The sequence below is a fragment of the Oculina patagonica genome, chromosome 8, assembly GCF_052425735.1.
Source record: "Oculina patagonica isolate OP01 chromosome 8, crgOcupat, whole genome shotgun sequence".
NCBI classification, from domain to species: domain Eukaryota; kingdom Metazoa; phylum Cnidaria; class Anthozoa; order Scleractinia; family Oculinidae; genus Oculina; species Oculina patagonica.
Window position 1 is genome coordinate 13,508,313 of NC_135765.1, and position 60,948 is coordinate 13,569,260.

The window sequence follows — 60,948 nt, forward strand, 5'->3', positions numbered from 1 at the left end:
ATTCGCAAAGTTTGAAGGATGTAGCTGGGCTAGAAAGTGTTCAGTTACGTTGTCATGATGGCATCGAAAACAGTGACAAGGCCTATTGCATGCAAATAGTTGTAAACACTTGAAAGACCTCTAAGTGCCTCATCTTGCCTCTTGCTAGGTACGACCCTGCCTGGTAATACCTATTTATACACCTGATAATTGCAAAGACTTGTCTAAGTTCAATAAAAATGGCTTGCACTATCCATACTTTTTCTGATGGAACCACTTATAAGTAACTTAACGATCGCACAATTGATATGACCGTCGCTCCTCAGCTATAAGCACGGTCGTATGATGAATCAAAGTTACCTTTTTGGAGCTTCAGTTTGTTTTTCTTCTTTCTTCTGTTGCTGGATAGCACGGAGGTAAACAAAATAAGTTATTCAGTAAATTTCAATTATAAATTCTAGTCAGAGATTATAAAAAAAAAAATCATTGTTCTTTGATGTCTATTTCTCATTCTCTATTCCATGTATTATTGCTGTTTTTCAATAACGAAATACTGGTACCTTTTTCTTGTCGCCTTTTACAACTTTTTTTTCTGCAAAAATGAACGAGCGAACAAATGAATAAAAATAACTGAGGGACAAGCAAATAAACAAATGAATGCAAGAACGATGAACATATAAAGGAATAAACGAAAGGGCGAATGAACGGATGAAAAAAGGAAAGAATAAACAAAAGAAAGAAAGAATTAAATGAAGGAAGGAAGGAAGGAAGGAAGGAAGGAAGGAAGGAAGGAAGGAAGGAAGGAAGGAAGGAAGGAAGGAAGGAAGGAAGGAAGGAAGGAAGGAAGGAAGGAAGGAAGGGAGAGGGTGGAAGGAAGGAAGGAACGAAGGAGGGAACGAACGAACGAATGAAAGCATGCATGCTAGCATGAATGACAGGTCTAGCAGGGCAAAAGCAAAGAACAGTTTCCAACATGTAATTCACCAAAACCTTTAGGTATCCCTTGCAGGCTAATGATTAGCAAAAATTAATGCAAATAGTGCCCAATGTAAAAATGTACCAATCAGAATTGAAGGTCATTAACATGTAGCACCAAACCATTATTGGTTTTTGTTTGGCCACTGCTCTCATAACTGACTTGCAAGTTACATGTACCTTAATTTTATTTAAAGGCTTTGATACGTACCGGGTATACTTTGTAAATAATTTTGTGTACCTGTAGAATCTGACTTGATAGCCTTTGAAATCTTCGAGGGCAAAGGTTCCTGTAAACAAACAAGAGAATCTAGTTGACAAGCATGAATAGTAAAAACTAATGATGACACTTCCTTTTGTACTAATTGTTTTGAAGCATTCTGTGATTTAATACCGTAAAATTCCGGTTGTATAAGCCCTGAGTCTATACAACAAGGGGTTTTGTGTGGGCTTATAAGTGGAACAAAATTAATATGTTTTCAAGTTAAAACGCATAATAAAGGAACATTTAGCCCCGTTCAGTACTGTCATCTGGCATAGGGTGGCTTGTATCCGCAGCGGGGTGGTGGTGGGTGCTTATACTTGGAATTTTACAATATCTGTCTAAATATTCCTCACCTCCTCCTCATCTTCAGAGGACAACTCTCTGCAAAAACATAAAATGTAAAATAGTTAGTTACATTAGTTACATTGTTTAGTTTGGTTTAGTCTCTTATACGGCTTAAGGCCCGGTAATACGGGCAACATTTTTGTTCAAGTTGTCTCGCAACATTGTTGCATTGCAAGTTGAACAAGTTGTTGCCCATATTACTCATGCACCCTCAACTTGTCTCGAAACAAATTTCGATGTTGCAAGTTGCGGCAACATGTTGCACAAAGTAGAGCAGAGTTCTACTTTTTGCAACAATTATTTTCAACTTGCAACACTGACAATTGTTGCAAGACAAGTTGAGCGTGCGCTAGTAATACGGGCAACAACTCGTTGAACTTGCAATGCAACAATCTGGCCGTATTACAGGGCCTTTGACTAAGCCTTAACTAAGCCTTTACTGCGAGCATGTGTGTAACCATTACATCATCCTGGATTTTATCAAGTTATATGATAATGCAAGCCATGTACCTTTTCTTTTTATTTACACTTTCAACAGTTTGATTCTGTTTCTTTGGCACAGTCTCAGTTTTTGGCTTTGAAATAGCTTCCTCTTTCTTATTTTCTGTAGCGGCTGGTTTCTCTGGAGCTTTTTTGACTGTGGATAAAAAAAACCAACATTATTAGTTACAATTTACCCAGTTTTAAGGTGGCTCGACCCAGTTTTTTTCTAGCAATACCCATTATCTTTGAAACCCTCATACTTAAAGGGATTAATGTCAATGACATATCCACTATATCACATGGATTGCACATAGACTGAACTGCAATATGATATAAATTTTTGGGAGATCGGAATGAATATCACGTGACAATGACGTCACAGAGGTTTTTGCTCTGAATTGAATTTTAGCCCGTAACTGCATTTTCTCTCGAGATCCTTCACGCTACGTATACTTTGGGTGTTTTCCTGCAGCTCTGCGGAGTTTCATCGAAATCTACAAGAGGAATTTTGAAATATCTTGGAATTTCTTTAAATTAGATGGTATAATTTATGCGTAAAAAAGATAAGACTTCATATAAAGAAATTTGCTCCTTTTTTGATGTTTAATGAGAGTCTTTAGCCCTCATTCCTTTTAAAAATATCCCATACCCGATATCCAAACCATAAAAAGTAGGTAGACTTGCGCGATTTCAAAAAAAAATTGAAATATACGAAACATAGTGAAGCTCAATGTTTAGCTCTATTTACCAATATTACGCCTACTTTCGCAAACAAGTGATTATTTCAAAACTTGTCGATAAATTTTCTCCAAAATTTTTCAGGGTAGCAATTGATCAGTACACTACACAATCCCTGAATTTCATGCTCATTGAAAACTTCTACGGTTGTCTAACATAAACACAAAATTGAGTAAATATTGAAGCGATCTCATAGTTTTGAATAATTTTGTGCTCTGGGATTTCCTATTGTTTCGAGTTGAGCACAACATCAAATTCCTGTGCACCACGCGTCAAATGACTACGCTTGGCTACCTTCCGAAAGCTTGCGTGATCTCGAGAGAAAATGCGGTTACGGGCTAAAATTCGATTCAGAGCAAAAACCTCTGACGTCATTGTCACGTGATATTCATTCCGATCTCCCAAAAATTTATATCATATTGCAGTTCAGTCTATGTGTAATCCATGTGATATAGTGGATATGTCATTGACATTAATCCCTTTAAGTATGAGAATTTCAAAGATGATAGGTATCGCTAGAAAAAAACTGGGTCGAGCCACCTTAAGTGCAAGTGTACAGGGAGAGTTGAAAACACTGACCCCCGATCCGCGGACTACCCACTGACCCCCCACTCCGCGGATCACCTACGGACTACTCCGCGGACTACCCTTACGGAGTACCCCTACGGAGTACCCTATAAAATGAAACGAATTTATGTTTACGGGGGAAAGAGACAAGAGAAGCCTACCTGTGCCACTTGCACGATCGATAGAAACATCCACTATCTTGTTTACCTCAATCCAGTCCTTATTGGACTAGGCTAGTACTAAAATCAGGAACGCCGGAATACTTAAACCCAGAACAGATAAAATATATTGTGTAACCCTTACAAATATAAAGAGCTAACCGTAAACAGGCTAACCGAAGTTCATAGTAGGCTAACCGATGAATAGCAGGCTACCCAGAGTGAATAGTAGGTTAACTGCAGTGCATAGTAGGCTTCCTATTCACTCCGGTTAGCATACTATTCACCTCGGTTAGCCTACTATTAACTTTGGTTAGCCTACTATTCATCGGTAAACCTACTATAAACTTCGGTTAGCCTGTTCACGGTTAGCTCTTTATATTTGTAAGGGTTACACGATATATTCTATCTGTTCCGGGTTTTAGTATTCCGGCGTTCCTGATTTTAGTACTAGCCTAGTCCAATAAGGACTGGATCGAGGTAAACAAGATGGCGGCTGTTTTGATCGATCGTGCAAGTGGCACAGGTAGGTTTCTCTTGTCTCTTTCCCCCGTAAACATAAATTCGTTTCATTTCATAGGGCACTCCGTAGGGGTACTCCGTAAGGGTAGTCCGCGGAGTAGTCCGTAGGTGATCCGCGGAGTGGGGGGTCAGTGGGTAGTCCGCGGATCGGGGGTCAGTGTTTTCAACTATCCCCAAGTGTACATGTATGTAACCCCCCTGTATGTGGTGCACATGGACAATTTTAATTACTGTTTTCAGTATAACTACCTACTGATCATGGAAACAAAAGAAGGGAGAGTTGTAGTTAATTTGCTCAAGAAAATTGTATAGATTTGCATTTTTCAGTGCATTAGGTGACACACAAATTATATTTAATTATTTATAATAATGGAATCCATAGATTACAGAAGCTCATAGCCAGCAAGGAGTGTACCACAGAGATGGTTGAGATGATATTACTGTTAGAACAACTTCAATCTATTTTCACCATCTACATGGTTAGTGTGCTGAACTCAACCAGTCTGGGTTCCAGCCCTGGCCAGGGTCATTGTGTTGTGTTCTTGGGCAAGACACTTTGCTCTCATGAGGCCTCTCTCTACCCAGGTGTATAAATGGGTACCAGCAAATTTAATGCTAGGGTGACCCTGTAATGGTCTAGCATAGGAAAAAAAAATATGCCATCTAGGGAGGAGTAGAAGTACTCCTAGTTACTTAATGCTATGGAAACTGGGATATAAGCTCCGGCCTGATGGACCACTAGGCCTGAACACATACATGTATAATTACTTTTTATTACATGTACATGTATGTCACGTGCCTTTTCTTCTTATATTATATAAGAAAGTGGGCTGATAGAGCATAATACAGTAAATCAAAGTGAGTGTTTGCTAAGACCAGGCTTGCCTACACTCTACATGACTGTACTTAATAATAATTATTCTTTTTTTCTTTCTCGAACTTTTCGATACTGTCGAGTTTGAGAGAAAGAGGCTAAATCTTGGCTATGTGGAAACAAAGTCATGTAAAACATGGAATTAAGGTATCCCTTATCCAATGTACTTGCACAAGTACCTGTTGTAGGTTTGCCAAAAAATGACTTCATGCTTCCAGCTTTGTTGCTGTCCATCTTTGCTTGCCCAGCTTTTGACTTAATAAATCACCACAATATAAAAAACAATTAGCTATTTAGCTAAATACCCTGACACTTAAATAAAGTTTATGTAGAACATTGCACAGGATGTGTATGTTTTAAACGCTCTCCACCCACCCAGGGTTCCACTTTTGTTCAGCTCAGTCTCAACCAGAGGCTAGGAGGCTAAAGGTAACATCTGAAATCTACTAGCCCACAGCACAGTTCAATAGCCTACGCCAATTTCTTGGCAAACATCTCTCAGACAGAGAGACAGATAGATGGACAGATGTCTTTGAATGGACAGACGGATGGATGGATGGACAGACAGATGGGCGGACAGATAGACAGATGGCTAGACTAAAAGACAGACATAAAAGGTAACATCTGAAATCTACTAGCCCACAGCACAGGTCAATAGCCTACGTCAATTTCTTGGCAAACATCTCTCAGACAGAGAGACAGAGAGACAGATAGATGGACAAATGAATGGACAGACAGATGGATGGATGGACAGACAGATGGGCGGACAGATAGACAGATGGCTAGACTAAAAGACAGACATAACAGTGAGTATGGATAGATGTTTAGACAGAGAGACAATCGCTGTGTTTTGTACACCCAGGGAAGCGGGGGAAGAGTGTCCATATAAAAGTAATAAAGTGAGTTTTGTACAGTACCTTTTAAATAACCACCTTTAGAATTACCCTGGTAGCATTAAAAGTATTTAGTAGAAAAAGTAAAATGACAGGAATTCTTAGGGGCGGCAACGAATTAACACCACTCCAGTCAAACTTCTGATGCCACACGTTAAGTAGATGTATGGATGTATATTCATTACTACAGCAACCCTCCAAGTCGTGACCATTTAAGTTGCCATGGTGACTAGAATTTGTAACTGGTGACTTAATAATTATTGTTGAGCCAGTCGCTAGCCCTGCGACCACAAGAAGACTGCTTCAGAGATTAGGAAACTTTTATCCTAATTGAAAAATGATCTGTACATTTGTTCTGCTATTAAAACCAACTGGGGAGAAGCATCACAAAATTTCTGGGTTTGTAAATTTATAAGCTGATCTTTTCCTTTTTTATTCTTTTTGTTTCTTTTGTTAGTTTTTTTTCCTGGGGAAGATTTCCTAGTAAATCTCATTTCAATCACGCTTTTTGGTGCTAAGATTAACAAATAATTATTAAATATATTTTGGCGACCAAAATTTTCCATTGGCGACTTGACCTAAATAGGAAGTCGCCAAATGGCCACTAACAAAAAAGTTTACTTGGAGGGTTGTACAGTAGATTTTGTTGTCTGTGGTCAACGAATCAACGACTTACAGCTCACCTCATCGCCTTTAACATCTTTTGTATCTTGATGTTTTTCACTGTTACTTTTCTCTGTTTTTGTAGTTGATGGCTTTGCTGCAAACATCTCCAAGGCTGACATCTGTCCTTTCTTTGCTTTTGAGGCTGGCATCTACAAGTAGTTTTGAAATAATAGAAAAGGGAAGTTATGATGCTATTCAATACAGTCGACTCTCTCTAAGACGGTCACCGTCGGGTCCGGTCCCAACTGTCTGTCTTAGAGAGGTGTCCGTCTTATAGGGAGTCAAGGTAACGTGACACCAGGAATTCTGAAATAATAAAGTTGAACGGCTATGCACAACGAGTACACGTCTGTTTTGAGTCTGTTTAAAGTCGCTTGTTGAAGCAAAACCTACAAACTAGGACAAAAGTAATATTAGAAAATTGACTCGTTTGTTCATTGCAGTCGATAGTTTACTGCTTCTGAAAAGTGAGCAGTACATACATGTTGCAAACTGTAACATGTCTATTATGTACTTGCTTGTTCAAGCAAACGATCATGGCTCTTAGTCAAAAACTGCACACTTTGCAAACTGGGACAAGACTCAAATAATATAAGAAGACCATATTCACTTATTGAAGCAAAAGTTGAGTGCTTTTACAAACCGAAATACTGTAAGTAGAAAATGATCTCTGGTGACCATACACTGAAGCAGAAAAGTAATCGGTTATAGCGGATTGTTTTTGGTGAGTACGTTTGGTGTTTTTAAGGCGTTGACTACGTTTGCTTTATGTCCACACAAAGTTTTGAAAGTATTATTCCATAAAATACAAGCACTTCTTAGGTGTCTGTTGACGGTTTTGAAGTGTCCGTTGTCCATCTTAGAGAGGTGTCCGTCTTATAGGGAGTTTAGTTACAGTAAAATGACTGAAAAACGGCAGGGACCATTACTAAGTGTCCGTCTTATGGAGGTGTCCGTCTGATAGGGGTGTCCGTTAAGAGAGAATTGACTGTAGTCGAGCTAGTCCTGAAGTTGTTTTCACAATTCAATTAAAAGTATGCAGTCATACATTATTTTTTTAAAAAAAATGAAGGGATGGAAAGATGGATAGGTAGATGGAGGCACAGGTGAATGGATGGACAGACATACGGACGGATGGACAGACAGACAGATGGATCCATGGATGGACGGTCAAACAGACAGATGGGCAGATCCCAGACGGAAAGAAAGACAGTTGAACAGACAGACAGATGGACAGTGGGATGGATAGATGCACAGAAAGATGGATGGACAGACAGATGGACAGACAGACAGACAGACGGAAGAGGAACAGACAGACAGATGGGCAGATGGTTTGACAGACAAACAGACAGACACACAGATGAACAGGCAGGCAGGCAGATGGACAGACAGATGGACAGACAGATAGACAGATGGCTAGACTAAAATACAAACATGAAAGTGAGGATGGATAGATGTTTAGATAGATGGATAAACAATAGTGGATGACTGAATGAACAAACAAACGAAATTGAACAAATGAAAAGATGAATGACCTACAAAACTGAACAAATGAACAGTCAACATTTTCAATCATAATTAATTCACTTAATACTTGTAACATGTATTTATAGTACACTGTACCTTGGCTTTTTGCTCAGTTGCCAAATTTGAAGACCCTTATGATTGAAAAAAAAAAAAGAAAAAAAAGGATTATTGTTTGCACAAATATATACATGTTCACAAGAGTAACAAACATCTAGTTTTCCACCTACAGTATTTTATACATTGTAAAGTAAACAGGTAAATGCATGGGAATGCACATGTACATAATCGCCTATCTATACACTTTATATCACTTTACAACAAAAATAATTAAACAAAATAGCTGTCTGTACCCTTGTGACTTGTGCCAGGTTCAGCAGTTCCATTGACCATTTTAGTGGTGGGACATTTGTCACCATTTGTCAAACCATTCATTCTGTGAGCACCTCTGTTAACACCTTTGTCTGCCAGAGGTACTGCAGCCGCGCAGTGGATATGACTCCACCTATTGAACAGACAAACATGCATATGCCTAATATCAACACATCAAGTTCTGAAAATGCAGCAACAGGAATGTAGCTAAGATTTGAAACTGGTGAAATTTGTTTGTTATAAGCAGGTACTAGTCAAGAAAGGGCTTTCAAACCTACCCAGTTTTCCCATTTTTCAGACCTTATAAGCAGTAAAAAAAGTTTTGTGCGACAGAGGGGTGTTTTACCCAGCTTCTGGCTTTAATCTACGTCGATCGCTGAGCAAGCCCTTTCTTTATATCATTATTATAAAGATTTGTCGAGATTGCTTTTTACAGGGATAATCTTATAAAAAAAACAGTGTGAATTATGTAACTTTATTATCACATCCAATAAGTCAATTTTGTGCGTAAAAAAAGTAAACTGCCATTTCTTTGCTCAATTGTTTTTAAAATACTTTTAATTTATGCGTTAATCATACCTGTTATTTTCATTATTATGCTGTTGTTGTATGTCATAGTCAACTGTGTACAATGAATTGGAATCCTAGAAACATTAAAAGATATATTTGCTACATTCTGTATGTATAAATTGGAAATACCGGTATCGAAAATGGAACACAAATTAATATACATGTATTTTACTGTATACATGTAAGTACTGGATAAACATTGTTTAAATTTTATAACTGACCTTTAATTTGCATTTCTGTATGCTGTAAATGTGCAAAGAAGTCACAGGGGAGAAAGTCTTTTTAGTTTCTGAAAAGCAAAGTAAACAGAAAAGACATTGTAATAATAAATATTGGAATTCAGTCAGTTAAACCATTTGTTGCACATTTTTTTTCATATTCTTTTTAGTTTTTTTAATATGACACATATATGGAAAAAATAATAGTGATTAGTGACATTTTTTTCCAGAATAAATAATTATTCCAGACTCAGTGTGCATAGATCAAAAATGATACTCTTAACTGCTTAATTGTATGAATAAATTAAAATATAAAGGATTAAACTGCCAATACCTTCAAGGTTTTCATCCTGGGTAATAACATAACGTTGTACCTAAAACAAATTGAAAGAACACTTTAAGTCAACTCCTCTGCATGTTATTATAATTCAAAGAAGCAGTGAAGTAATGAAACACAGAGAAGTAATGAGACACTTCCATGCTCCCCAGCTAGCAGCTACAATCCTGGATCTAGCTCATAGAAGTCATCGGGAAGAACCTATTGGCTGCCAGTTTCAGCCCGACTGCCATGGTTCCTCCTGATGACTTCTACGAGATCAGGATCCAGGTTAGCACGGAAGTGTTTTACTCCTTCTTGGACATATTACATATTAACTTGATCTGAGCATCAAAGAACTGAAAACTTCCATTGAAGGAGGGACATAATTTGGAACACCAGCATCAGAAGACTTAAAGTCTGCAAGGGCTTTTACAAGAAGTGACAGCGAGGGAAAGTGAGGAAGGGATCAGAGGGATATGTACAGGATTGGATGCTTGTTGTGATAGGTATCACAAAGTCAAGTGTCTTCTTTGACAAAAGTTGTGCAAAAAATGCACCTAATTCAGGCAAATATGAAGTAATATGAAAATGTCAATTGAAATAACCCAGGCAAACATGAAGTACTTATTAAGCAATTCTTGCATTCAAATGTTGGACATAAGTGGGGATCATGTATGGGTGTACATGTATGCATGCACATAATGGGTACCTACGATTTCGACACTCTTTCCGACCGGAAGCGGAGGAAATGACCACACCAAAAAGGACATGAGGAAGGACGATGGATGTGTCGATGACTCAGAACGACTCTGCCGACCTGACCAAGACGGGGAGTGGTGTGCCGGAAAGTCCCCTTGCGGCGGATGAAGAGGGAGAAAAAATTGGAGGAAATGATGTGACCAACGTGAAAAAGTGAAAACAGAAGGGAAAAGTGGCGAAAGCGCACCCAAACGAAATTACGTGGCGAAAATTCATGTAATACGGTATATGCTATATATTTTTGAATACTGGGAAGATGTGAGATATTGAGTTAAAACTTCACACTGATTATTATAATAGAACTGTTCATAAAATAACCATAGCAGATTTTACCATTTTTTGGTCATAACTTATTTTGCTATCACATGTTAGGTCTTACTATTTCTCCATCCACTGAAGATCTTCCACCGATAATATATGTTATGTTTAGATGAGAAGCAGATTTTGCTGCCTTCTGTTTCTGAACAAAGGCATAAAGCATTCTGTGGGAATAGGTAAGAAGGAAATCAATTACGTAAAATGGTACATGTATGCATAATTTTGGCAGTTGCTAAACAAGAAATTTGAAACCTGTCGTGTGCATCCCATGCTGAAGATACAGTATGCCAAGTTTTTCTATAAATATTGAATGCCAATTTAAAGGCCTCTTTAGTTATTAAAGGTAAAAAAATTATGACCTAAAACAAAGGGTTACAAAATAACAATACTCATACCACAGAACAATAGCTCAATAGCTTATGCAACACAAAGATATAGCTTGACTAAGAGGACAAGATTTGAAAATCCTGACATTTAGTTGAAGACAATGCATAAATGCCCCTCTCCAGGGAGTGAAGTGTTTTGCTCAACAACACTTTGTCACAAAGACCAGGGTAAATGCTACATCTCTACATGCAGATTTAAAATATTAGGCCCTGTGCCTGTAACTACGTTAAGATGTACATAGTCTACGCCTTTTCAATACGTTTACAATGTAAATGTACAAGTCTAAATCAGCTAAATTAACCTACGGACATGAAGTACATAATAAAAATAATGTTTACAAAGTTCTATGAATCAGTCGAAGTTAATGAAAAGTCAATGAACAGTAATTATTGCAAAATAATAATAAGGCATAATTCATAGTTATGAAATAAAAAAAATCGTAAACAATATTAATTTGTGCTTACTGTTTCGCCTTGTTAGCTGGAACCGACAACGTACGACTCAACCATTTGTATGTGACCTGAAACGAAAACAATTGCAGAATGAATAACTCACCATCAACACATATCTGAGAAACTAACGTGCACTTCTTTCTTAATATGCTGTCAAATAACCTACAATCTTGTCTTCGTCGTTCACAAATTCATCAAGGTTTGCAAAGTAAAGTTCTTCTTCGTCCGCCATCTTGATTTCCCGCCAAATCTGAGTTTCGCGCCTTCCTTTGCATGAGTTACCGCTGGCTACGTTTGCGCCGCCGTTCGCCTGCAGCTTGTCGAGAAAAAAAAAATGGCCTCTTTCTCTCCAATGATTTTTCATAAAATTGCCGGGGTTTCTGGAGCTATCGCCATTGCATTAGGAGCTTATGGAAGTCATGGTAATTTTTACCGTTTTTTCATCTGCAAGGAACACATCTTGCTTTTGATTTTCTGGCTGTAAAACTATTATTAATAGAGCTTTTTTTACTGCCCCCTGTACACATACTTTGGTTGGGGAGTAGGGGGTGGGGGTATTTGATAGTGTGATTGATTGGTTGATGAATCATACAAGCTGTTACTTATATTATTCTGTTTCTTTGTTGTAATTTTTGTTGCATGTTGTCATTGTTGTTTTGTTTCAGTGAAGTAGCCTGCTCTCTCCTCCGCAGAGGCCTCTTTCATGTTTCGTACGGGCCGGTAAATGGGGAGAAATGAAAATTAAGTGCACAAAGCCTGGAGAGAATCGAAACAAAAGCAGCAGGGGACACTGGGAAGGGAAAAGCCCTTCCTGTCGTCCCCCACGCTCCCCCTATTTTTCATTTTTCGTGTTCTCCCCCCACCCCCCCCCCCACCCCCCCCCACCACTGAAGGAGCCTCAGTCTGCACAAGAGAGAGTAGTAGCCTGCTATTAAAAGCCCGGGCTAAATGATCAAACATTTTCGTTCAACATCATCCATTGTTGGAAGAGCATGTTTGACCATTTAGCTGCCTCGCTGAACATTGCATTTTTAAAAATTGTTTCCCATGTAAACATTTTCATCCAACATTGTGCTAATCACAAGCAAATGTTTGACCGTTTAGCCACCTCTGCAAACAAAGCAAGCCCAGGCAAAAAAGCAACCAATCAGGAACTGAATCTAAATGACGTGGCTGCATAATTTCAGCGGGAAAATGCACCAAACGTTATGTGGACTCACTTTCCTCGATGTTTGCTCAAACATTGTTTGCTTGTTTAGCCACCCCATGTTGTGTGCGACGAACACAATGTTGGACGAAAATGTTTCAGTTGATCATTTAGCCGGGGCTTTAGGCTCAGCTCACACTTGCCACATTCATGTAAGAGGATAACAGCAAGGCCATGCAAACACACCCACAAATTATCTCACATGCTGTTTTCAATAAGTCCCCGGCAGCCTGTATAAAACAGCATAAGCACAGGGCTCAAAATAACGGCCGGTCAGGACACTGTCCGGCCAAAATGACGATTGTCCGGATTTTGTTCGCGATTTTGACCGTCACGACCGGCAAATAAATAACACATGCAAAAAAATTTTTTACTTATTTCTTGACATTTTACATAAAATCATAAAATATCATAGCAGCAAGCACTGCAGTCAATTTGTTAGCGGATCCATTAGCGGTTTGCAAAATATACAGGAAACATCCACCACGCTAAACAGACAACAATAACAGCATCAATCAATGTCTGTTTTACGCGGCAACGTCAGGGGGCAAGAAAATAGCACCGTAAGTGGATTAAAAACTATATGCACCTTTAGAAAGTACGAGCGTAGCGGTACCAGCACGACAGAGAAAATAATAGTATCAATATTTTGACCCCTCAAAAACGAGACATGACCGAGCAAAAATTGATTGGCCGGTCAACATGACCGGTCAGTTTTCAAAACTTATTTTGAGCCCTGTAAGCATAGCACAAAGACAACAACTTAAACATAACAACATAACGAAAATAAATCTTTTATTGATCTTGTTACTGTAGGTCCTGGTTGTTCTGTAGTTGTGCAGCTAGTGTGAATGAGATCCATGGTTTATCTGAGGTAGCAAGGCTGCAAATTTATATATATTTTTTTCTCTTGAAGGATATGCTATACTGACACACCATCTTGGTCAGACAAAACAAAATTGTGGTCAGACATCACCAAAAACACAAGGTTGAATTTTGCTCATTCTTACCGTAAAATGTTTTATGATCAAAAAATTGTCCTGACATCATGTCTGACCACACTTGGGATTTCCTCGTACATAAGCAAGTTTTGGTCGGCCAATAGACTTTGAAATCTAGTCGGCCCCAATGTCCAAGATGACCGACTGTTATTTAATGCAGGCCTGGAGTAGAGTGTAAATATCCATCCTAACATGCCATTTTTTTTTTCTTTTTTAATGCCAGCTTCAGCACTAAATCAAGATGATGTCAAAAAATTTAAAGAGGTAAAGGAAAAGAAAAGACAAACTTTAAATAAAAAGGAAAAGTAAAAGGAAAGAAACTGAACTACAATTCATATTCTGGGTTTTGTCAGTCTTTTATGTACACCAATTTTATATAATACTGTTAGTGCAGCCCTTGAACACAAGCTAGAATACTTGTGTATGTGCACATTTGTAAATATTTTACTATTATGAAATCATGAATTTTTCTCTCATAATTAACTTATAATTTCCAAAGAGTTTTTTTGTATAATTTAACATGTATGCAACCAGTTTTTAGCTCAATTGGTAGAGCGCCGGACTGCTGTGCGGGAGGTCGTGGGTTCGAACCCCAGACCGGACCAACACTCAGGGTCTTAAAATAACTGAGGAGAAGGTGCTGTCTTTGTAATTACATCTGCAAATGGTTAGACATTAAAGTCTTCTCGGAAAAGGACGATAAACCATAGGTCCCGTCTCCTGTATGTTCAGTCTTCTAACAGGGGACGTTAAAGATCCCACACACTATTCGCAAAGAGTAGGGCACGAAGCTCCCGGTGTTGTGGTCTGGCCTTTACAATTGTATCTGAAAATTAGTATGTGTAAAGCGTATTTGAACATATACATATGGAAAATATGCGCTATATAAATGCATTATCATTATCATTAACCTCATATTGCAAAGAGAATAAAATATGAAATAATTTTGGCCTTTAATGGTATCGGTATATGGTTATGCCTTTTATACATCAGCATCCTAGATAATGTTCATTAATTAATTACTCAATGATTTGTGTGTAGTTTAAATCCTGCTGAATTGAATTCTTCAGCCTTATTCCTTACCAAGGAAGATTGGAATAGAGTAAACTTGTAAGCAAGCAATTGGAATATTCTTTTTGTCATTTAGTTGTCATCTTTTTTTTAAAGATTTATTTAATACAAGTTTTTTTCTTAAAGATTCAGCGGTCAGCTGCTGGTTTTGTAATAATTATGTATTGCATTTTTTTTTTTATTTCAGTCCTTCATGACTGGCAATCTCTACCATCATATTCATAATCTGGCATTATTAGCAGCCCCGTTTGCCAAACGACCAAACCTGGTAAGCATATACCGTTAGTTGTCCTGTCAAAATGTCATGGTGAGCATTATGGAGAGCAGCAGCACCACCATGATCTACAATTGCCATAAGTTTTTATTGAACAACAGATCTCTTAGGGATTTGGGTGGTGGCTGATGAAAGCAAACCAAATGCAATGATAATACCATATCCATTCTTGCATAGCCTTATGCAAAATGACTGCACTTCCATACAAAGTGTATTGGAATGTCAAAGTTTATATAAATCTATAAAATTATTAATAACTCCACTACCCAGGGCTGTGCTCTAAGGGTGTCCGGGTGTCTCAGGCAACTACCTTTTGTGTTTGGGCAACCAGATAATCTTGTTCCCTTCATATAAGCTTTATGCTGGGCACCCTGGATCTCATAGTTTGGAGCCTTTGGGCTCCTTGTAATTTTTCTTAGAGCACAGCCTTGCTACGTGGACACAACCATAATATGAGCCCAACTGTATTAAAAACTAGTACAGGTTGAGTCTGCTTTGACCCAGCCATACATGTTATGGCCATACATGTATGGCCTCCTCGCCCCCCACCCACCCACCCATTGTTTAACTTGTCTGATTTAACAATTAAAATTGCTGTTCAATCTTTTGATCTTTGGGTTTTTTTCTGGAACAGGTTGGCAGTTTGATTTGTGGTGGAATTCTGTTGTTTTCAGGCAGGTATGCTCAAAATATATTTTACTGATTTTTAATTTTATCAATGCGACAACAAAAACTAATATCTCCATGCACGCATTGCTTGCCTATCATTTCTGATTTATTATTACGGCTATGGCTGTTATGAATTTTAAACATAGCTCAATTCAACTTTTAAAAAAATTATCATAACTTTATCTTGTTTCAGCTGCTACTTAGTTGGATTAAAGCAAGACAAGTCATTTGGAAAATTAGCACCAATGGGTGGATATCTCTTCATGGCTGGATGGCTAGCATTTGCTTTTTGAATGCATGCCATGGAATTTTGAATTAGCTGTTTTATTGTCTGCAATATCCGAATATTGCCCTACAGTCAACCAAATACTGTATGGATGATGACGTCGAAAAATGATGTCATAACAACTAAGAGTTATCGTGTAATGAAACGCAAATTCTCAGAATTGACTTTTGAAAAAGTCTGTCACTAATTTAATTAAGTGGAACCTTAACGTTTTCTGTTTGGAACAGTTATAGTAACCAGGCCAACTTTTCATTAAAGTTTTATCTATAGCAGTACTGTACTCGAGTTTACATCTCGGCAACGCTTTGTGCTAACGCGAATTCATTAATGCGTTAATCAAACTGAGAAATGTCCATTACCAAGGCTCAGTAACGTACAGAGCAAATGGGTTCAAAACCTTTACATGTATATGATGTAAAATTAAGAGTAATGATCCTCTTTTGGGGTGTTGGGGGGTTAACAAAGTGTGAGGCGGGTGCGAACCGATGTAAAATAAGCTCAAGGTCAAATGTAACGACAAGAAATTAAAACTTTCCATTTGCTTGCGTTTGCCTAGTCTCCTTCGCAGCCGCTTTTTGGGACGTCACGCAACGCTCCCCCCAAAAAGCGGCTGCGAAGGAGACTAGCGTTTGCCCTTCTCAAGTTTATAATGCTTGGCTCAGATGTGTGTTAAACTAAGGAAAGACCCCAAATACAGGGAAAGGAATTGTTTCAATTTTTTTTTTTGCACTTGTGTCTTCAGTCACTTGGCTTCATGTATCCGGCTAGCCCTGAAAACGACGTCAAGTACGTATATACCTCCGAGGGGACGTTTACTTTCGTTGCGTTTACTTTACATGTTGATTTAAACCTGTAGAGGAAGGAGTCAGTTTTATGAGTTTGTACTTGCTCCAGTATGTGAACGAACCTGGTTACCCCGTGAGTCATCAGTGTCAGTCAGGGAAAAGAAAAGCAAAAAAAACAGAAACAGAAACAATAAGCGCGATCGAGTGGAGACCTAAAAACGTGCACTAGCAATGCAGACAAGTTATACACTAGTTGAAAAAAAAGAACGTCCTAAGAACTTTCCTTTAAGCAAGGTTGAAATTTGGGTAAGAACGATTTTTTTTTATTTGTTGTAAATGACGAATATATCAGCTAAATGAATCAATCTTATTCAACACTATCATCACACGAAAGTGCCGTGAACATGCACGTGACCACTTTGTTTTAAAATTTCAAAATAACATTTCAAGAACATTTTCAGGCTCAATTCGACGAAAAAATATCAACCCGGGAAACGTTCAGTAAAAAAGTGTAACAAATTAAGAGTGTCTACCAAGACCGGATTGGCTTTCTTTCAGAAGAACGGAGAAAGAAAAAAATAATATTCAACGGAAAACACATTTCCAGCATTTCTCAAATGTAAAACAGAGGCTTTTGTGCATAATCGTAATTGCTGAAATTTGATTTTTTTTTACCACAGAAAAAAAGTGGAGTGCGGTTAAGTGAAAAGTGTCAAAAATGGCTCGGTTCTCAAGTCCTCATATAATTTTAACGATCACCGGCGAATGTGAAACTATATTGGGAATATCATGGCCACTGGGCCTTTCAACTGATTTTTTTTTTCTTTGAAACATTCGGCTAGCATGACATCATACGTTGCATACTTCAGTAAATATTGATCGACATCATGTTGTCGTTCCATTTTGTATAAAAACATACCCTAAAAGGATATGTTTAAGAAAAGTTTATCGAGGCCAAGTGCGTTCTGCCCTCATGATCACTTGCACTTTGAAATCAATTGACTTCCCCTCTTTCCGCGAAATTGCTTTGTTTACTTCCGGTATTTATTGTCAACAGTGTCTTGAAAGTGCACAGGTCAGCTGCATGAGTTTGTACTGTTCTCATATCTGTTAAATTTGTTTTCACATTACAACGAAGTCCTACGGTTAAGATTTGTAGGGATTTTTCCAAATAACTTTTATTTTTGGACCAAAATGCTGTAAGTTTCTAAATATAAATGTGACGTAAAAAGCATCTACTGCGTATCCCAGTTTGCCGTGCGCGTTGTTGTAACAACAAGCAAGCGCCCAAAGAAGTAATCGAAGGGTTTTGTGGAGGAAGGTTTTGTCTTTACTGGCGCTTGGCGACCTTACAGACAGCTATAATTGAATTTTTTATGGAATTATAAGCCGCAGACTGTCGGAATCCAGAGACATACGATGACGTCCAATCGCGACGGCGAAAGGTCAGATAATTTACATGCGGCGACAGAGCCCACGACAGAGGCAAGTATTTACAGTATTCACAAACCTTACGTAGTTCTATCCTCTTTACAATTACTGTATTTTGTGGTGTCTCTAGAATCGATGATGCATTTTGTCATCTCGTAACATGGTGCTGTTTTGGAAAGGTTGGGCTGAAATCAAACTATTAAAAGTCCTTTGTTTATGTATAAATAAGTTATTAGTTGTTTATATAAAAATGCGTAGCGAAAAAAATTGAAATCAACCTGCAAGCTATAAATCAGCTAGCTATAAATGTGAGCAAAGCCCTTCCAAGCAATTTAAGCTCCCCAGGATAGGTATAAATGAAGTGATAAATAGGAAAATGAGTGCCCCAAGGTCCACTATTTATCAATAGATCTGTGAGAAATTATGCACCTATCAATGTTAAGCTGCAGGCAGGCAGTGGGTGGAGGGACAGGGGGGAGGGGTGGTTAGGAGGCTGATCATGAGAAGAGGAGGGGCATTTGAACTTAGCTGTGATTTTCTGTTCAAATGCTCCACTGCATGGTATTTGTGGGTGATTGAATGAGTCACTTAAATCACTATAAAAAAGGTAGGCCTCGAGCCAAGATGACCATACTGCTGGAGCTAATATCCCAGTTTCAATAGCATTTAAAAGTGGCTTGGAATATTTCTTCTGCCCCCTGGATAGGATGCTAGTCCATTTCAGGGTTACCCCCGCCCCCCAGCATTAATTTGCCGGTGCCCATTTATACACCTGGGTGGAGGGAGGCACTACGCAGGGGAGTAACGCATATTGCCCAAGAACAAAACACGGGCCAAATATATATACAAAAGTCCCCATGAAGGACAGACAATAATAATTATTTGCTGTCAAATCCCCTGCCTATCTGCAGTGGAAGGGGGTTGGGGTATATTGACAAAGGAAATCTGGGCATGGGAGAAGGGGGTAAAAAAACTCTGTCATCTGTTAGTGAGGAGAGGGGGGATGATTCTGCACCGCATGGAAGCATGGCAAAATGAAGAAACAATTATGGAAACATGTTTCCTAGTTTTTCCACGCCTTAAATGTAGATGTCATTTTTTTGTTTTTCTTGACAGGGTCTGTCCTTGAGTGAGGAGCTGTTTTATTCTGGAGAGAAAGGCGACGTGGACAGATGTTTGGAATTGTTAAATAATGGGGCAGATGTCAACTGGAAAGCAAGCAGAGATCTAGTAAGCTGATTTTAAACATTATCTCAGCCTTTCCTCTATCATTTACATATATTTTCTGTTGAATGCCAAAAACAGAAAAGAATACTGTACAACCATGTAAGATTTTTCATGCTATGTTTTCCTTACTCAATATATATCTGTTTGACTTGAATGTTTTCCCCAACCCATGGCAGGGTGGGTGTACATGGACATTAGATTGAATTTTTATTCGACCCATCAGGTATGGTGGCATTATATTTTGATTTATTTCAACATCCTGGGAGCTCCCACTCCTGACCAGTGTTGAGAGATCTGCTTTTAATCAGCAAAGTGCAAAGTGAGGCTATCATTATTTTATACAAAAAATCTGAGTTTAAACCCTTTTAAAAAGCAGCTGATGACCAATCTGAGCATGGCTCAAGCTTTTTTTGAGCCCTCTAAACTGCCACATTTTTTCACATTTTTTTGTCCACATGTAACTCTGAGGCGACCTTAATGACTAAAAATATTGCATTATGTATTAAACACCCTACGTGAGACCATAATCTTTAGTTTACTTCCCTTATTGAGAAGAAAAGCATCTCCAAGATACAGGAGATGATTGCTTTGGGTCCAGAATAATCTGTGAGACAGCAAACCATGCAAGCCATTTCGGTTAGCCTAAATATCACATTGGTTAGCCTGAGGATAGCACTCCGGTTAGCCTAAATATACTCTGGTTAGCCGACAGTTAGTTTAGGTAGCTTGCGGTTAGCCTTTTATTGGGATTTGGGATTTCTGGCTCACATGGCTCGCATGCCTCGCTGGCTTGCATATTATCCTATCTCATTGCTTTCATCCTGCTGTTCATTAACATAACACATGAGTTACATGACTTGTGTAGTTATAACTGAACTGTTTTCTGTCTACACTATAGTGGTTCAGGACACCACTAATGCAAGCAGCAAAAAGTGGAATGACTGACGTATGCCAGTTGTATATAGAACACAGTGCTGACGTTAATGCCTGCACAGTGGTAAGCTTATAAAGACCTGGGTTGTTATTAAAATAAAATAAAAAATGTGATTTCATATCTCATGACTGATAACTTGCAATCATGCATGCATTTTTTTTTTCTTTCTGATCATCCCTGGGATGAGATGTGTCCCATATGCAAACACCTAAGGAAAAAAAAATTACAAGAACAAAATAAATTTATGAATTTGAAACTGTTGCATTGTATATTGTAATTATATATTATTTTGTCTTATCTTTCAGAGTAAGTACACGGCATTGATCTTGGCAGCACGATATGGAAAGACTGAAGTGTGTAAACTTCTGTTATCCAAAGGGGCTGATGTCAACAGTCAAACAAAGGTAAAACTTTTGTTTCATGTTAAAAGAAATAGTCAAGAAGAAAAAGAAATGGTTTGTGACTGAAACAATTTCATATTCATCAAAGAACCATGGTTAATTTTTCTGTAAGATATAAAATTAGAAGCAACCAAGAAATTACATATATACATTTATACCATGCCATAGAAAATACAGCCAATTAGAATACAGGAAAGCCGTTGTATATTCGACGGTATTCAACCCAACCTTCCCATCGTGCGCTGCGATTGTATTCTCGACGAGATTTAGTAAGCATATTTTCTATGGCATAGTATAAAATAGTTACACAACACTTTCTCGTGGTCTACTATGGAATATCCCACTTGTCACTTGTATTTTCTCGGTATACACACTCGCCTAAAGGCTCGTGTGTATACCGAGAAAATACAAGTGACTTGTGGGATATTCCATAGTATACCACTCGAAAGCGTTGCATAACTAGTATTTACTGTACGCTTACTGTTAGTTTTAGTGTTAAGCAACATTTTGGATCAAAACTCCTCTGAGCATTTTTGATAGGCCTCTGTTGGTCATACAGTCATGTACATCTAAGAGGTGCTTGCCCTTAGAACAGTTGGTCTAGTCAGTCCTCTGTGTTTTTCATCCCCAACCAAATTATAAAGCTAACTTATGCATCACTTGTTCTGTATTAGCCAACAAGTTGACCCAGTCCCTTGGCACTTGGGTACACCAGGATTCCACTGTAATACAGTTTTGTCTCAGTCAAACCTCTCCTTATGGACACCTAGAGCTATAATATGGACACTAGCCTATTACGAACCGTTCACTTTGTCCTGAAAGACACAAATATTCATAATTATAAACAAGATACCTGTCTGTAATACATGTATGGGCACCTCCATAATATAGACAGTCCTCCCTGTCCCTTTGGTGTTGTATTAATTAAGTGGTACAACTGTACAATGATTATGTTCAATCATGTAATTAAGTGTCTTTTTTAGGAAGGCGAAACTGCACTGATGTGGGCAGCCCATGGTGGTTATTGTAACACCTGCAAATTGCTCTTAGAGTCTGGAGCCAAGGTTGATCTTCAGGATGTTGTGAGTGCATTTTTGTAACCAAGAAATTTATGGGGGGGGGGGGGGGTCGGGGTTAAGAGGTCACTGTTGCTCGGGGAGTTAATAATAAATATGGTTCTGAGGGTTAACATCTTTCAGTTTTTAGCATGTAATAAAAATAATAATAACAGCAACATTAATTATGATTGTTTTTATGACAAGTTTTAAGCCGCAAAGATTTGTTAATCCAAATTAGCTGAGGGTGCATTGAATGTACCCTCAGCTAATTTGCATAACTTAACGCCATGAGTTGACACCTTGTGGGTTTATGAAGGTGTCTCTATTTATTCCGATCTGACCATATCATGAGACTCGTGCACTTTCCAATGGTATGATGTACATGTAATACATGCAGGATTAGGAAGGGGCTGGCTGCAAAAAGGGCTACTTACAATGGTTAAGGATAGGGGTACTTTTTATGCAATGGTATAAGGTTAGCCTGGTGTAAAGTCAGAGTGCTGATAATTATTAATTTTTAGGCATTTGGTTAGATTTGTAGCTAACGTGAAAAGGGTAACCTGGCTTATACAATTGTTTTGTGTTGCACATTAATTTCGAAACCTCTAAATTAAATGTAAATTTACCAATATATTGTAGACAATGTTATGAAGCGTGGTCAGAGCTAAAAGCTAAAACACCAAACTCTTTCCATGATATAGTCAATGAGATCCTTTGGAATAACAGGTTTTGCTGTATCGACAAAAAATCAATATACCGGAGAGATATTGCGGAATTTGGGTTTTTAAAAGTTGAAGATTTAATTTCAGCAAACGCTTCAAATGGCATATTTTATTGTTTGCACTCCGGTTTAAATCCTGAGCAAAATTTCTTTGTTATGAGGATTGTTAACTCAATCCCGTCACACTGGCGTTTAACTATTAAAACCACAACTTTGCCATTAATAATCGATCCGATACCGTATGAACCTTTAGTTACATTAGAGAACAAATCAATTCCAATTTTTGATGTGCCTTCAAAACATATTTTCAACTTCTTTTGAGAAAAAAAAAATATTCCACTCACCACTCAACAAAAATTTACAGAGAAATACCCAAACATGCTCATTGATTGGAATAAAGTTTATTTATTACCATTTCAATCCACCTTAGAGTCAAAAGCCAGAGAATTTCAGTATAAAGTTCTAATTCGTATTGTCTTTACAAACGAAAAACTATGTCGTCTTGGTACATAGTCGAGTCGGAAGAGGTAGAATCCGTCAAGCATTTACTATTTTTTATTTTATTTTATTTTATTTTTTTTTTTATTGCAAAACACACACAGAACGTTCTTACAAATTGACATGTTCGCTACTAATTACTTACTATACAAGGCTTTACGCATTACTATACAAAGCTTACTCTACTTACAGTACAATACACTGCTTACACTACCTACATTACAATTCAATTGTTTACAACACACTACTTACAATACAATACTCAATTTCTTAAAATTTAATATTTATACTTATAACAGCGCAATACAATTTATCTCTTTTAATACATTTGCAAAAAAACTACAACTACTTTTGGCTTATTAAAGATAATGAAAATAAAAATGGTAACTTATAAAAACTAAATCAAATTGCGCCATTTTTATCTTACCGACATTTTGTTCAAAAATTTTAACTGTTTCTGTCAGTCATTGAGAGGGGCTTGAAGGGCGTTGAAGGAATTACCTGTTCAGAGGACCTTAGAGCCTAATATATTGTGTATATTCGACTAGGGAGGGTGAAGATAAAGAGATAAGTTTTTATTCATTTATTTTATTTCTTCTTTAAAAGGCTTTCCAGCAAATCCCAATTTTTGTTGGTTGTGTCATCTGTTCTTTGTTCAACGACATAAATCGATTTAAGATAAAGTAGAAAACTTTCTATTTTAGGAGGTCTTGTTTTATTTTTACAAATCCAAATAAAGTGTCTGGCCAGTAGAAAGCAGAAATTAATTTGGCGATGATTTTTTGAGCAGTCCGGTATCAATCCTAAGGCGACAGAGATGTTTACTATTTTTCTGCACCCAATCCTCTGAGTTTTGGAAATCCGTCCTATCTTGGCTGAGAGACAGTAATATATATGTTGGGAATTTGACCGAAACAGATCTGATATTTGGTAAATTCGATGTTATTGAGTATTTCTCCTTGGTCAATCATATAATGTTAGGCAAACATTACATTTACTCTAGGAAATGCCAGAATAGCACGCCTTCCTTTCTGGGCTTTTTCGCCAAAATTCGACGTGTGTTTAATACTGAACTTTATATCGCCAGGAAAAGAGATAAGCTCTTTCTTCACTTTAAAAAAATTAATGGGAAAAGTTAGTTAATGCTCTGCAGTCAGAATAAGCTTAATGCAAAAATTAAGTTCAATAGTATTGTTAAGTAGCCCTATGCGAGTGTAAATTTATTTACAGTCAAAGCTCTCTTAACGGACGCTCACGTAAGCGGACAGCTCTACTCATGGCCGCCTTGTTTGAAACCCTGTTTTAACTCCCATACAAACTCTGTATTTTTACATTCTCGAAAGCGGACATTCCCATAAGCGGCCGCGGACACTTTCAGAGATTACAACTTAGACTTTTTCTTTGTTTTTAAGCTCCCGTAAGTGGACACCCCGAAAAAATCCTATTAACAACCTCTGTATCTTGTTTTTATCATTGAATTTCACATCGCCGTTCGTCACAATGATTTTTCAGTAATTACAGTACCATTTATCAGTGTTTGTTTTGTCGTCATCCACGTCCGTCCGGTTATTCTTAGCTGGGCAAGCTCTTGTAAGCGGCCATCTATCCCCTACACCTCTAGTGGCCGCTTACGAGAACCAACTCCAGTTGCGGACAATTTTTTCACGTCCCGAGGGTGTCCTCTTACGAGAGCTTTATTTATTTATTTAATTATTTTTGTAACTTCATTATTTCTTTTTTTTCTTTGTGTTGTAAAAATGTTTTGTAAATGTGTTGAAAAATGAATAAAAAATGTCCAAATGACAAAAAAAAACTTTATAAAAATTGTAGGTAAAATAATGCTTTAAAAGACAGTGAGAGTCCCTCACCGGCTCATTCGATCAATAAGCCTACCCCCAACCCTTGCGGTTCCTATCCGATCTGATTTTGATTAAATTAATTTTTCAAACTGTAGTATGGCTTTACAGCACTGATTCATGCAGCCAGAGATGGCCATATGGACACTTGCATTGTTCTGTTGGACTTTGGAGCAGATGTGAATGCCGTCTCCAAGCTTGGAAACAAGGTATTTTTAATTAGATATTTATTATTAAATAATAATAACAATAATGGCAATGATAGCGATAATGATAATAATTTTATGGTACTTAATTGCACTTTAATTTTTTTCACAATTTTCCATGTGATTATAATTTATAGTTTAATATCTGAAGCGATTTCAACATGGTGGATTACCAGTTTCTCAAGATTTTTCTCATAAAACAGCTCAGATGTGAAACAAGCTTTATTGTACAAAGCTAAAAAATACAAAATGTTTCTTTTTGACTGCTGTAATAAATCCGTTAGTATTCAGATGTCATCATGTTAGTCAGCATTCCCTTCAATGTAGTTAGCCTTTTTTCCTGAGACATACATTCTCTTGACTCACCTACCTTTTGCGTCTTACTTGGAAAGTAAGGGGAAGCTAGAATTATCACATCTCTGGATTAAAGAGTGAACATGGTTGCTAGGTTTTCGATGCAGAGGATTGGGCAAGAGCCAATAAGCACAAGAGCATCATAAAGCTACTTCAGGTATGTTGCACAAATTTCCAAAAAAAACTGTTTAGACTCATGATTCATTTATTGTTGAATATTCGTTTGTTTGTTTTTACTGAATGTAAGAATGTAGATACTGTACTACTAACACCGAGGTTTTTGTTCAAAGAAACGGAAAAAAGAATACGTTTCGGTTGGTTTGGTCGATCAACTAATTTTAACCATTTCAAACAAATTGGTCGCGGTTGAAACGGTTAGTCCCATAAGAACATTACAGTTGGCCTAGCGTTGAAGGCAGAAACAAACAAACAAACAAACCATGGCATCAAACCATCAATAAAACAATAAAAAAATACAATTTGCACGCAAAAATAAACATTTAAAAGGTCGAAATCGCAGGTGGGGAGGAAGTACAACGTCAATTTATTTATTAAACCTTTGGTTTCACAGTCAGCTTTACATTTTGCACAATTATTGCTTCATGTAATGCATTTGCTGCAGACTGTTTAGAGAGATTGTTTTTAAGCAAGGACAGCGTCTTCTTACAGCTTTAGATAATCATCATTTTTTAAAAAGGGTACATTTATTCATTTTATCTCGATAATAATGGTACGAAAAGGAGGGAGACTCTCCTTCACCTAAAAGAAAGGATCATTTCGACCAGATTCAGTTTGATACAGTTCTTTGAGCAATTCTTTATAACCACTATTCATCATCTTTGGCCCTAAATATGAACCTTGAATTGGAGAGGATTGCATGCTAGAGAATTTTTTGGAATGTGATTTTTTTTTCATTAACTAGAAAGGTTATCTAGAAATTGCTTTCAGTAGGTATACAATGTAATTGTTACCAACCAAACACTGTAATATTGTTGCTGTAGAGTTACAAGGTCCGTTGCTCTCTTCTCAAAGACGGCTCAGACCCGCCATCTTACGTAACGCTGAACGTCTGCGGCGCCGTCAACGCAGGGAAGACAACGCTTGTGGAAAAACTGCAAATGAGACCCATTCAGCTCAGGTTAAGGCACGACAATCAACCAGACACCAGCCAAGATATGGCATCAAGAACTGCCGGGATAGAAGTGGGTATTATAAACGTGCCAGGGGTTGGCGAGTTCCGTAAAATGGATATGGCGGGACATACATGGGCCTTCACAAGCAACGAGTATTTTATTGGAAAGAGAACATCCATATCTCTGGTCTTATTCGACTTGAGTAAAACGGACAGTGAAGTTGAAGATGATTTGTTCCATCATCTGGGATCGTTGAAGGCGAGGGAGACGAAATGTGGAGTTCTTCGTTATCGGCCAGAGGTTGTCCTCATTGCGTCACACGCTGATAAGATGGCTACAGATCCACAGGTGCGAGCCAATGCCTATTTCAGAATAGCCATGAATGGTTTCCAGGCCTACCTGAACTTTTATCCTAGAGTGATGGTGCTGGATTGCACCAATCCGAACAACAGAGAATTCAATGCGCTGCGTGAATGTCTCAAAGAACTCCGGGCGAAGATAATCAAGGTAATGTTTTGTATCTTATCTTCTTGACTAATTTCTTGGAGTATAGAACACTCTCATATCTCCATGCCTTCATATCCCTTCATATCCCATACTGAACTATCAACGTCTTTTTCCTTGTCCCTTTCGCCCCCCAAGAGAGCTTATTTATTTAGTTAATCACTGACTCTCTTGCTCACGAGTTCGCTATACACTCCATTTCCCCCTTCCCAAAAAATGTAAAACTACGCATGGATCATGTTTTATATAAGGATGCGATTATGCCTGTCCTTATCATACCACTACTATGCGTTTCTTTTCCAGACCTCTGAGCGCGTGCCTCGTTTGTGTGCCCAGTTGTTGCCTTACATTCGTACGTGGGCAAAGGAGAGGCCCTCGTTTCCGGTGGCATCTTGGCAAGAGTTCGTCAAAATAGTGAAAGAAATCAACAAATCGGCTGATGAGGAGGGGGTCAGGAACGTCGCCTACTACCTTAACGAGAGTGCTGAGGTAGGGGAAAAGATAACGAAGGACACTTCGTGTACTCTATGCAATTTTAGGCTAAATAACACTTACAGTAATACTTGATTTGTGAAGGGTTGCTGCATACAAAATGACCTAAAATGGAAAATTAATTAACTAATACTATTATAGTAATTATTTAATCGATTAATTTAATAAATTTAACATAAGTCATTTAAGCACTTAATTGTTTGTTTGCGAATAATTAAGTTAATTGCAGGGATATGAAATATGAATACAAAGGCGAGTAAATTGAAAGTAAATCGTAGCGCCGTTTATACCATTTGGTTTTTTACGTACCTTAATAATCAACCATTATTCGGTGATTGCGTTTTAAGAAAGGTATACAGTGCAAAAAATACCAATCACAATATAAATTATAATGGGGCTGCTTCTGTAATATCATCATATAGAGCAGTTTTCACTTGAGTATCGAAAGTAATTCACGTAACTTGCTTTAGTTTTGCGATTTTTATGCTGAATGATTGGTTTAAAACACTCGTGGCATGTTTTCGGCCAAACAGAAGTTACACCAAAAGCTAACATGACTCGCTCTTGCAAGATTACATGCGCTTCATGCCAGCTACAAGTATTTGCTTCGAGTTTTGATTGACTTACTAGATTGTCTGTGTCCTTTGTGATTGGCTAGAGTGAGTGCTTTGGTTTAAGTTTTACAACACTCAATCGTAAACCGCTCTATCCCTCTTTGACTCGAATGCATAACTTCTCCCGACAGATTGTGAATGACAACTCGCCAGAGCTTCGTGACAAAGTCATCCTTGATGTTAACTGGCTGACATCGCACATATTTGGAATTGCTTTGGCGCCAGCTAACTTCCCTCGTTCTCTGCGTATTGACCGAGTGAGTGGCATGGTAGAAAAGCGCGAACTGCAGGCCACCTTTCCTGAATGCCCTTTAGAACAACTTATTGAGTTGTTTGTGCGTTTTGAGGTGTGCCTACCCTGGGACGAACAACACCTGATCTGTGAGAACTACCTCTTCCCGAGCCACTTGGAACAGAATCGCTCCAACCTAGATGATGTTTGGCCACAGTTTGATACAGATGGCGATGGCATCTGCGTTGTTGGTCGTATTGTAGAATGCAAAAACGAGGTGGACACCCTACCATGCAGCTTTTTTCCAAAGTTCCAGATTCGATTGTTGAGTAGGTTTGGACACAGAAGTCCAGTTTGGCATGGTGGCATCAAGATTGCCGACGATGCAGTGGAGATACTCGCGACACTTTCTTCGAGTCTTAAAGCTGTTAATTTCTGCGTTTGGGCTCCCAAAGGATGCGAGGAGCGTTGTTACTCTTCCATGAAGTTCATCGAAAGCTTAAGGGACGGACTGCTTGATGAGGTTGCCGGAGGAGTCGAGTTTGAACACAAAGCCTTGAGCATTAAGATGCTGCACCACAAGAAATTCGAGGGCTACCCAGTGAAAGAAGTGGATGACAAGTTACATGAAGACGGCCCAAACGCCAGGGTCGTACTTGAAAGCTGCGGGATAAACGAAAGAGCTGTTGACGTGATGTATTGCGGTATCAGGCGATACATTTTTCCTCCTGATCACATCAGTCACTTGGCCATAAGAGACAGAAAGGAGCTAGCCCAATTGCTTGACACTGGTAGCGATTCTAACCATTTGAAGTCGTTGTCAGAGCAGCTGGAGGTCAAATCCTTGCCAGTGGAACATGAAGACAGTGAAGACATGGAAGTATCCGGTAATTTGTCATTCAGTCAGTCAGTCAGTCAGTCAGTCAGTCGGCACTTCTTGATGTGTTGCCAGGGGTTAACAACCATAAGACATGAGCTCTGTTCTCACATTTCAAAGATTGATGTGAGTTACTTATATTTACACCCGCTTTCAGTGTTACGTTCATAACTATCTTTCTACATCCATCTTTCGACAGCATCTTTCGACGTGCTGTTTGAAATAAGCCAATCAAAACCGATGTATACCGTTGTTAGTTTCACGCAAATGAGCCTACAAGGTCAGAAGGTCATGCTAGTGGGCTGTTACTGGTGGATTTCGATCCGTGTTGTTTGTTAAACGAAAGATGGATGACGATAGAAAGCCGCTATGCACGTAACACTGAAAGCGGGTGTAAGTGAAAACGAGAGGACTAAGTACTTACTTAGAGCTGACAATAAAAATACATCAAAAATAGTACCTCCCTTTGGAGAGTAAGGTGCAATAAAGATATACTATTCCTTCTATTACTATTACTAGTTAGTCAGTCAGTCAGTCAGACAGACAGTCAGTCACATGTACGACGCTGACGTTTTCTTGCTCTTGTTTCTTTTTTCAGGTTTTACCAACGTTATTTCTGGAAGTGAAACAGACCGCTACCTTTCACGATGTGCTCTTGGCAGTGACCTAAGAGCAAAAGACCTGATTGAAGCTCTGGAACGCATCAACCGATTTGACGCTGCTACAGTCATCAGTAGATGGCTTTCCAGTGTCAACAAGGCTCAACAGACCCCACCAATGTACAAAACAAGAGGTGAAAGCAGCGCTTCCGAAAGAAGCTGCTCCGTCAGCTCACGAAGACGCGGGACAAGCGGAGCGTCCGAACATTCTGAGATACGAACTAGGAGTATGAGAGGAAGCAGTGCCTCTGATGGAAGTCCCCTGTTGCCAACACGGAGTAGCATTGGTAGTGGAAGAGGACCATGTTCATGTGTCTGTTCACGGCACAGTTTTGACACAAGCAGCAGGAAAGAAAGTGGCGCCTCGGAGAACAGCCTTCCGTTTGACAGCATGAATGGGGCTCATTCCAGAGGTGCAAGTATTGCATCCGGTGGCAGTTTTAATGGTACAACGTCTCAGCAACGGGTTATCGATTTGCGACACGGGTTCAGAAGTGCAAGCTCGTCATCTGCGTGCAGTCACCCAACTGAGGAGTGTTACTATGGATCTGAAGAAAGGCTATCTTGTGAAGAATCTCAAATAAATGGGACGGAACAAATTGTACCGCAACCACGTCTTCTCATTCATCCTTGTAGGAATTGTCAACATTGTGCGCAAAAACTTCCTGTAGAAGACACTGGAGATGACAGAGTACGTCTTAGCGTAGAAGAAACGTCTAAAGATACTCATGCAAAGAGCAGGGATGCAGAACTTGAGCTTATTTCGACCCCTGTCCAAGTATCGAATAGCGATATCAAGAAAGACGTTTCTAATCAGTCGACTGAAGAATCGCTTCCAACGGCGGAAACTTGCGTAACGGACGATAACTCCACTTTACCTATGAGAAGTCTGATTCCTGAGCTTTCCTCGAGATTGAGTCTCAGCTGGAGACCTGTGGCAGTTGATCTTGGGTTTAGAAGGTCTGAACTTGGTTGTTTTGAACAGCCTAGCTTACTTCGTATGCAGGCAAGCCATATGTTGCACTCCTGGTTGTCCAAGAACAAGTGCACACTTGGGTGTCAACAGTGCCAGGGCGTCTTATTGGAAATACTTGGAGAAGCGTTTGAAAACGCGCATCGAGCAGATCTAAAGGATTTCCTGCAGCATTCCAGGGCAGTATAGGAAGCAGTTTCGCTAACAATTCTGTAATATAAGCGTTTTAAACGAAATTTGCAGAAGAATTAGTACGTTTTATATATAGAGAAAAAAATGATAGAAAACTTGTTGAAACTAATTTATATTTCATCACAATAGGGACCATGTAATGTATTGCTTTTCAAATAAATGTTACCTGAAACAAACAGATCAGTTTAGTACGGCTTATGCTATGCGTTAAACATTTGTTACCTCTGTCCTGCTACCAACACTGACCCCTCCCCACGCCAGGCACCCGGCTTCTAACACAAATCCTAGGCTGAATAAGATTTATGTACAATGTAATGCTGAATTCTCAAACCTCCAGGGGAAAAGAACACTGGTTTAAGAGATCGGTAGTTCGTGAAATCTTGGAGCTCGCCTAAGTGAAGCAAAGCTAAGGGAAACGATGTTTTGTTACAATACAATACAACAACTTTATTTAAACAAGGTAAAAAAGTTTAAAGCTAAAAGCTTGTGGGGCCGTGTACAAATTAAAAATTTAAAAAGACATATAAAAAGACATCCTAATATTGAGAAGATAAAAAAATTCACTATTATAATAACAATTTAAAAATTCAATAAAATTTAAAAACATCATCGTTCAGTCTGACAGTCTGCGTGGATAACGCCTCGAAGCTAATATTTTTGTTTCGTTTCCTCAGAAACGATACGGTATTATTTTGGCTTCGATGTGAACTATTTACACAGTGAGGGCTACTATCCAATCAGAAGAACGGTCGTAACCACAAAGTAAATACGTTTGACTGAAGGCAATTAATTTCGTAAAAACATGTTCTTCAAATATCGGAAAGATATTCTCAGCATGATAAAAAAATATTGAGAATCGTTGCAAACAGAAATATCTGACGACTGCAATGGTTTTAAGTTTGATTAAAGCGATGTATTGTAAGAAAACGAGAGAAAGCTCTCGTAGTGTTTAATTGTTAAGTAAACATTCTAGCGATTTTCTGAAACGGAAGTAAATTTTCACCAATCAGTGTTTGCAAGCGCAAACAAAAAAGGGATGACTTGTCGTGTTTGCTCGCACGGGGGGCTGCTATCCAATCACAAGAACAGTCGTAACCACAAAGTAAATACGTATGACCGATGGCAATTAATTTCGTAAAAACAGTCATGTTCTTCAAATATCGGAAATATATTCCTCAGCATGACCAAAAAAATTTAGATTCGTTGCAAACAGAAATATCTAACGACTGCAATGGTTTTAAGTTTGACTAAAGCGATGTGTTGTAAGAAAACTAGAGAAAGCTCTCGTAGCGTTTAATATTATTCTGAAACGGAAGTAAATTTTCACCAACCAGTGTTTACAAGCGCAAAGAAAAACGGGATGACTTGGCGTATCTCGTGTTTGCTCGCACGGTAGAGCTTAAGTGCGCTACAAAGAGAAGTGCATATTTGCAGGTGACTTACAAAGTTAATTTCACTTCATGTAACAGAGGAATGTATAAATGTGGGAGATTGCCCTATTCTATTTGTACAGAAAAATTTCACGACATCTTCGACGTCACAAACAGCGCGAATACACGCAAAATTGCGTGGGTTCTCGCGTGGATGTACCCGGACTTGCGTGATCAGTGTCACGTCGGCGTCGCAAAAAACATTCGAGTCTGCACGGAAAGTTGATAAGTTCTTCTCAAAGTTTAAATTTTGTATGGACAGTATCGTATAGCAAGGTGTGCAACTGCTGTGTCGAACTAAATTCGTCTCCTTAGTTGATGTAACGCTCAATATTAACTACCGTTGCAACTGCTGGTGTAGATTTCTGAGATTAAATTAATGATATAAACATTATTTGGATTATTCAAAGCCATCGCGGTCTGATCGAAACTCCACAGTATCGCCAAAAATGCAAATCGTTATTATCAGTGTTACCAATGCAAGGCTGTTACACTGACAACAGAAGCAACTTGGCTGTGTCTTATTCTGTGGAGATAATTTTATATTTGCCGGGAGAGCGTGCAGCGCGGATCGAGCAAAATACAATCCTGGTACGACTATATATAACATATAACTTTCTTTAAACTTGAATTTTGCTTAATTAAAAATCCTTGTTAAAAATCTGTGTATGGTAGCTTTTTACCTCATGGTAATGAGGTATTAAAAATGACGATTTATTTCACTCATGGACTCACTCACTCACTCCATTCCGATATAAAACCGCAATTAATTCATGCATTAAACGGTAAACGTGCTGACAGAAAGGTCCGGTTTCCCCTGCCTCCCCGCCCTTGTGTTCTGTTCATATATCTGGGGGGTGGGATAGAGGCCAAATGTTTGCTTGAGTGCAGAGATGAACATTCAAAATGGCATGTCGGGCCGAAATTCTCAAAGGTGGTTTTTCGTTCCTTTCGCTTCATCCTCGATCTAAATACACCTTTGTAGACCTTACAAACGAAGAGGAAATGTTCCGGAAAATACTCAAGTGGAAAGAAATGGGCTTCAAAGCAAAGGTTGTTGAACCTGTTTGATCAGAAAGATCAGTTCATTTGGACAACGGAGAATCGATCAGGCGCAGGAAGAATGCAACTTTACCATCCTGGAGAAAAGTACTAAGCGTTCCTTCCTCTGTTGTATTTTTGTACAAAACAAGCAGGATATATAAATGCACTGGTTTCACCAATCGTTCGGAAGCTGTTCGGTAAATGTGACACGACAAAGCACATGCTTTTCGTATTGAAGTGCCGAGAAGTGCTGTTATTATACACGCGCACATGACAAAGGACATGTTTTTCGTATTGAAGTGCTGAGAAGTGCTGTTATACACGCAAATGACAAAGGATATTTTTTCGTGCTAAGACGTGCTGCTGTTCGTCTCTTTGCGGAGTAGATTTTTGGTCTGTTATTGATTTAAGTATGGATGTAGATACAGAAAATAAATTAAAGTAAAATGACAGGTGCGATGTCATTACAGTGTAAAAATGCCCTTTAATTTAATAAGAAAATATTAAATTACACTTTAATCACACAAAACTTGAAGAAATGTTTATTTTCAATGGAATGAAATATGAATTAATTGACACTACACTATGTCCGTAGTGTCTATCACGGACCAGTCAAGGAGTGAACTTGGAGTTTAAAAGGAAAAAAAAACTATCAAGTTTCGGCTCAACTAGAGACAACAGCGCTACCTATTTACATCTTACAGAATAAGTATGATTGGCTGTTATTCATGCTGGTAAAAACACCTTCCAACAAACTAACACTAAAAAATCTTTACAAAGGCAGTCACTTCAAAAACACAAGTCATGTTTGTGTGAGTCGCGGAGTGTGCGTGACATGAATTTCCTTCACCACGTCATCTTTTGCTTTAAACAACATGTCTGGCTGGATAAAGCAGGGGCACCCAACGGAATATTTCGTTAAAAATGTCTGTTCGGAAGACGATTTGAGATCTAGAATTTTCGGAACATTCATTGTAAATTTTTTTGCTTGCCTGCCTTTCCTAGGATTTTCGAATATCTAAAAAATGGTATAATTGTTCATTTTTAACGGATTTTTACTCTAAAAAGGTCACCTAGAATTTTCGGGAGCCCTTCTCTGGCTGGAATTTTTTCGAAAAGGTAAGTTTTGATCCCTATAACTTTAGGATCACTAGACTTTCATCTAGGAAATCCGAACAGATAAAAAATTTTTAGGGGATAAAAATATGCCTACATCTACCGTTTGTACTAAAATACGTTGAACGGTGCTATCTTTAAGTGGTTTTGAACTATATTCTCGATGGGTGCCCATGATAAAGGCCTGCTAACGCATCTAAATATTTATTTTGTTCCGAATGTTCAATAAAATATGGTCCACTTCACGCCAATAAAATGTAGACTAAGGCCATCCCGTTGTATTTCTCCGTTTAGCGTCGACCGACGAGCTTTTCGAAATATACCTTATTATAGGAAATTAACGCTTGTGTTAATTAGGTATTTGAAATTAACGCGACTTAAATTAACGCGAATTGAAGGAAAAATTACTTACCAATAAAGGAAAATAACGCGAAAGAGAGGGTAACATTTGCAAATGAAGGAAATTAACGCGACGTACACAACAGGAACAAGTTTATTTCAACACCTGTAGGCGTATAATCTTAAACGAAAACAATGTTCGTGGTACTTTTCCCACTTTGAGTGTTCTTCGCAGTGTCAATGATAGTGGCAGATAAAATAATGCTTTTTCCTTGGAGTCAAGATAGTCTGGACTGTAACGAGAAATTTGGGCCAAAATAATGGAAATTAACGTCGTGGAAATTAACGCTCCACTTAATTAACGGTGCGGAAATTAACGTTAACAAAAATTAACGCGGCTTAAATTAGCGCGAATGTTTGGAATTCGCGTTAATTTCATGACGCGTTAATTTCCTATAATAAGGTAAATAGAGCAATCTAACTGCACATGTTATTCCCCTGGCGCGTTGACATATATCCCGTGCCTTGACACATTGTTGCTGTGCTTGCAATTTACGTTTCGATTCCCAAAATAAACTCAAAAAAAAAAATATTCAACATGTTCTGGGTAAATTGTACAACTTATACTCGCTCCGAGCCAAACACCTGACTTACACAAAAATAAATACTTCACACATACAGACCACAGAGTATTCGTAAATATTTACACGTCCAAGCGGTCTTTGCTTACCTTTTCGCAATGTGATTAATCAGTCCTAAGGATCAAAGGTTACACTAAAATATTTTGTGGTGAAAAAATAGAAATCGCGCTACGAAACCTGAGAGCACGGACCATCAATGCCGCAACTTCCATGGAAAAATTAAACATTCAAAGGCAAACAAAGTGACATGTTTGAACGCTTATTTGAAAAAAACCTATCAATGACCCATTGACGCAAGAAAACATTCAAAGGCAAATTAAGTGAGATTGTGACATTATTGATGGCAGCTATAAGCTACATGCAGTTACGCTTAAATTATAAAAAGTATTATTGCGCTTGCCGTGTGACGTCTTTTAGTTAACACGACATTCACAGCACGTTTTTGTTTCGTGTCACGTCATCTCGTGTCATGTTATTATTAAACGCTAGTAATAAAGTGAAATTGCGTTACATTATTGGATTTCATCGAATTACCATGAGGTTGCTCGAAGAGCCTTTGATTACATTAATTTGCTTTGGTTGTTTACGTGTCTTTGTAAAGTGACAACAGGCATTTCATTTTGAAGAAATGGCTTCGAAACAGTGTGCTTATCTCTGTTCTTGTCGACCAGGGTTTTGGTTTGTATGAATTTGGCATTTATTTGATTTGAGCATGTGATCAACTCAGAGAAGTATATACCTCAAGCTTTTTGTCAAAAGGTAATAATTTCATCTTCGATTAAAGTGTTGTTTTGCATTTTATCAGAGATCAGTAGTCACAAACACTTTATTTATGGAACTGATTTATTTTAGGATTGTTTGTTTCAAAAAATAAACCATTTAAGGTGGCTCCATAGGGTTTCTTGACCGCGCGAAGAATGGGTACGAGCTTGAAATGCCGGCAAATCAAAACAAACATGGCGGCTTCACGCGAGCGTGAAATTTTCGGCGAGAAAACGCGAGACTTGCTTCCTGCCAATGAAACAACACCCGTGCTTTCCTGTGTTGAGCAGATAAAAGAGTTTACAACACCCTAAAAAGGTGTTTACAACGTCCGCGGTGCTTCTGGTCGCTTTTGTAAAGTTCGTACGATCGAAAGCAAAAGAGAAAATAAAGAATAGTCTCCGCGATTGTGAGATACTTCGAGCAGAATTTCAGAGATTCTGCTACATAAAGGATTAAAGTATGTCTCTAACTAACCTTTGGGTTAACAGATATTCGCACAAAAACCGACAACAACGGGGAACGCTCGTCTTTACACATCAACTCGTATGGTTCGAAAGTTCGCGCATGCTCAAATAGCGATCTTGGACAATTTCTATTCTGATGACGTAATTATTATTCGGGCGAAAATAGAAATTTTCCCCTGGTATTTACTGGAGTTTCCTTCGGTGAAATTCCTTAAAATTTGGCATAGATGTAATACCTTTTTAACTGCCCCTTTTGCCGTTTTTTTAAAAAAATTTGTAAGCCAGTTTTTTGGCTAAGTCAAAAAAACACAAAATAACCAAAAACGCAAAAACGACCTGGACAACCCCTACTTTTTTTGTTTTTAAAAGTTACTTCTCATCACATTCAATCCGTTGGGAGAATTTAAAAAATTTTCACCGAAGAAAATTAAAGAAATTTAAGATCAAAGCCATAAAAACACCAAAAACAGGACTTTTTGAGTAGATATAGCTCAAAAACAAAGGCCGTTATTTAAAAAAAAAAAAATACACAACATATTTTAGTCCTTGTTTTTAATATTTCGGCAGCTTTTATTTAACTAGTTAAAAAAATAACGCGAAAATGATCTCTTGATGGGTATCACTTGTGCGCGCGCCGTGATATCTCAAAACCCTATGGAGCCACCTTAAATTAATTGCATTACTCTGATCTTGCATTTTACTCTTGTGGTTTCATGTTTCCCCACATTGATAGGAATATATTTATTCTTTCTTTCTTGGGAAGAATGTATTTTGAAGAGCGCTCAATATTTTCTGTAAGTTATTTTTCCATTCATGTAACATCCAAAGTTATGCTATCGGGTGCCATTTTTAAGCAAAAAAGTGTTCTGCAGAAATAAAAAAAATCATTTTAATTTCCACTGGATGAGTAATAACGATAAAGGCAAGCTCCCTTCACTTAACTTAATTTGGAGATAAAGACATATGCTATTTTTTATAAAGAGAAATATTTATGTGTTACTTGAACTCTTGAAAGCCAATCTGCAGCAGGACGTAGTTTATGTCTCCTTTACATAAAATCGACAGTAGGTGTAAAATGAGAATTTAAGTTACTACTGAATATGAAGTTCTTCTTTTCATTCTGCACTCGTGCATAAATTCGGCAAATTTAACATACACTAGGACCTTCTCCAAATTAAAGTAAACCCCAAACCCACCTCTCCTTAAGTGTTACACTATTCTTACCCTTCCGCAATCAGGAAACGAAACACTATTTCTTTTTGAAATAGCTGCTTGTTAAGAATGTTCTTGCCTTTTACTATGTTAAAAAACGACTTAAAATTACTAGTTTTACCGTGTAGTCGTTGTGACAGGGCGTTCCAAATAACGGATCCCCTGTAAGCGATTGAGTTTTTCATAAAGTTGGTGAAAAAGCGCGGTACCACTACCTTGTAACCGTTCCTTAGTCCATGCTTGTTTTCCGCTTTTACAATGATATGGCGCATATCTGGTGTTCAAATATCGGTATTCCACGAGCAAGACTCATCCCTCCCCTTGCCAGGCACACGGCTTCTAACAAAACTCTAGGTGGAATGCTGAATTCTCGATCCTCCAGAGGAAACGAAGACTAGTTTAAAAGATCGAGAGGTGAATTTGCAGAGCTCGCCTAAATGAAGCACATTTAAGGGAAACGACTTTCGGTTCTTTAAAAGTCGGGAATCCACCGGAGTCAGATTCTCTGTGGTGTTCAAAGAGATCAGTGGGCCTTACGTTCTGCCTAGATTTCTTTGCGAACTATTTTCAAACAAAGAAAGACACGGATATTCTTAATTTAATTCAGTCTGACAACGTATACTTAACAATTATTCCATGAGCGCGCACTGGTAGATAACCAACGAGGCGCGAAGCGCCGAGTCCATTTGGCCTTAACCATCTCATATCCAACAAGCACGAGTGGACTGCAATATTTGACCTCCCCGGCTGTTCTCGCTGATCTGTACACCTCCCATATTTGTGGCCCATGGTATATAAGCTCATATCATGGCCTGTAAACCAATTAAAACTTAGGAATTGCATTATACTAGGGCTAGTTTTTAATAATGAGATTTATTCTTTGTTATGGAGCGCACGGTCATTTTGTCGTGTCCTTGGACAAGACATTCTGTTCTCACAGTGTCATTCTCCAACCATGTGTATAAATGGGCATCAGCGGATTTTTTTTTAAGATCCTTGTTAGCAAACGTAATCCTAGAATTCTAGTTTTATAAAGAATACTGCTTACAACATGTTTCACTAGCTGCCAGTTTCACTGGTGAGTTATTTATTTTTATTTTTTTATTGTTATCAAGCATTGCCTTCGAAACTAAAAGCAAAATAACATATATTTTCTAAGCTACAGGATGAATAAAAGTATGAAATATAAAATGGAATATGCAAAGAAATTATGATAACTACAGTAAACACCCGCATATAAGAACAAATGGATTAAGAACACCAGGCTGAAATTTGGCCAATAAAGCCCCATTTTTATAAGAACAAGATCAGCCTGAAAAATTCAGCATGTTCTTATAAAATGGAAAAGGTGTCATAATTCCTAAAAATACAAGTGATTTTATTTATCATTACCTATAATGAAGGACAGCCAGTCATCTCATCTATAGCCTCAATGATACAGTATTGATTGTGATCATAAAAATCAAAGAATATTTATTAATTTATGCTATTTTTACATCTAGGGGCATTTTTGGGTACTATTACTAATATAGAAATTTAAGAACATTTTAAGAACACCTTGAGGCTGATGTGTCACTAAGCACCCATTAAATAAGAACCCGATCAGCCTGACCTCCGAAATCATGTGTTCTTATATGCGGGTGTTTGCTGTATCTGGTACCACTAATGTAGTAATGCAAAGGCATGTAAGGAAGATATCCTGGTTCATTGATTCCCCCACTCTTCAACGGTCGACAGATACTTTTGAGTATCACCTTTATTAACGTCCTTTCTTCCTTTTGGCCTTTACCCCGATGGAGGCAATGGGCTGGACACATTACTTTATTGTTCTTTATTTCCGCGGGACCTCAACTGCGCGAAAATGGGATGGGCATATTTCGCGAGACTTAATTTTAAATATGTTACAATATGTTTTCGTGGGTCTTATATTTCGCGGTTATTGGAAGATCCCGAAAACTAATCCCATAAAAATAAGTAACAATAAGGTTATTACTTCTCTCCAAACGTTATGCTAACGGCTACTCGAAACAGAAGTGCTCATGCGCCTTTGTGTAATTTCGCTCAATAATTAGCCAAACACATGCTATTTCGTCGTACGTTTAGCAGTCCATACGCAATCAAACAAAAATCTGTTTATATTTGCAATTATTAACAATGCCATGTTTTGCGCATCTTCGGAGACCCAGGGCCAAGTAGTCGAGACGAAAGCAAGTAAAACTTTCGTCGCTCCGATTTTTGCCGGTTTTTTCTCGTTTCACCCCGACTAGTCGCCAATGGATCTCCGAGGGTGCGTTTTTCGCGCTTACGAATATCACGATCGCTGAGAAGGAAAAGTTGAAAACAAAACGCGAGAAAGTTCAAAAGCAAGATTGGTATCGAAAATCGATGCCAATTAATAGGTCAGACAAATCTACTTCTTAAACATTGATTGCCTAGCGACTGTAATTAAAAATCGATATACAGTCGAACCTCTCCGGGGAGTTACGGACAATCTCCGATGTCCGGACAAAATCCTCACATATTTTTTTTAGGAAAAAAACCTCTATAACACGGACCCTCTCTAATACGGACAGCGGACACTTAATCTCGGCTCCAGAGAGCTAATTCGTTTGTGGTTACAAAAAAAACGCTTGGACGTTTTCAAAATTGTGCTTAATATTACTTTTTTACATGCAGCATTGCTTTGTAGGTCATTTCGTTTGAAAACAGCGATTTGTATACAGAACATGTAGCTGAATGTACAATGTAGTGCTCTACTGATAGACAGTGTGTCTTAGTGCTGCATATTAATCAATTTAGATGCAGTTAAAGACGAATGTGGGCCACTTTTAGTTGCTGAACACTATCGGTGAAGTAATAAAAGTGGCGTAATAGCTGTGACCTCTATAACACAGACACTTCGCTCTGCCCATCGGTGCCTGTATTAGGGAGATTCAACTATATTAATAACGATTGGTATCAATTACTGTTGATTTTTAAAGGTGACTAGTTTCGTCCGTTGGATACCCGGGTGTTTCCTGAGGGCCTGAGGCAAATGCTGCTCGACGTCCAAACCGTATCTTTAGTATGGTGAATATGACGTCACAAAACTCCAATAAGGTCAAAAGACTGGCACCAATGCACAGACCGAGCTGCCCACCTATCTCACCTGAAAAACAAAAAAAAAAAAAAACGAGGAACATTTCAACGACGTGGTTTTCTTTTCAGGCAATAACGGAAAATAAATGCTAGGTTAGACGCTTAGTTCTCTAATGAAGGGTCCCAAATGGGTATAGGGTTCCAAACTAGACACACACAAGGCTCCAGAAGACAGAAAGAAAATGTAGTTATCCAGTGCGCCACTGGTCAGACATTTTGTCAGGGCACCAACAAATGACCGCCTTGGGCTTTGTGCTCCAAAATATGTCGTAGCACCATGGATCGATCGCGACATGGACTGGTACCAAGAAAAACTTTGAATTTCGTTTCCTGAGAACCGAGAAAATCAAGCAAGCAAAACAAAGGGCTTTAATAAAGCAAGTGTGTATAGCCAGTGTTTTACTTACAGTGCACGGTTGCCATAAGAAAATATTAATGACATGAATTTGTTATTGGGATTCCTAGCACTGCAAAGCTTTGCATTTAACTACCGAGTTTTGCGTTCAGAAGTACTTATTTGGGTCAGCTGTGTACTTTTTGACTTGTTTCATTCAATGTAGTTACAATTATACCGCGCGAAACAAGCAGACATTTGCTCGAGCGAGAACAAATCTAAATTTTGAAAAACTGGTACATAGTATCTAACAGCAAGTCGTCAAGTCGACGGCGGTCAAACGATAGAAAATTGCAACAACGAAAAACAAGAAAAGTACTTCAAAGATAAGGTTCAAATTTCACAGTTCAAAGTTCTATATTTAACTAGTAGTCTGATGGTTTACTAAATGTTTTGGAGCTTTACTAAAAAAGTTCCACTTGTTTGAAAACAGGCAATTGCAGACTTGTCGGCGCCATTTGTCAACGGCAATTTGGCTCGGATGCAGCCTGAATTTCAGACATCCCTCTGTGGTCGCCTATGTCTGAAATTCAGGCTAGCTCGGATGCGGAGCATTTAAAAAGAAAAATACTCAACTCTACTCGTTTATTTGAGGGAATGGAAATATATTTACACTCAGCACTTATTTAATCTATCCTTGCTTATATAATCTATCCTTGCTCATACTTCCACTTCAATATGAAGAGTTTGAAAGAAAAACAACCTGAGATGTTTGACCGAGGTCAAGTCGTCATGTCACCTTCAGTAGCGCCCAGGTCACGTTCTACGGCGCGCAATAAATTGAGCACTGTTCCTCTCTGACGTCACAGTTATTCGCAATGTTGCCCGGCACTCATGGTAATTTAACGGGAAAAAGTTCCCCTGCTGTTAGATGCATGTGATCATGAACCAGCTGATGAACGGACGCACTTTCGCAGGAAAAGAATGAGCTAAATAACGTTTATTTTACTGAATTTAATAGCAAAGCTGTTGTTGATGGGTTAGTTGGCGGCCCTCACGATGCCGGCGGTCCCAAGATAGCAGCAAACCATACTTGTTCTATAGAACAGAATACAGTAAAAATCTGCGAGAAGGAACCTAATTTTTAGGAACCTGTTAGGCTAAAATTTGCCAGTTGGACACCCTCTTTGTAATAACCTCTTAAGCCTAAAATTTTGAAATATGTTCTTATTTTCTAAATGTTTTGTTTAAGGGAAATAAGATAAGGAGACATTCTAGATCCTATTTGGATACACCTAGGAACCTTATTATCACTCCAGTTGTAATGTAATGGCATGCACCCCCCCCCCCCCCCCTCAAATGTTGAAAATCATAAAATACTATTATTGATACAAGCACAAAAATATAAATAAAATGGTATGCAAATTTCATAGAAGGAAAAGGCTGAAAACTACTAAAAACTCTATTAACAAGAATGTAAATGCTCCTTCAGAAAATAAGAACCTATAAGAACCTAGCAAGCCTAAATTTGTAAGAGCCTGTTTAGTCTAACTTGGGAAAATACTGGTTCTTACTCTCGGGTTTTTACTGTATAATAAGGTATAAAACTCACCAAAGACGCTGGCTTTATCGTACGCGGGTTGCTGCTCAATAAGTTGGTAGCTCAGGTCTTGAAAGTACACATTTAGTTCCAGAAAATTTTCTCTGGAACAAAAACAGGACCAATGATAAATTTCTGAATTTCGGGCAGTTTCTGATGAAGCAATTCTACTCCGTTTGTCATTTATATCCCTTTAAGGTTGTGTTACACGGGACAACTTGCAACAAAGATTTTCCCGCAACACCACGTCAACTTTTCGAGGTATGTTAAACGAGTCAACTTTTCGCGCAACATCGTACAAAATGCACTTGGCAACATGCATGTTACCCGAGACGATTTTCAGCGCAACATCGACTCGCAACATTTCGCGCGTGCGTCCAGGCCATAATGAACAGAATTCTGGGAAGGTGTTGCGCAAAACATCGACGGCGGCCCTGTTACGCGAGCCAACTTTTTAAACATTCATCATCTTGCGTTGCGAGTTTTGGACTTGGGCTCAGTTCAAAAACTCGCAACGTGTTGCGGAGACAAAAGTTGCGCGAAAAATTGCCCCAGGTACCATGTTACACGGTGTTCGTTGCTACAAGTTGTCCTTTGTAACACCGCCTTTATGGAGGTAGTGTGGCTGAGTGGATTAGTGCGCTGGTGTTGTAATCCAGACGTTCCCGTTGTAAGCCCTTCATCCTCGGTTACACTTTGTATATAGCCAACCGGTCTGCCTCCTGCTAGGTGGGATTTTTAACCATGTTGAAGCACGGGAGGCCCAAGTTCACTTCGTAAAACGTGTATATAGTGTATAAAGTGTAAGCGAACGTGACTCTTTTTTTTTCTTAGTGGAACACCACCAGGCAGCGCAACTCGCCGAAAACGCTTTAAAACGACCTGAGACGCAGGCAGACAACAAAGAACACAACATGGAAACAAGATAACTCGATTTTATTCGTAAAATATTTAATTTTATACCTTTTGAACCAAAATCGCTGAGTTCCCATACAAAGCCTTATAAATCGCAACTTTGTAACACAACACCGCTCGAAGCCAAGAGTCACGTTCGCTTACACTTTATAAGTAATTAATTCACGTAGTGAGCTTGGGCCGCCTGTGGTTAAAGTCATTTAAATTATTTGATTCCTCTGTTTCAGTGTCATGTCTAGAAACGTACGAGCCATCTCGAAGCTAAATGCATGACCACTGAAAACAACATTTACATTTATAATTTACATTTACGTTTTATCCCTCCGCCATGTTGTTTAAAGTGTTCATATTTGCTGCGTTGCCGCACTTCACAGGCGGTCAATCACAAGCGTTTAATTCAGACTTATTTTAAAAAGTGGCGAATAGTCCATTTCCGAGTTACCCTTTGCCTCTGTTTCAAAACGAGTCTACGTGCGAAACCATTCAAATGAAAATGAGTTTGATTTGCATTAAAATGGGCCTGTAGGTGAAACTCATTTATTTGAATGGTTCTCGCACGTAGACTCGTTTCGAAACAGGCACAGGGTAACTCGGGAATGGCCTATTGTATATTCTTGCAAAGAGTAGAACTCCAGTCAAATTTGGCAAACATTGTTACCTAAACTTGCAACACTGAACTCGCTAACGCATGTGTGGTTTTTCAACTTGCAACAATGTTGCGCTTTAGGTTGAAAACAACTGTAGCCTGCAGCGCTTCGCGAGACCCGCAAAATAAACCGCCTGTTCTGCAGGCTAAAACAAATGTTGCCCGTATTACTTGGCCTTCATGTCTGCCAGATGAAAGCGGTATTTGTTTGAACTGTAGGCTGCTACAAGCCAAAATTTTAGTCCATTTGGGTTTTTGTTAAAAAAATTGCGGACTTCGAAGTAAAAACCGCGCGTCAAGAGGACTGGGGCTAGGGAGGGTAGCGACGTCGACGCGGCATCTTGGTTATAAGGGACAAAACTGAACCAGCGTATCCGCAATGGCCTGGATTACAGGAGCGTTTTCTGCGTTTGTGCTCGCTATTATACTAGTCTTCGCTAATTCTGTGATACTGGGAGCGCTTTCCATGGGTTTGGAAAAGCCGGTAAGAATTTTGTGGCAAATGGATTAGTACAATTTTTCAACAAACGCAATGGTACCACACGAGTGTCTATCATGTGAAAACATTCCAGTGAAAAGGAGCGTTCCATTCATTTCCCACCGGAACAGCCGCGTATTTCATCCAAGAGCATGTTAATGGTGCGAAGCGGAGAACGATACATTGACATTAAAAACCCGCGAGTAAGAACCTAACATTTAAGAACCTGTTAGGCCAAAATTTGCAAATTAGATACCATTTTTATAAGAAGCTATTTAGCCTCAAATTTGGAAACAGGTTCTTATTTTCTAAAATTGATTAAAAATGTTTACTTTTGGGAAATAAGTTTGGACAAAGCATTACTGTGCATGTATATCATGTCTTATTCTAAATGATTAGTGCTTCATTTTTACATAAGCACTTATGTGCACGTGGTATGCAAATTTTATTCAAGGAATAGGCCAAATACCACTGAAATGTCTATAACAATATTGAATTTTTTTCTTCAGAAATTAAGGTGGCTCGACCCTGTTTTTTTCTAGCGATACCTATCAACTTTGAAACCCTCATACGTAAAGAGATTAATGTCAATGGCATATCTAGTATATCACATGGATTACACATAGACTGAACTGCAATATGACATAAATTTTTGGGAGATCGGAATGAATATCACGTGACAATGACTGCACACAGGTTTTTGCTCTGAATCGAATTTTAGCCCGTAACCGCATTTTCTCTTGAGATCCTCCACGCTACGTATACCTTGGGTGTTTGCCTTCAGCTCTGCGGAGTTTCATCAAAATCTACAAGAGGGATTTTGGAACATCTTGGAATTTCTTTTTAGACGGTATAATTTATGCGTAAAATAAAGACAAGACTTCATATAAAGAAATTTGCTTCTTTTTTGATGTTTATGAGAGGCTCTAGCTCCTTCATTCCTTTTAAAAATGTCCCATATCCGATATCCAAACCGTAAGAAGTAGATAGACTTGCGCGATTTCAAAAAATATGAAATATATGAATCATAGTGAAGTTCAATGTTTTGCTCTATTTACCAATTTTATGCCTACTTTCGCAAAAAAGCGATTATTTCAAACCTCGTCGATGAATTTTCTCCAAAATTTTTCAGGGTGGCAATTGATCAGTACACTACACAATCCCTGAATTTCATGCTCATTGAGAACTTCTAAGATTGTCTAACATAAACGCAAAATTGAGTAAATATTGAAGCGATCTCGTGGTTTTGAATAATTTTGTGCTCTGGGATTTCCTATTGTTTCGAGTTGAGCACAACATCGAATTCCTGTGCACCACGCGTGAAATGACTATGCTTGGTTACCTTCCGAAGGCATTCCGAAATCTTTCGGAATTCGCATTATCCAAACAGATTTGAGTGGTCCTGCATCTGAATCCTTCCAAAATCTTCAGTGATCCCCCCTTTTGAGCACTCAGTTACGACTGATCCCCCCTTCTGTTCATTTATACTTCAAGTGACCCCCCCCCCCCCCCAAAAAAAAAAAAAAAAAAAAAAAAAAATCCTCCGCTCCTCCCCAGGCGATAAATAATGACCAGTCCCTAAACGAAAAGTTAAATGTAGCTGTTTATAAATGCATGTGCGTTATAAATCAGTCCTGGTACATTTCTTAGCCGGCGCATAGCCGTTCCCTGGAAAACGACATGAAATTACTGAGCTCTGCGTAATTTAGAGTATGTGAAACACGGCGGCCGATTTTTCGTATTTCTATTTACGGTAGAACGATCCCCTGAACTAGCTGGAGCTAGCTCCTAAACCAATAAAAAGATAATTGCCAGATTGTTAAGTAAAACTAAAACTAGCCGTTGTCCTCGGCGTCGGTGTCGACAGTGCTTAAGCTACAGCTACCTATTACTTTATTGATACGCACCTAAACTCTTTAGTAGCCCCTTCAACGATAGCACTTTCCATAGTACCTATCCAAGCCTTTACGAGAGCGGGCATGAAGTCGTTACTTGGAAAAGAGGCGTATGACAGGACTGGTTGATAATAAATCGCTTCGCAAGGCGCAGGACAATTACAGTGACCAACACCGATAAGATAAAAATTTTCTGCAGAAAAAAAGTATTGTGTTAGTCAAGTTCCCGAACTAACATCTTACACCGCCTTGAATAGAACCTTCAGTAAGGCTGTACTGGTAGGCAAACTCCAAAGCAACTTTTAAGGGCATGGTCAGAATTTGCCATTAAAAAATTTCTAGATCCCGTTTTAGCCAGTTTACAATAGCACGGATCCCTGTAGCCTTAAAGGCGGGCCTGGTTGTGCTGCAAGATGGGGAAAGAGTGGGTTTTGAAAATTATATACGGTAGCCCATATATGGAGTACCCCGTTGGGCTTTTATAGGGGGGTTGTGATAGCCTTCCAACGTTCAACGATTGTCCCAGTCCCCGTAACAGAGCTGTCCCATCAATAGAAAAGAGGTGTATAGGCCTTACAAAAATTTTATGATCGATTTGGTAAACAAGAATTTGTGTTCTCCTTAAAAAAAGGGTACCCTAAAGTAAAAGTTTCACTGTGTACAAGAGGTGGACTTGTTACAAGACGCTTTTTGAACATATCACCTACCCATTGCATTGTGAACGCATGTTGCGGTATCATGCAAACCGCATGCACGTATCTTGGTATCATCAGTAGCTAAGGGAGATAAACAAGTAAGCAAAACTAAGATATCGATGTTTATTCTAATATTTTCAGAAATGTTTCACGGTGTTTTTATGAAGAGATGAATGATTAAGAGAAAAAATATAAAAGCTCTATGTAGTGCAATTTTTCGTCACTTAATTCGTACAATTCAAAGAAGTGCAGTGAGCGAGTGAGACAAAAGCACAAACATCGAAGGGAGTACGATCTCTCTTGGATGGAGTTGTTTTGTTAAATTAGACACGACAAGAAAAAATTACATTTAATTCTCCAGGAAACATCAATCGTTTTGTTTAATATGCAAAAATACAATGGCATTGACTTACCTTTATTTAAAATGGGCGGTGCGCAACCCCCCTCCCCACGCCCCTGTATCTTCAAAAGTAGTCCATGGTATGTCACACATCCAGAAGTACCATAAAATGCCGGTTTAATGCCATCCTTTCTTACAGAAAGGATGTCAGCATATGAATTATATACGCAACAGATGCAATTCTATAATATATTACTGAGATCGTTTGCCTCCGTTCACCCGCCTTCGATATATTTGCGGACTATATACCCTGTAAATTATGCTGGATAACCTGCGCCAATTTTTCAAAATCAGGGTAGTTTTCCACTTGCTTTCAACGGCTCTGAAACGAAGTCGGTAACTCCTTTTTTTGCATTTCTGACACAAGTAACTCATTATTTGACGGCAGTAAAAATTTAAAAAAATATATCGACTGGAAAAGAGTAACATTATATGACATGAGCGAACAAAATAGGATTGTTGAACAAAAGAAAATTCCTCTCTTCTTTAATAATTAAAATAAAATGTAGGTTCTTTTGAAAATGCTCCCGCATCCGACTGACAATTCTGCTTTCCCCCCTCAAATTTAAGTTCTTCCTTTCTTTGCCCTCAAAAATTGGACCCAGTCCTTACCAGGCAGTTTGATGTCCCTGCATCCGCACTTCTCAATCACGTATTTTGCCTTGCACGTCAGCATACAAGAAGAAGTAGTATAATTGGAAAAACCAGGAATTGCATCTTTTGAACAATTTGTTGCATAGGGTGCTTCTAGGTTTTTCACCTAATAACGTAGATTGTTCAAGTTTAGCAAACGATAGAATATTGCTATTACCTTATTATAGGAATTTAGAATATAGCCGCTGTATACGCGCGATGGAATTCTAGCGGGCATTATTTTTTATAGAACATAGCTGAAAACTATAGAAGCCCGGTACCCCGGATGTGCGAATTGTTTGTCGAATTTCGCTGAACAACTTTGCCTCTATTCTCTTGTTTTATTGTTTAATCCTGCTTTAAAGCAGGAAGTTTTTATCAGAAACGGTTCACTTGCTTAAATGGAAGTAAGGCAGTGCCAAAGGAAGCGACAGACGAAGAAAGAATCGCTGAAATTTGTTGTTTTTCTTTGGAGTTGTGTACGCCACTATTTTGCCGTGAACTGCCCGAAATTGATTGAAAATTATTTAGCAAAAAAGCCGGACTCTAGAAACGCTTTGAGGTAAGAAACCTTTTTAAGCCACAATCTAAAGACAGAACACTCCACTTTTGTTCTTTTTAAATCGAAATTGGAGGCGAATGTGAAAAACTTGCTGCGAAACGAAAGCATGAAAATTTTTCATTGAATGAAATTGAAGTAGGCTTAACCAACATGACTTGAATGCGTAAATATTTTAACTAGATTTGACGGCTCTGTGAGAATCTTTTGGTAGTCAAAGAAAGGACTATAAATAGGAAATATGAATGAAAGGGTATCTCGGTTTTTTTATAAAGAAGCCGCCACAGAAAAGAATAAACTAAACTTTCACTTTACCGATGTTGCGTGCGTTTGTGAATGCCGTAAGCGGCCGCGAGTCTTGTAAGTTCTGTGCTCTTTTTAATGCTATATTCTAAACCCACTAGAAGATGGTTTTCCTATGTCCTATGAGAAAATAATGCACTTTTGAGGTCTAGAAAAGCAGCTGAATGCCCTCGCCTGACGGCTCGGGCATCCACTAGCAGCTTTTATAGACCTCAAGCGTGCATTATGTTTTTATAGAACATGGAAAACCATCTTCTAGTAGGTAAATAACGAGGCATTTTAACAACGCGAACAAAATTCACGGATAATAAAATTAACGCGAATTTAGGAAAAGTTCTGGTCAAATGCTTATAGTTAAAAAGTTAACATACATAAATTAAAGTATCAAATAAACAAAAACCTTATTTCTCGTCTTTGGCCTGTCCTTATTTTTTTCCCACCAGTCTTGAGAATGGGCTGCAATATTTCTTGATATGGATCAACTTCCGGAATTAAATAGCATGTATGTATGTATCTTATCATTCTCGTTCCCATAGCCCTTATTGCTTCGAAGCCTTGGCACGAGAAGAGCTCTGGGGACATAGGATTTTTCAATTAATTCGAATTTGTTGGATGGGCTTTTTGGAACGGAATTCTTGAGCGGAAGTAAAAAATGCAGTGATTCTCTCATACATTCTTTGAAACTTCGTGACTGCATACATGAAGACCGGAAGGTCCTACAATCTAGGACGGGAAATCCTGTGTCTCCAGACCCTTCTTTTTTCGTGCCCAGGCCCCGCCGGCTATAAAATGGGGACGAGAATGATATCTTACCTTTTGTTTCTTAATCGCCGCAAAGGTACACGTGCCGGGACCAACCGAGAAACCAAGTTCTTCAACCATAGGTGGTGTATCTTGGTCATGGATCAGGACTTTAAAACCCGCCTGCTTCGCCGTCAAACCATAGTATTCATATTGTTGCACGGTTAATATCAGTTTTAATCCAAAGTTAACTCCAGAGCTCTTTACTCTTAAGATCTTTTGACGGTCTTTTCCTGGTGGCAGTAAAAGGAAACAAAAATTGTGTTTTTAAGGATATCTGATTTGGTGGTGCGACAACAAAAGTGTTTGCACGGGTTCAAATCACCTGGGTTTAAATTTAAGTTCGCTTCAAATTCGCCACTTTGGCTTTAGATTTTACGTGTAGTCTTTCGAAGTGTTTCGTGACTTTCCAGGTAAACAAACTGCGAAATTAAAGTTCGGACATCCGCGGAACATACTTGCAAAATGGGTAGTGTACAAGAAGAATGGTCAGGACTAAAAGATGTGCTTATTGTGCTTGTCAAAAAGGATTCCCAATATCCTGAATCCTGGGTAATAAACCTAAACGGCGATTAATTCAAGTTCTTTCTATTTTTCTGGCGCAACTAGACAGAGCGAGAGGAGTTAAAAGAGGATAACGAAGGATAGTTCAGTTGTGGCGATTCTTTGATATCGTTCCTAAATATCTAGTACGGTGGGTTGTTGGCAAGGCCGTAGCTAGGAAGTTTTGACCAGGGGGACAGTAAAATAAAATAAAAAGGAATTGAGAGAAAATTTAATGGTAAAATGGTCACTGCGAGTAGCACAGCCGAGGGTTGCGGTACCGAGCGAAATATAAATTTAGTTACTAACCAGCCTAACGCAGATTAAGCACAAGATACATAATCAGTCACTCACTCACGCCATTTTGCTTTCATTTTATTAACCGACTCGGTTCGCGAATGTAACCCGATCCACTATGAAATAACAGCGTCCCTAAGCCATTTTGTCTTTCCTCATTTATTTGTGGAACGGTTCCGCACGTTAAGACGCCTTAGAGCTGAGAATGAACGCTCACAAGAAACACTTCAAACGGGCGTAGTAAGAAGAATGGTAGAGATCTCGTGGATGGCTAGCTTCCTATGTCACAATCGACACACCAATTTTTTTGTTGCTAATTATGATTCAGACGTTTTATTTTAATATTAGAGGTCGTTTAACAAATCATTTATGAAAGCAGCGTTAAGAAAAAAGATTGCAGTCCTTTTTAATTAATTTAAAACTATGTTTAAAAAAGTGGAATATAAAGTGTTTAGCTAATCTGTGGCAGAAAATTGTTTCTTAATTGACCGCACAGTATAAATGAGTTTAAACCGTGCAAAGTTCCTTTCCGAGCGCTAGCCATGCGACGCACAAGGCCTTCAAAAATGTAAGATGGCAAATATTGGCTGCAGTCACATCTACGACGTAACTAAAGTTTAACTATAGTGAGTCTCAAGTTACGTGACGTCATACCTAACTTTATTATATAAACATGGTATGTTGGTTTTTTTTTTTTTTTTAAAAAAAAAATGGGCCCTATAGTTAGTGCTTTCGGTCGTCTTTGCGGTCACACCAATGCAGTTAACTATAGTTAGTTCTGATTAGCTTTTGAATAATTTCGAATTTAAATTAGTTCATGACAGCCCTTGTTGTTAATCTTGTCTAGTTGTTCTTCTATTTTTTTCTATTTTTGCACGGAATCTCGGCGTTGAAAATAACATGAAGTAAGGATGCTAGAAGCTGAAGAATTCAAGCTTTATTTTTGCTAACATTGGTGATATGTAATTTCTTGGCATGTTGTTTTTCTTTTTTTTTTCTTCCCTTCACGCTTTGTTTTGTATATTTACATTATGTTAATCTCGCACGTGCGAAAAGAGTTGTCGCATTCTGATCGGTTTTTCGTTTGTAAACTCAAGACTAACCCACGAACCCTGCTTGGGTATAACTATAGTTAGTGTGTATTGTTCTGGATCAGCGAGGCGTAAATTTTCTAACTATAGTTAGGGCGAACAGAGAAGCGGTCACATGTCACATTACCGAAATAGCTAACTATAGTTAACGCTGTCTTTGGCTATAAGGCCAAATCGCACTAGCGACAAATTTTGTAACAATTGGTAGATTTCATCATTAACGTGTCACTTGTTACAGAAAACAAGTGCGAATACGTTTATGGACCAGAACTTGTCCAACATTCAGGAAAAAAAGAAGAGTGCATGATTGGTCCGCGTTGCACGCGGAAGATTTTGTCAAACAATGCAAAAACAAGTGCGTACGACTTGTTGAAGGGCAAACTTTGTCAAAACGGACAAATCATCAAAGGGGCCGTATCCGCTCAAGGCAGGACAATTCCGAAACCCTCGATGCCAGATAACAATACGTTGTTGATTGGATGTGTGGCGAAAGCACGAAAACAACACGCACCAAAAATTGTTGGAAGTATGCACCCTGAGTGGCTCTCACATCAAATCCAGCCGCAAAACCTTCGCGAGGGCAAAGCAAATAGGCCAAATGGAAAATGAGAAAAGAAAAGTTACTGAGACCACTCAATCTACGTGAGAACACGCGACAATGATTGTAGATTACCGCGACGCAAGATGTTGCCAAGACGGCCGGGCGAGAAATGTACAGGGATGCCAGAAGCACGTGAGAGCTATGTACTAATTACACCTTTTGTTCCAAAATGTCTCTGACTTGTCGCGACATTTGTTTTTGTCAAAAATGTTATGACTTTAAAACTTGTCCGCTAGTGCGATTCGGCCCTAAGTGGGCATCTGGACATGACAGTTAATTAAAGCTGACGCGTATGTGTGAAGTTTATGGTTAAATGTCAAAGCTAAAGCGTTTCGCTTAAAATAAGCTTTTCGCTTAAAATAAAAAAGAATAAATGCAGAAAGGAAGAAATAATTAGTTAAAAAGGGTTCTGAAAACAACATAATTCATTTAAAAAAGAAGGCTTCTCCACAACTTGATATGGAAAATATCGATTCAATATTTAATGGAAATGCGGGTAGAACTGTTTCATTATTCAAATGAATAATGTCACAACCGTTCTGGCTTTGAAATATGTTTTTTAAATTTTAAGAAAACTAGAAAAATAGCAATATTTAATAAACTAACCCGAATTAAAGGTGTAACAAAGTCCCATGGTTGTCAAGATCCGCGTGAAATTGTAATCTTTACATTTACGTCCACTCCAAACACAGCCACCAAGCATTGCACCAATCTGGTGGCCTGCGTCATAATAAACGTCTTCCAAGCTGACATTTTTATAATCGCTCCAATTTATGGTGCTGATATTCGCTAGCACTCCTTTTAATTCTAGACCTTTCTCTCCGAAAACCCAATTTATTAGCTCTTCCTTAAACTTTCGTGTTCGAGACCTCCTAATCCTATTGAAGTTGCAGAGAGTGACGGCAGGAAACTTGGGAGATTGTTCGTATTCCAGTGTTTGTTTTGTTGTTATCGGGTAGCGAAAATATATTGTCAAAAGCTGCGAGCATTGGAATGAAAAGTACGCCATTCCACCCAAGAGGAATACGGCCCAGATTATACTTCGACCCTTCGATTGACCGTTAAACACGTATTGCATGCCATGAAGCGTTGAGTTTTCGATGAAGTGGTTCCATTTTGTCTTCATAGCCGCGGTCTTCATAGCCTGCTGGTTCGACAGAACATTAGCCCCCGGAATTTGTTTATCCATTTCAGTTAAGCATGTGTATATTAACTCTGCTTTTATGGCAAAAAAGTGATCTGGATGATTTGTTATTAACTCGCATGTAAGCAACTAACAGCTTAGCTTTTTGGGAGTTGATCGATGTATAAGAATTACATATATATATATGCATTTTTTTGAGCGAACCAATGAAGCGTTTCCAATATGGATTATGATAGGCAGTCTGAACACATTAAGGTGAATTTCAGCTGTTGCGTTAAATTAAGAAACGTGCGTGAAAAAACGTACGTTTGCAAATTTTCACTCTCGCGTAAACAGTATTAAAAAGCTTTTTTTACGTGCGTTGAACGTACGTAGATACCCGTCGTCCTGAATTTTGGCGCCAAAAAGCAGGGAGATCGCGGGTAATTTGATTCACCTGCCGCCAAAGTAATGGCACCCGCTAGAGACAAGCGTTTCCTTCTCCTTTTTTTACCTACGACAAAGGCGTAAGAGACTTGTAAGAGAAGACGAAAATACCGCAAAAGATTTTGGGTAGGACCGTTAAACCGTTACCAAGTGGGTGAATACCACATGCTAGTAATAGAAATGCGTGATTATGACCACGAGTCATTTTATAAATACTTCGGAAAGACAACATAAAGATTCGAGTACGCCTTCCCGGCTTCCCGATTCACAGCCTCCATGACCGGACGCCAGGCGTTTCTTTCACAACTGTGTTCTTGTAATTTGAAGTGCTTTTACATCTGAATATTTTCCCATGTTTACGTCCACGGCGATTAAAACAAAATGGCGTCGACATGGCACGTGGTCTCATGTGACAAAATCCAAAAGTATGATTGGTTAAATCGCTGCGTAACCGCAGACAGCCGCGAAAAAAATTGAACTCAGTTCAACTTCTGCGAAAACCCTCAGGATCGCTACGTGCCTATACGTGCGTGTAACATACGTAAATACCTAGAAAAACGTGGCATTGCAAATTGGACAACGTAAAGTCAACGCACATAATCGCACGCGTAAAATTTAATTTTTACGTACGTTTATAATTTTCACGTACGTTAACATGCGTGGACAAAAACTCGACAGTGGAAATCCACCTTTGGCATCTTTATGAAGGCTCACTCCGTTTTCAACGCTAATAGAGCAAAAATGGGAAAAAATGCGTCTCTACGTCTGCACGTTTGCACGCTTCTCGTAGTTCAAAGTTCATAGTTGGTCACGTAATAACGCTATTATTAAATGTACAGCTCATAACTCAAAAAAATAATCCAAACTTTTCTCAATTGATTGGAAAAAAGCTACACGGCTCACGAAAGTTAACTGACACCTAAGCAAGTTTCCTCGAAAAAAAATTTTAATCAAGCAGTAAATGCGGGAGTTAATTCTATACATTTTGGTCACCTGTCATTTCCATAAACTTCCATCCAGGACCCGGTTGTTCAAAAGAGAGTTAACTCCTAACCTCGGGTTAAATCGACTTAACCTCCGGTTAAATTTTATCCGCAGGTTAGTTCTGTTGTTCGAAGGTAAGTTAACGCTAACCTCGGGGTAAACAGCGGGTTAAATTTAACCCACCTAGCTAGGTGGGTTAAATCGTTAACCTCGGATTAAATAGTAAAATTCAATAGTAAAAGTCAAACAAAACGGCAGAATGCATCAAGCTACAGTAGAACCTCGGTAACTCGAACTCTGAAGGAAAACGAAAAACAGTTCGAGTTAGCGGGGTTTCGAGTTATCGGAGTCGATTGAATATTTAATTTGGCAAGCTAATAATTGATATTTTAGTGATTTTTCAGCCCTTCAGTAAACAGTACAGTGAAAATTGAACTTATCTCGTCAGAAACTGGAAGTTAGTTCGAGTTAGCGGGGTATTCGAGTTATCCGAGTTCGAGTTACCGGGGTTCTTCTGTATATATTAATTGACTCCAGATGCTCGAAGAACTTGTAAAAATTGATAATCGGCGAAATTTTCAGCTCTTTGCGTGTGATATTGAAGGAGATATTAGCTTTCTAAAACTGCAAAATTTCTGGGTGGCAAAAGCGCCACACATTTTACATTCTTTGTAAATTTCGAGTTTTCAAACCCGTTTCACAGAAAAAAAGTATTAAACACATCGGGCTAAAATTAACAACGAAAGTTAATCGTGTCATGTTTTTTCAATATTCAGAACTGATAGTCCGGCGGCTTAGCTCCTGAATTGTGCGATTTTTGATACAAGCACCAAACTTTGAAGGATTACAAGCATTCGCATACTAATCAATTCTTGATATAGTGCCAACGTCAATTTCCTATTTTTAGCTAGTAAACAGCAATGAAATTTTCAGCCGAGAGGCCCCCCTTGCCCCTTCCCCACGAAGTATTTCTTCTTGTACTTTTATAAACCTTTTATTGTTGATTTTTATTCATAAATACAGATATGAATGCTTTTAATTAGGCTTACAATTGTTATTTTTTTACCATCTGTTTGGTACCAATAATTCAATAGGAAATTATTGCATGGGAAAAGATTTTTTCGTTCCCCGCCCTCTGCTCCCTCACGTCTTTCGTTTTGCGCTAGCGTCCAGGTCTCTCGCGATCGGTGAACCGTTCGCTAACAGAAGAAAAATAGGAAAATATAGGGCTGTGAACAGTCTAAATTACAGCATTTCATTCTACATTTTGTACGTGCGACTTGGCATCACTACCTGGCATAATAGTATTTGTCTATAAACCAGGACAAACAAATATTTCACGAAATTTCATTGATTTTAACCCTATCCAGACCGGAAGGGGCGGAAAGTGCCCGCGCTGACTTTGAACGCTTGTAACTTTTTCAAGATTCAACCAAACGCTACCAAACTTAGCGAGTTAATCTAAAATTTATCTGGAAATAATTTGGTAGGATAAGTTGTTGTGTCAGGAACTTGACACAAACACCATGGCAATGGCATTTTGACAGGCATGTCTTCCCAATTTTGTAATTTTCGTGTTTCCATTAATGAAAAATAATTTTAATGCAGTTATTTTCATCCTTGTACGGTTTTTAAGCACAGTTTTATTGATTTTGAGTACTTTGCAGTAATTTTGGGCGATTTTATGACGTTTTGGAAAAAATTCGAAATCCAAGATGGCGGATCCAAGATGGCGGCTGTTTTGACATTATAATGTAATTGTCACCTGATGTGACGTCATCTTCCCACGTGACGTATACCAAAAGATAGGTGTTTGGACATACTATATATTCCGTAAGTTTCATTGTGATTGCTTAAATATTCTGGAAGTTACGGAGGTCTGAAAAGATCCAAAAAAGCCCGGTCTGAATAGGGTTAATAAATTAAGGTTTCCATGGAAACCGGTGTTTTTCGGGCTTGGCACTATATCTGAAAAAATTTCTGTTGGTGACCACTTTCATTGTGCCAAGTTTCATGCTTGTATCAAAAAGTGCACAATTCAACTAAAATTTCGAGCTAAGCCGCCGGACTATGATATTTTGTTGCTCGATCAAAAACTGGCGCGCTTATTATATGCTAATGAAACAAATATTATAAACAAAGATTCCCCTATAGTCCATTTTAATTACAACTCATGTTTTTTAAACGGATATAATTGTAGTCACGTTTCAATGAGAAACAAGCTGCCAAATATCATTTAACTTGCCAATATAATTTCAGGAAACGCTTGGTGGTTATAGCTTAAGGTCGCGGGGGGACACCTTTGGCTTATCATTATGCATTTATTTAAAGCGTATGCACGAAGTGCAACGACTGACATCGACAACTTAACGAGCGAGTATTTGCATAAAAATATGAGCGGACGCGTGATTTGATGTGTTCGCGTGTGGAATTGTTTGTGATAAAAATGTTTACTCAGAAGGAAAGTAGGGCTCTGAAAAATTCCCATGTTTATTTAGCTGACATTTTAGCTGTTTATTTAGCTGACATCGACAACTTAACGAGCGAGTATTTGCATAAAAATATGAGCGGACGCGTGATTTGATGTGTTCGCGTGTGGAATTGTTTGTGAAAAATGTTTACTCAAAAGAAAAGAAGGGCTCTGAAAAATCCCCATGTTTATTTGATTTCTAAAACATAAAAATGCTTGAACTCTTACGAAATTTTATCCAATTTACAACAACGCTTAACTTTATGCGTTTATATAGATTGAAGGAAGTCTATGGCCTAATATTCGTGTAACTCAGAGTTATCATAATATATAGATTTAGGCAAGCCTAAAAGCGGAGCTCCCCATTTATTTAATTTTCACTGGAGCTTACAATGTTTTGATTCTAGTGAATAAGCGGCCAAAGTACTAATGTTTATGGCGGTTTATAGGTTCAAGACAAATTTAAATAGCTCACGGTTAAACAACTGAATGTCAGCAGTACGACAAAAATAATAATCTTAAAGCGGTGCAAAATCATTACTCATGGCACGAAAAATTACTTTAGAGTACAGTAAATTATCTGCTTTCTAGCAATAGAAAATAGTTTCGCGATCCTGTTATAGTTTCGCAGCAGTTTAGTAGACTCCACAATATCTGTTACATTGATATAGGATATATTCAACGAGTAACGCAGAGTCTGTTGGATTAGCTCAATCGGTAAGGTGCCAGTCTGCGGATCCGGAGGTCGTGAGTTCAAGTCCCAGAGGGTTGAGTTTTTTTTTCTTTTTCTTTTCTTTTTTTTTTTACCCCGTAGCAATAAAATGGTTTGTTTATTCTATCAACCCGATTTAGCTTTCGAATGCTCCTTCATGTACGATGCTGGCTTTACAGATAGACACGAAAGTCATCGATCGATTATGGCTCTCGATGTCCACTTTTTTGGCGGTCGATTACTCAGTCTACACGTAATTTTCAGCCACATTTTGTTTCATTGCTTCTTGTTTTTCTTTTCAAACCTCTTTAATTTTCACTGGAGCTTACAATGTTTTCATTCTAGTGAATAAGCGGCCAAAGTACTAATGTTTATGGCGGTTTATAGGTTCAAGACAAATTTAAATAGCTCACGGTTAAACCGAATGTCAGCAGTACGACAGAAATAATAATCTTAAAGCGGTGCAAAATCATTACTCATGGCACGAAAAATTACTTTAGAGTACAGTAAATTATCTGCTTTCTAGCAATAGAAAATAGTTTCGCGATCCTGTTATAGTTTCGCAGCAGTTTAGTAGACTCCACAATATCTATTACATTGATATAGGATATATTCAACGTGCATTTTCAGAGTCTGTCGGATTAGCTCAATCGGTAAGGTGCCAGCCTGCGGATCCGGAGGTCGTGAGTTCAAATCCCAGAGGGTCAAGTTTTTTTTTTCTTTTTTCCTTTTTTTTTTTTTTTTTTTTTTTTTTTTTACCCCATAGCAATAAAATGGTTTGTTTATTCTATCAACCCGATTTAGCTTTCGAATGCTCCTTCATGTACGATGCTGGCTTTACAGATAGACACGAAAGTCATCGATCGATTGTGGCTCTCAATGTCCACTTTTTTGGCGGTCGATTACTTTCTACACGTAATTTTCAGCCACATTTTGTTTCATTGCTTCTTGTTTTTCTTTTCAAACCTCTTTAAATTTTAAAGGCCGCCTTTATACGGCCTTCTTGCTTCACTATTTCTACCATCAAACTATGGCGGCCATGATGCGCAACTCCGTACGACGTTCGTACGCGCCCGCGAACCATGCCGCTATCCATGTTGACCATGAAAACTGAGAGGCAAGGTTTTCCTGCATTTGTGCTTTTTTTTCTTATTTTATTGTGCTTTTTTATGGGTATGGGGCTCCGCTCTGCGGCCCTGCGGGCCGCTAAGGAGCTCCGCTAATAATATTTACTGATAAACAATCGTGTCTTTTTTTGTTAAAAAAGCATTGTTCTCACAATTAAAGCGTGGAATATAATTACCATAATTACCATTTGGAAAGCGTGTTTTGATCGGGAGACCTTCGGAAATCTCAAAGTTTGGACTTTTCCGACAATTTTGGGGCTGAGAATACAGCGCGGATACAGAACTTCATGAGCTGCCACTGCAGAGAGGTAAACTAGGAATACTGTAGTGTGTCATAACAGAAGCGGAATTCTAAAAGAGCGTTTTTAAAAAAAGAGAGAAGGCATTGAATTCAAATTTGCACATTTAAACCACCATAACTTGCTGGCAAACTTTAAATTAAAAATTCCGCTTCTGTTATGACACTCTAGAGGTATTGACTGATTAGTTTTTGACAAGATCATAGTGTGCTGTCTCCTACTCGTTCCGCAAACTCTGCCCAAAAATCAAGTTCTTCCCAATTTGGAACTAACGAGGCTATAACATCGCCGTTAAGTGCAATCTACCAAATAAAAGATCACATTCAAAGTCTTTCATCATTTCTGTATGTCTCTGTAAAATTTGAGCTTAATCGCACCCGATAACAGCCGAGACATAAGAATTTTAAAAGATGCAGGTCAAGCAAAATTTCGCTTCATGAATTTATTCATGTTGTAGGTGTCCCCCGCGACCTTAAACCGCTTTGAAGTAACACATCTGTCATGCTAGCTTTAAGAAGCTGAGGGACAAAACATGAAAAAAAATTAGACAAGAAACAGATTAATTTAAAAACATATATTTTACTCTAGAAGGAAACAACAAGAACAAGAGGTAATAATAGCTTTCTACAGCCGCAGTAAGAATTGTGGTGAGTTTCTGTGTATTCTTCTCCTGATTTGCGGCTATAAAGAATGCTTATGTAAAAGTATTCGCTTAGTGCGCGAGGTGTCTCAGTACAGTTTTTTTTTTCTGAACTATACCTAACATTTTCAATTGGCCGTTTAGCAGTCATACCAGACACGGATCGA

General features: G+C 38.5%; 4 protein-coding genes and 1 long non-coding RNA gene across 6 annotated transcripts in view; 3 read left to right on the forward strand and 2 right to left on the reverse strand.

Moving 5' to 3' along the window:
• LOC144663867 (uncharacterized) overlaps positions 1-11,646 on the reverse strand; it is a 15,879-nt gene extending 4,233 nt beyond the window's left edge. For both annotated transcript variants that reach the window (XM_078524948.1, XM_078524947.1), the window contains exons 1-15: positions 11,551-11,646; positions 11,397-11,452; positions 10,607-10,709; positions 9,484-9,523; positions 9,153-9,220; positions 8,941-9,005; positions 8,343-8,494; positions 8,089-8,123; positions 6,483-6,614; positions 5,086-5,161; positions 2,075-2,201; positions 1,573-1,600; positions 1,196-1,244; positions 540-571; positions 340-380 (exon numbers count right to left, since the gene is read on the reverse strand). In XM_078524948.1, the coding sequence (XP_078381074.1) occupies positions 340-380; positions 540-571; positions 1,196-1,244; positions 1,573-1,600; positions 2,075-2,201; positions 5,086-5,161; positions 6,483-6,614; positions 8,089-8,123; positions 8,343-8,494; positions 8,941-9,005; positions 9,153-9,220; positions 9,484-9,523; positions 10,607-10,709; positions 11,397-11,452; positions 11,551-11,616 (1,070 nt within the window). In that variant the 5' untranslated portion in view covers positions 11,617-11,646. The remainder of the gene's footprint in view (positions 1-339; positions 381-539; positions 572-1,195; positions 1,245-1,572; positions 1,601-2,074; positions 2,202-5,085; positions 5,162-6,482; positions 6,615-8,088; positions 8,124-8,342; positions 8,495-8,940; positions 9,006-9,152; positions 9,221-9,483; positions 9,524-10,606; positions 10,710-11,396; positions 11,453-11,550) is intronic.
• Positions 11,647-11,665: 19 nt separating this feature from the next.
• Positions 11,666-16,314, forward strand: LOC144663894 (transmembrane protein 256 homolog). Its single transcript, XM_078524978.1, has 5 exons — positions 11,666-11,806; positions 13,816-13,856; positions 14,851-14,931; positions 15,572-15,615; positions 15,800-16,314. The coding sequence occupies exons 1-5, from the start codon at positions 11,719-11,721 to the stop codon at positions 15,897-15,899; spliced, it is 354 nt and encodes a 117-aa protein (XP_078381104.1). The 5' UTR covers positions 11,666-11,718; the 3' UTR covers positions 15,900-16,314.
• A 1,662-nt stretch (positions 16,315-17,976) lies between these two features.
• On the forward strand, positions 17,977-31,215 carry LOC144663856 (uncharacterized). The gene is made up of 11 exons (XM_078524929.1): positions 17,977-18,162; positions 19,225-19,338; positions 20,234-20,332; positions 20,575-20,673; positions 21,654-21,752; positions 24,902-25,012; positions 25,458-25,520; positions 26,365-27,003; positions 27,304-27,489; positions 28,238-29,225; positions 29,814-31,215. Exons 1-11 carry the CDS (start codon positions 18,097-18,099, stop codon positions 31,034-31,036), a joined length of 3,687 nt encoding a protein of 1,228 aa, XP_078381055.1. The 5' UTR covers positions 17,977-18,096; the 3' UTR covers positions 31,037-31,215.
• Positions 31,216-38,904: 7,689 nt separating this feature from the next.
• LOC144663873 (acid-sensing ion channel 1C-like) lies at positions 38,905-54,247 on the reverse strand. Its single transcript, XM_078524953.1, has 7 exons — positions 53,586-54,247; positions 50,460-50,680; positions 48,764-48,911; positions 47,764-47,832; positions 47,069-47,249; positions 43,135-43,226; positions 38,905-41,198 (listed from the first exon to the last, which is right to left on the reverse strand). The coding sequence occupies exons 1-7, from the start codon at positions 54,166-54,168 to the stop codon at positions 41,026-41,028; spliced, it is 1,467 nt and encodes a 488-aa protein (XP_078381079.1). The 5' UTR covers positions 54,169-54,247; the 3' UTR covers positions 38,905-41,025.
• A 4,563-nt stretch (positions 54,248-58,810) lies between these two features.
• LOC144663901 (uncharacterized) lies at positions 58,811-59,502 on the forward strand. Its single transcript, XR_013572696.1, has 2 exons — positions 58,811-59,176; positions 59,218-59,502. It is a non-coding gene; the product is annotated as an uncharacterized LOC144663901 (long non-coding RNA).
• The last annotated feature ends 1,446 nt before the right edge of the window (positions 59,503-60,948 follow it).

Bases quoted from the DNA above. Each gene is read 5' to 3' on its own strand.
- LOC144663894 (XM_078524978.1), top strand. From the start codon at position 11,719: ATGGCCTCTTTCTCTCCAATGATTTTTCATAAAATTGCCGGGGTTTCT. The intron at 11,807-13,815 runs GTAATTTTTACC...TTTTAATGCCAG, and splicing joins AGGAGCTTATGGAAGTCATG to CTTCAGCACTAAATCAAGAT. The intron at 13,857-14,850 runs GTAAAGGAAAAG...TTTTTATTTCAG, and splicing joins ATGTCAAAAAATTTAAAGAG to TCCTTCATGACTGGCAATCT.
- LOC144663856 (XM_078524929.1), top strand. From the start codon at position 18,097: ATGACGTCCAATCGCGACGGCGAAAGGTCAGATAATTTACATGCGGCG. The intron at 18,163-19,224 runs GCAAGTATTTAC...TTTTCTTGACAG, and splicing joins CGACAGAGCCCACGACAGAG to GGTCTGTCCTTGAGTGAGGA. The intron at 25,013-25,457 runs GTATTTTTAATT...CATGGTTGCTAG, and splicing joins TCTCCAAGCTTGGAAACAAG to GTTTTCGATGCAGAGGATTG.
- LOC144663873 (XM_078524953.1), bottom strand. From the start codon at position 54,168: ATGGATAAACAAATTCCGGGGGCTAATGTTCTGTCGAACCAGCAGGCT. The intron at 48,912-50,459 runs GTAAGATATCAT...CTACGTTATTAG, and splicing joins CGGCGATTAAGAAACAAAAG to GTGAAAAACCTAGAAGCACC. The intron at 43,227-47,068 runs GTGCGTATCAAT...TTTTTGTTCCAG, and splicing joins GGGGCTACTAAAGAGTTTAG to AGAAAATTTTCTGGAACTAA.